General features: G+C 36.0%; 2 protein-coding genes across 5 annotated transcripts; both read left to right on the plus strand.

Moving 5' to 3' along the window:
* The first annotated feature begins 20,109 nt into the window (after positions 1-20,109).
* Positions 20,110-21,772, plus strand: LOC140894524 (heat stress transcription factor A-6b-like). Its single transcript, XM_073303048.1, has 2 exons — positions 20,110-20,391; positions 21,102-21,772. The coding sequence occupies exons 1-2, from the start codon at positions 20,110-20,112 to the stop codon at positions 21,765-21,767; spliced, it is 948 nt and encodes a 315-aa protein (XP_073159149.1). The 3' UTR covers positions 21,768-21,772.
* Positions 21,773-25,211: 3,439 nt separating this feature from the next.
* Positions 25,212-44,683, plus strand: LOC140888940 (heat stress transcription factor A-7a-like). Of its 4 annotated transcripts, XR_012152103.1 has the most exons (9): positions 25,212-25,794; positions 26,522-27,358; positions 39,412-39,503; positions 39,743-39,814; positions 39,899-40,199; positions 43,760-43,869; positions 43,969-44,243; positions 44,347-44,469; positions 44,560-44,683. XR_012152103.1 is itself a non-coding variant. In XM_073296636.1 (5 exons), the coding sequence occupies exons 1-4, from the start codon at positions 25,510-25,512 to the stop codon at positions 39,807-39,809; spliced, it is 1,281 nt and encodes a 426-aa protein (XP_073152737.1). In that variant the 5' UTR covers positions 25,212-25,509; the 3' UTR covers positions 39,810-39,814; positions 39,899-40,490. The 4 variants fall into 4 exon arrangements, 3 of the variants coding, with proteins under 3 accessions (XP_073152737.1, XP_073152749.1, XP_073152744.1); XM_073296636.1 differs by lacking the exons at positions 43,760-43,869; positions 43,969-44,243; positions 44,347-44,469; positions 44,560-44,683 and having other exon boundaries at positions 39,899-40,490; XM_073296648.1 differs by lacking the exons at positions 39,412-39,503; positions 39,899-40,199; positions 43,760-43,869; ... (1 more) ...; positions 44,347-44,469; positions 44,560-44,683 and having other exon boundaries at positions 39,711-39,815.
* The last annotated feature ends 27,406 nt before the right edge of the window (positions 44,684-72,089 follow it).

Here is a 72,089-nt window from a genome sequence, read left to right on the forward strand (position 1 = left end):
TTCAATGTGGAGAGGTTGGTCATCTCCGGAGGGATTTTCCACAGTCTGGGGAGGCGGTTCTGGTTCAAGATCTGGTTCTCAGGCTACCGTTCAGCAGAGCTCGCAGGGACAGCGTGCTGGGAGTTCTCATTTGAGACCGCGGGCTTCTGGCCAGGTGTTCGCCTTGAGGCATGATCAGGCTATGGAGGAGAATGAGAAGGTCATCGCAGGTACATTTCTACTTTATGGTATACCTGCTATAGTACTAATTGACACTGGTGCATCTCATTCCTTCATTTCTGCACGTTTTGTTAAGAGGCATAAGTTACCATGCATTGCACTAGACGTAGTAGTTTCTGTTTCTACTCCGACGGGTCAATCTGTTTTGGCTAAGAGTCTAGTGATGGGTTGCCCTTTAGAGTTCGAAGGGAACATTCTGGTAGCAAATCTCATGGTTTTTGCGATGGATGACTTCGATTGTATTCTAGGGATAGACATGCTGACTACCTATCGAGCTTCAGTGGACTGCTATCAGAGATTAGTACGCTTTCACCCGGAAGGGAGTGATAGCTGGTTTTTCTATGGTGAGGGAACGCGACCCCCGATGCCTTTAGTATCAGCTTTGAGAGTCTGTCGAGCTCTAGAGTCTGGCGGGGAAGGCTACCTTATCTATGCAGTTGATTTGTCCGCTGAAAGTGTTGGGATAGAGAGCATTCCTGTTGTGGATAAATTCCCAGATGTATTTTCAGATGAGATTCCGGGTTTTCGTCCTGCTAGGGAAGTCGAGTTTGGCATAGAGTTGATGCCGGGTACTTTGCCTATTTCTCAAGAACCGTATCGTCTGGCTCTGTCAGAGATGCGAGAGTTGAAGAATCAGTTACAGGATCTTTTGGACAAGGGGTACATTCGTCCTAGTGTATCTCCTTGGGGAGCTCCTGTTCTCTTTGTGAAGAAGAAGGATGGGTCTATGCGGTTGTGCATTGATTATCGGCAGCTGAACCGAGTTACTGTGAAGAACAAGTATCCTTTGCCTCGTATTGATGACTTGTTTGATCAGCTGCAGGGCACTTCAGTTTACTCCAAGATTGAATTGAGATCTGGGTATCATCAGTTGAGAGTCCGAGATCAGGATATAGCCAAGACTGCATTCCGTACTCGCTATGGGCATTACGAGTTTCTAGTGATGCCATTTGGATTGACTAATGCGCCGGCTATATTTATGGATCTGATGAACCGTGTATTCAGGGAGTATTTAGAAAATTTTGTCGTGGTTTTCATTGACGACATCTTGGTGTATTCACGTAATGCGGAAGAGCATGTTTCTCACTTGCGAGTGGTACTGCAGACTCTTTGGGATGAGCAGTTGTACGCCAAACTGAGCAAGTGTGAGTTCTGGATGGATCGAGTGGTGTTTCTTGGCCATATCATATCCAGGGATGGGATTTCTGTTGATCCGAGCAAGATTGAAGTTGTGCTTAATTGTTCGCGTCCAACGACCATCGCTGAGATCCGTAGTTTTCTTGGTCTAGCAGGTTATTATCGTCGTTTCATTCTAAACTTCTCTCTGCTAGCTCGACTATTGACGCAGCTTACCCGCAAGGGTGTTGATTTCGAGTGGTCCTCCGAGTGCGAGGAGAATTTTTGTGAGCTTCGACGGCGGTTGACTTCTGCGCCGGTGTTGGCATTACCGTCAGGATCTGGAGGGTATGTGGTTTACACAGAAGCTTCTCTAGGGGTTAGGTTGTGTCCTGACTCAGAATTGGCATGTGATCGCATACGCTTCTAGACAGTTGAAGTTTCATGAGGACAACTATCCAGTTCACGATTTGGAGTTGGCAGCTATTGTGTTCGCTTTGAAAATATGGCGTCATTATCTGTATGGCAAGAAATTTGAGATCTTCACCGACCACAAGAGTCTCAAGTATTTGTTCACTCAGGCGGAGTTGAACATGAGACAGAGACGTTGGATGGACTTGCTTGAGGACTATGATTGTGAGATTAAGTACTATCCGGGAGCTGCTAATCTCACTGCTGATGCCTTGAGTCACAGGGTGCGACTGTCCGCACTTCAGACTTGTTCGATGTCTAGTGCGATCAGTGATTGTTGTTCTTCAGGGTTTACCTTCAAGCACAAGAAAGGTATGCAGAGTATCCAGATGTTTGCGATATTATTCGAGCCAGCTTTGTATTCGCGAATTCGAGATTCTCAGATGTCGGATTCAAAGACCCAACATTTGGCTCATCTAGCCAACGAGGGTAGTACGTCTGGATTTTACTATCAGTCAGATGGTTTTCTGTGTTTGTCTGGTAGACTTGTGATTCTGCAGGATGAAGAGTTGCGAGAGAAGATCTTTTCTCAGGCACATCGCACCAAGTTGAGTATTCATCCGGGGAGCAACAAGATGTACAAGGATCTACGTACTCGGTTTTGGTGGAAGGGGATGAAACGCAGCGTGTATCAGTATGTTTCTAGATGTTTGGCGTGTCAGCAGGTCAAGGCAGAGCACCGATGACCTGGAGGTTTGTTTCACAGTCTGCCTATTTCGGAGTGGAAATGGGAGTTTATCACGATAGATTTTGTGACCCATTTGCCGATGTCCTCGAGGAATTGTGATGCTATCTGGGTTGTGGTGGACCGACTCACCAAGTCAGCGCATTTCATTGCCTATATCCGAGAGTACACCGTGGATCGTATGGCCCGTTTGTATGTTCAGGAGATCGTTCGACTTCATGGAGTGCCTGTGAGCATTGTCAGCGATCGAGATCCCAGGTTCACTTCTAGGTTCTGGGGGAGTGTTCAGCGTGCGATGGGCACTACTCTCAGTTTGAGTACTGTCTATCATCCAGAAACAGATGGTCAGTCAGAACGCACTATCCGTACTTTGGAGGATATGCTTCGAGCTTGCACTATGGACTTTGGTACAGCCTGGCAGGATCATTTGCCATTGATTGAGTTCGCGTACAACAACAGCTATCATACTAGCATTGGAATGACACCTTTTGAGGCGTTGTACGGGCGACGTTGTCGTACTCCACTCTTCTGGTAAGAAGTGGGGGAGAGGCAGGCTGAGGGACCAAAGTTTATCCAGCAGGCAGTAGATGTTATTGATCAGATCAAGAAACGGATTAAGACTGCACAGGATCGTCAGGCCAGCTATGCTAACACTAAGCGTAGGCCTCTGCAGTTTGACGTTGGGGAGAAAGTGTTTCTGAGGGTGTCACCTTTCCGCACGATTCTCAGATTTGGCCTTAAGGGAAAGTTGTACGTCTCCCAGATTTATCGGTCCGTTTGAGATCTTGGAGAGCATTGGCGATTTGGCTTATCGTCTGGCTTTGCTACCGTATCTGTCCAGTATTCACAACGTGTTCCACGTATCTCTATTGCGACGGTATGTGACAGATCCGTCTCATATTCTGCAGCAGTCTGAGGTTCAGGTGGATAAGAATTTGACTTATATTGAGAGACCTATTTGTATCCTGGATCATAAGGATAAGGTCTTGTGGAATAAAGTCATTCCCCTGGTATTAGTTCAGTGGCAGCGCCGAGGCACTGAAGAAGCCACTTGGAAGCTCGAAAGCAGGATGCGCACAGAACATCCTGAGTTATTTTGATTTCATTTTCGAATTGTATTCAGTTGTAAACTCTGTAAATTTTTCAATTTGAATATAAGTATGGTTCTGCACCTTTTTTTACATTCAGTACTTAAGATCTGATTTCGAGGACGAAATATCTCAAGTGGGGGAGAATGTAGTAGCCTGTATCCAGTTTTAGTAAGTAATTGCTAATTAAACCGATAAACTGGATTAAGAAGACTTCTAATGGATTAACGGAGCCCGGGATTAGACCCAGAATGATCAGAAATGGTCCGGAGGGTCAGGCAGAACGGAAGAAAAGTTCTAGGAACGGATGCAACGTTCGTGCCATCAGAAATGCGTCACTGCTTATGTACTTGATGTGACATTGGCACCATTGGAAGCAACGATGGTGAACGGACGCAACGTTCTTCAGGCAGAATGGACGCAACGTTGAGGAACGGACGTTCCATTCGTGGTCTATAAATAGGGGTGCCGAGGCTCACATTTGAGCACACCTTTCACCTCTTCTCTCTCGATTCCTTAGCCTTCTAACTCAGAACTAGGGAATTCTAGGCGTCCCATTGGGAATCCGGAAGTGTCATAGTGATCCAGGAGTCGTAGTGGAGCTGTGGCCTAGTTTTGAGGCAATCGACAGCAAAGGGCTAACGACGGACGAAGTGTAGTGCGGATTATAGGCGTAGACCTAGAGCTGGTAGAGCGCGCCTAGTATTTGAGGTACGAAAGTACTGTTCGAGATATCCTGACTGAGTATGCATGTATTATGTGACTGCATGATTTATATGCCATGATTTTATGCTGCATACATTTACATCTTGAGCTATCTCCTTTGAGATGTCTGTTAGTAGGGTTTTACCCTATCTTGTTAGTGGATGGACTTCCATCGATTTGGGTCCCGCGTATCCACTGGTATTTTGGTATGTGAGCCACCTCCTGAAGCGACGGCACAGCGTGCTACATACCAGGGCCCGATCTGTCTTTGTTATCTGATCTTTGACCTCGAGTCTGTAGGGAGTTCACTTGCATGCATGTATACTCATATTCTCGTGCTGAGCGTTTTATGCTCACGTCTCGTACTCTGTATTTCTGGACACCTATTCCATGGGGCAGGTTTGCGATTGGACGAGACAGATGGATCCAAGAGGGGCTAGGCAGTGTTTGGCCAGCTGGAGCTTCGTCTAGGTTTTTATTCTGTTGTATTGGGTTTATACACTGTTCGATCTGGTTGTATAATATTTGGGTATTTACAGATTTCTTTCCTTGGGATTGTATAATATTTATAGTTTCCGCAGTTTAATTCTGATTACTATTTTGATTAAGTTAATTGCATGCTTAAGTTCTGTTTAGTAGGTGATCTCGGTAAGGGTTACAGTAAATGAGTTGTATATAGAATTTATGGTGAAGACAAGTGGAATGGACAAAATGTCAACTTTAAGAGCAGATATTCAAATCTCAATAGCCACTGTTCCACTTAAAGAAGAAAAGTGTCTCGATAAGATCACTTATCAGATAAAGCCTATAATACAATGTTAATCAGATAGGATGGACACATCATTCGAGAAATTAAAGACGTTGAAGACATTCTCTAAATATAAAGAGAGAAAATCTTGAAGACAATATCAACGAACATAATCAAAGCATTTTCTTCAAGTTACCTTCCTGAGCACTCGAAATACTATGATATTCAAATTGCTGATCCTATCCCTCGTAAAAATAGAAGCATATCCGATCTTCAAGAGATCTTACAAGGGTTAATCAAGTTCAGTTTCTGATCAAAGAGCACTAGACAAGTTCTACGAATTTGAGAAATCTGAGTCTACGAACTCAACAACAAACACTACTGTTGAAAAAGTTTGATAAGAACTTAGAATCTTATATGTGGAAATCTAGGAGTTCCTTATTAGGCATTAAAAATGTAACACCCCGATTTTATCTTAATTGAGCTTATTTGAGATAATCGGAGATTACAGAGTGCAAGAGCCGACTTGATTTTGATCAGGGTCTATTTTGCGAATTTTGTAAATTTCAGGGACTAAAGTGCAAATTTGGAGTTTATTATATTATCTACACTTGGATTGATTTTGGCTTAGTCTCATTATCTTCTTCTCCTTCCCTTCCATCGGTTTCTTCCATTAAATCTTGGGGAAACGCTTTTTCAAGCTTTCAATTTCAGTCCGAGCTCGATCCGGCCGTAAGAATTTATTTCTGAAGGCAGATTAGCGATCACTGCAGCGAGAGCTTCGTTCTATCATAAGTTTTTCTACGATCAGATACATTATATTTTTCGGATTTTGTTAGATTCGATTGAGTTTCGAGTATGTTGTTCTTGGCAGAGTTCTGATCGTTTATTCTCTGTCGGTTTTGAAATAGAGCGACGTTTGGAATTGTTATAATTTTTAGAAGCCTATTTTCGAAAATCTAGTTTTGAGATTGGTTGGGTTTGAGCCTTTATTGTTGTTTTAGCATTGATATGAGTTGATATCGATATTGTACTGCTGTCCGCATTTTCCGGTTTGTTCAGTTTATAGCCGTTATGCCGCCGGTTTGATTTTTAGAGATTTTGAACTGTTTTGTGTTGTTGAACCTTGGATTGTGAGTTGATCGTCGTTGTTGATCTTCTTTGCCTCCGTACAGATTTGTTTGGAGTTTGTCGAGCCCTGTGTTAGCAGCATTCGATCGTCAAAGAGTTGGACGAAGAACGGTAAAAAGATTACCTTGAGCCGTTGTTGTTGTTAGGTTGTTTAGTTTCTGATATAACCTTTTATTGTAGCTTATCCAGAGTTGGAGCTATTGTATTGAAAGGTAAAAGCAGTCATCGTTAGCGGGATAGCATACTCGGGACAGTTGGTTCTCGAGTTTCCCTTAAAAATCACATACTTGCATCAATACTTGTTCTAGCATATGGAACTTGTATTTTATTGTTGATTGAGTTTTGTTATATGGCTTAATGTGTTATTTTTTCTTAAGCATTCATATTGAGCCAAACCTTTGATTTCAACGGGCAGAACAACCCTTTTTGTGTAGACGTTTGGGGCCTATATTGTGAGTGTCCTAGGTGTAGAAGTTCACCTAGTGTCAGCATACTCCTTATAGTTGCACCTAAGTCTAGAGGATTGGGATACGTGACACTACCTCGATTGGGAGAGTCGGTGAGTTGTTACGTGATCTCATCCTCGGGATCCCAAAATCAAAGCAGCATTCCCTTGTTTATCAGAGTTGATATCCCTATTTTAAAGACATGCATATCATTCGTTTTGATTTGATTATGTTGTCTTGAAAGCATGTTGTTGTTATATTACATGTTTTCTTGTTATGTTGCTTTTACTGGGAATATCATTCTCACCGTAGTTATTCGGCTGTTGCTTTGTTTTGTATGTGTACTTGGCAACAGGTGGGGCATGATCAAGTCAGTGAAGACCTGGTTAGAATCAAGAGGGAGAGTTAGTAGTGGGACTCGGTTTAGAAGTCGAATCAGCATGTTTATCTAGTTTAAGATTGAAGCATGTTAGAACTCGAACTTGCTATGTTTTGTATTCGGATTGTAATAGCTAGAACTGAAACAACCCTACTTCTACTTTAAATTAAACTAAATAAAATACGGATTTTCAAAAAAAATCAAAATATTAAAAATTTTATTAAAAAAATTCGGCATGACCTCTCTGTTTATAATACAACAAACTTGTCTCAGACAGCAACCAAAATAAAATAAAAGAAATAGACGACTGATGACACAAATAACTAGACCGAGACAAGAACGAGACCCAAGAAAGAGGTTCGTCATATCAAATATCCACAAGATTAGAAATCTAATGTTTACATGCCCAAAAACAATTCTATCAAAACATTACATATGCATTTGTCAAATAAGCAAAATAAATGCTTCTTAACATAAAAATTCGAGTAACTATGCGGAAGACGAGCATAGGTCAGAGGGGTGTGTCGTGCCCGTATCGCATTCCACACGATAGTCTCGCCCCTCGATCTCAATGAAATACACCTCACCTGAAAACAATAAGTGTAGTGAGCCAAAAAGACTCAGAAAGAATATTGGGGGGGGGGGATAACGAGTACTAAATAAATACAAGCACAGACAGATTGAAAATAACTTGTAATAAAATACTTTTGTGCCCTTAAACTTAAATAGATGATTTCTGAATAAATGATGTGAATAAGAATGTAACATATGCATGGCAAAGTCAAACATGAACAACGAAACTGAATATATTGTACTGAACATGAATATAAAAGACTTGAACTAAAACTGTGAACTTAGATCCTTGGATTGTGACTCTGTGAGTTTCGATCATTATTATGGTTGGAGTGCACTATGCCGCAAGGAAGTCAGGATAACACCCAACCCGTCTTGCCCTATGGTTGGTATGGGAAGCCAAGATTTTTCCAAGCCCGTCCATTCACATAAATTTTGGTAAGGGAAGCTAAGACGTTTTCCAGCCCGTCCAAACACATGAATGTTACTGTAGTCACAATCATCTCACTTCGTTCGAAAAATACTTTCTTTCATTCATAAATATGAGACTTAGCATGCATATATAAATATCATGTACATGTAAATGTTAAACGATAATCATGCATATGACTCACATAAGAATGACCGAAATGGTGATTTAGGAGCAAAACCAAAAGATGGAGATTTAACCCATAATTTGCACTTAAGACAACTTCGAGCGGTTTTCCCGTAAAATCTGTAACTTGCTCGATTCTTAATCAAAAGGGATTTCGCTTGAAACCACGACTCCATGACACTTAGAACTAAGTAGAGAAATCATCCACTTCATTTTATTCCTAAGAAATCAGTTTACAAAAATCGGAATTCTGGGCAGCAGCCCTTTGGCTTCAAAATATTCTGCACCTTATTAAATCAAAAATCTAAAACTCGACCAAAACATAACCGAATTAATTTCCGCTTAAACTGGCATCTTCCTAACATATTAGAATAATTCCAGACCCGAGCCTTTGACCAAAACCCGAGTTTAACCCCTGTTTTAAAATCAGTTTCCAGACAGCCCCAATGTAACCAAAATTCTGCTCATGCCTCACTTTTATACTCAATCAAAACCTTAACCACAAGACCCCTAAGCTCCAAGACACTAGTCTAGGTTCAAGACCAACATTCCACCTCATTTTCCAGCTCCTACAACTCGCCTTGAATCACCTTAAACTAACTCGAAGGTAGCCCACAACCCCTCCTCAAAACCGAGCCCCTTACCCAAAATTTCGATCTCACCTCCAAACAAACCTACAAGCCGAATACAAGCCCACCAAAAAGCTACCATGTGAACTACATTTCACCCATGGTAGCTCCTCAATCACCATCCCATTCAACACCAAACAAGCACAAGATTTTTGAACCAACATGATAGGTAAACAATCTGAAAAGTTTGAACCACAGGCCAAGAATAGAAATCTGGAAAATTTTCGAGCACATGCTATGAACTATCTGGAGGTTTCGAACACCTAAGATATGAATAAAGCTGGAAATGCTCGAACCAACACCGTGAGAGTGAAATAAATGTTGAACACATAGCATGAAAGCAAAACATCTGGAAATTTCGAACTCATGCTCGTGGTATCAACTCTGAAATTTCTAACATCACACCATGACGCGAAATCTGGAAATTTCTTGAGCCAACATGCTAAGGGAGAACCAATCTGAATTTTCGAACAAAAAAGGCATGGAGGAAAACAAGACATTCGAACTCATGACATAAATCTGCAAGACATAGTAGCAACCCGACCCAAGAAAAATGCAAGAAATTTCTCAAAATTTTCGAAGAGCAGGGCATAGCATATAAACCAAAATTTGACAAGAAATGCATCACACAAATTATATTATTCCACATATTGAAGTAAGAAAACCATCATCCTTGCCTAGCTACAAACTCGAAGGAACAGAGGGGAGCTCAATGAGCTAGGGCGTGAGCTGCTAGAAGCTAATATGAGCTGAAACCGAGCTCCAAAGGGATGAACCAGCTCGTCCAGCTAGCTAGGAGTGATCCACCAGAGAGGAAAAAAAAAAGTTATTGGAGCTTAATGGGAGTGGAGAGTGAAGCCGATGGACTCCATGAAGAAACAGGGGAAGAAATCGGTTGATACTCTTAGTGTGTGAGAGTGTGTTCGTGAGTTTAGGGTGTGAATGAGAGTGTAATGTGTTGGAGGCTAAGGTAATGTATTTGTGAGTGTGTGAGTGATTGGTGAAAAAGTGCTACACACTTTTTTTAAAAAGAAGTGCTACTCCAATTGGCAACTAGGACTATAAATTAAATTGCACTAAATAAAACACAAGCTTGAAAATCCAAGAATTTTAACAATTTAAATATTTCGACGTCACGGCAATGAGTAAAATATTTAACTATCAAGCAGAGCTATTTAAAATAATTTAAACAAACTAGACTAACATTTAAAAGTAATTTAAATAAATAAAACATCGAAAATAAAAATCTTTAAAATGATTTGGACAATTAAAATGATTTAAATAAATAAGCTAGACATTTAAAATAATTTAAAATAACTAACCGCTAAACTAATACTATTTAAAATAAATAAGTTGGACACTCGAAAATATTTAAACAAATAAGCTAAACCGTTAAAATCATTTAAAATAATAAACTAAACAATTAATTGAACAATAAAAGCATTTAGACAAATAAACTTAAATAATTAAAAACATTAATTAAATAGTTAGTACAATCAAAATCATTTGAATAAATAATAAAATATTTTATTAGCACATAATTTACATAAAGAATTTAAATCAATTAAACTTAAAAATAATAATCCTAATATTTATTTAATTTAATGCATGTGATTTAGTAGATTGGGTTTTAGGTACTACAATTCCTCCCCCACTTAAATGGAATTTCGCACTTAAATGGAATTTCGTCCTCGAAATTCAGGACTCACTAACTAGGTTCGGATACCTTAAACCAGATCAACACTAAGTTTTCCAACTTAGCACCTACCTGAGTTGGTCCAAATCAGCTTTTGATGCGCACTCTGATGCTTACTGATATCTATATCATCAAGGACCTGACTAACTTTTATTCCAATATACAAGTTACAATTCTTACATCTTCCCAAGTGGTCCTTTGCTCAAGGAAATTCTATCACTCCTCAAATTTACTTCCAATCTAAATTTACAAACTCAGAAACGTCATCTTACTGCAACTGATAAGTTCTCCATCCTACAAATTCTTAGGTCTTTAAGTTATTGCACAACTTACATTTTGCTAACCTTATATCCTACGTCGGAATTCCAATCAATAGAGCCCATATAACCAACAAATAATTTATGTCGACCTCGACCACAACTAAAAAAAAACTTTCTAACATCGAAGCTAGGCTTAATGTCTATTTACCAATTAAACTTAACTCATATAATAAACAACTCGAGCTCTTAAGAAATTCACGAATTCAAAAAATACTTAGCAACTACCACTAAACTTTCCAAAATAGGATAGCTAAGGGACTATACAATTCTACCTCGTTAGACATCTAGATACAAGATGGATCTGACACATACTCCCACAACAATTCTCTATGGTATGCCCACACGATAAAACAAATTACCAATCTCCTCAACATTCACATAAGGATCGACAACACGAGTTAATTTCTCTGTATTCCCCAAATCAATAGTACTACAGAACAATGATGAATTCTAAAGATTCACGCCACTTATTAGTAGCGCTACACTTAATGGTCCTGGACTTATGTTCAATCTCTTACGCAACGACTAAGAAATCCATAATTACACTTCAAGTCAAAATATACCATGAGCTATTATCCACTTATTGGATTACACGGTCTCTAAGTACCAAATAATTCTAACATATCACCTGAAGACCTATCTCAAATCCCTATTTTCACTTGACAGCAAGTCTGAAAATCCAAAAATTTCCAAATTATTATATGTACAACCTGAATTTATATTTCAAGAACTTAATATACAATTAGACACCTCGAAGAGTTTGTAACCCGATCGTAGAAGCTTCCTCAGTTTTCCTCTAGTACCTTAGTATTCCGCTAATGGTTAAATATACAACTTATCCAAAAAAACTACCTGAATATTCTATTCATCATTATGTACTCATAATTGGTGCAATAGCCTTACTGGTTGACACTCACAAAATCTTAGAATGCAAATGTAAAGTACCCAAAATTCTCTAGGGACAACTCTATTTCCTTATCTCGTGACTAATCACCCATTCATCTTATCAAAGTCGTCTGTTTACTCTTAACGATCCTATTTAAAATAAGACAACTCATTCAGCTAATTCACTAACTAGCAATCTTCTTGCTAGAACTAGTTATAACTAGTAGTCGCCACTCCTCGGATCACAACAATAACTTAGGATTTTATCTAGCATTAATACCAAATTCCAACGGTCTAAACACTTACTATGCGGTTACGAGTCGATTCCCTTCACAAGAAATAGAAATGCTAAGTTGAAACTATGATCCACCCAAATAATTCACCATGATGGATCATGAAAGGAAAACAAACATACAAGTGATGTTGTTTAATACAAAACGAAATAATGCAAGTATAATAATCAAACGAGCTCAAAATAAAAATTCTAGGTAAGTGAAAACAACTCACTCATAATTCAGTTTTAGGGGTGAATGAATAATAATTGAGGCTCCATGAATAATGAATATGAGCCAACATGATACAAATCTCGTGATCATTCATCAATGGGTAATGAATCATGCTCAAACAATCAAAACACAATTAAGACAGTCAGCGTGACTTCAGTCGAGAGAAATTCACACAAGTTAGTTATCAGGAAAAACAACGGTCTCAAAATAAAATCAGATGTCAGCCACACAACATGAGTAGATTACCAAAAAAAATAAAAAGTGAATCTTACTCACATCAACATGTGGCTCTAGGACCGAAGAAAATTTCAAGAAGTGTGAAACATTAACAAGATTTTACTAAGAAGTTCAACCAATGCCAAAGTGGCAGAATTCAATGCTGATTAATGTCATACGAATCCATAAATGAACAAAGTATAATCAAAGAAATTTTGGATACTCAAAAGTATATGTTGCAATAGATACAAGCACGATTGAAGAATAAGAAAATAATGATAGGAATAATAGTTCACAAAATTGAAAGGCTCATTGTAACCGACTCACTAATTCTCGAAATCATATTTGCCTAAATAACAAAAGGAAAACTCAAACTATCCATAATAATATAAAATCCAGTTCGTAACCCAAGTCTTCACACGAGTTCGATTCACTAACTTAACTGACAAACATACTCTATCAATTTATAAGAAAAACTATTTACTTAGTTTTATCCGACTAAATTCCATCCATAAGAGAATAAATTACTACAAGGACAGATCAAATAATACCTCCTAATATGAAAGTTTAATATTTCCGACAAATTCCTACAATCTCACCAAATATTGTTATCACCACCTAATAACTCAAACAACATCCACGTACTGTCCAAAACTGGAAAGAATATTAGTGCACCAACTCCGTTTAACTTGAAAACTCATGCTATAAAAAAATAAGCATTTGAATGGTATATTTTAAACTACTAAAACAAATTTTTAAACGAAAATAAATACTAAACTACGCACTTAAACAAATTAAATATGTAGTTTTGAAAATATTCTAAAAAGGATGACATCAAAACATTTAATGTATAAATTCAAGTATGACTATTTTAAAAAATTCTTTAAAAAACTTACATACTTTGAGGCGAGACTTCTCGAGTTTCTTGCAACCCGCAGTAAAAACAACCCAAACCAGAACCATGTTCTGATACCAACTGAAACGACCCTACTTCTACTTTAAATTAAACTAAACAAAATACGGATTTTCAAAAAAAAATCAAAATATTAAAAATTTTATTAAAAAATTTCGGCATGACCTCTCTGTTTATAATACAACCAACCTGTCTCAGACAGTAACCAAAATAAAATAAAAAAAATAGATGACTGACGACACAAACAACTAGACTGAGACAAGAATGAGACCCAAGAAAGAGGTTCGTCATATCAAATATCCACAAGATTAGAAATCTAATGTTTACATGCCCAAAAACAATTCTATCAAAACATTACATATGAATTTGTCAAATAAGCAAAATAAATGCTTCTTAACATAAAAATTCGAGTAACTATACGGAAGACGAGCATAGGTCGGAGGGATGTGTCGTGCCCGCATCGTAGTTCACGCGATAGTCTCGCCCCTCGATCTCAATGAAATACACCTCACCTGAAAACAATAAGTGTAGTGAGCCAAAAAGACTCAGCAAGAATATGGGGGGGGGGGGGGGGGGGGGATAACGAGTACTACATAAATACAAGAACAGACAGATTGAAAATGACTTGTAATAAAATACTTTTGTGCCCTTAAACTTAAATAGATGATTTCTGAATAAATGATGTGAATAAGAATGTAACATATGCATGGCTAAGTCAAACATGAACAATTAAACTGAATATACTGTACTGAACATGTATATAAAAGACTTGAACTGAAACTGTGAACTTAGATCCTTGGATTGCGATTCTGTGGGTTTCGATCATGATCATGGCTGCAGTGCACTATACCGCAAGGAAGTTAGGATAACACCCAACCCGTCTTGCCCTATGGTTGGTATGGGAAGCCAAGATTTCTCCTAGCCCGTCCATACACATGAATTTCGGTAAGGGAAGCTAAGACGTTTCCCAGCCCGTCCAAACACATGAATGTTACTGTAGTCACAATCATCTCACTTCGTTCGAAAAATACTTTCTTTCATTCATAAATATGAGACTTAGCATGCATATGTAAATATGATGTACATGTAAATGTTGATTGATAATCATGCATATGACTCACACAAGAATGACCGGGATAGTGATTTAGGATCAAAACCAAAAGATGGAGATTTAACCCATAATTTGCACTTAAGACAACTTCGAGCGGTTTTCCCGTAAAATCTGTAACTTGCTCGATTCTTAATCAAAAGGGATTTCTCTTGAAACCACGACTCCATGACACTTAGAAATAAGCAGGAAAATCATCCACTTAATTTTATTCCTAAGCAGTCATTTTACAAAAATCGGAATTCTGGGCAGCAGCCCTTTGGCTTCAAAATATTCTGCACCTTATTAAATCTAAAATCTAAAATTCGACCAAAACTTAACCGAATTAATTTCCGCTTGAACCGACATCTTCCTAACATCTTAGAATAATTCCAGATCCGAGCCCTTGACCAAAACCCGAGTTTAACCCCTATTTTAAAATCAGTTTCCGGACAGCCCCAACGTAGCCAAAACTCTGCTCATGCCTCACTTTTATACTCAATCAAAACCTTAGCCACAAGACCCCTAAGCTCCAAGCCACTAGTCTAGATTCAAGACCAACATTCCACCTAATTTTCCAGCTCCTGCAACTCGCCTTGAATAACCTTAAACTAACTCGAAGGTAGCCCACAGCCCCTCCTCAAAACCGAGCCCCTTACCCCAAATTTTGATCGCACCTCCAAACAAACCTACAAGCCAACTACAAGCCCACCAAAAAGCTACCATGTGAACTACATTTCACCCATGGTAGCTCCTCAATCACCATCCCATTCAACACCAAACAAGCACAAGATTTTTTAACCAACATGATAGGTAAACAATCTGAAAAGTTCAAACCACAAGCCAAGAATAGAAATCTGGAAAATTTTCGAGCACATGCTATGAACTACCTGGAGGTTTCAAACACCTAAGATACGAATAAAGATGGAAATGCTCGAACCAACACCGTGAGAGTGAAATAAATGTTGAACACATAGCATGAAAGCAAAAACATCTGGAAATTTCGAACTCATGCTCGTGGTATCAACTCTGAAATTTCTAACATCACACCATGACGCGAAATCTGGAAATTTCTCGAGCCAACATGCTAAGGGAGAACCAATCTAAATTTTCAAACAAAAAAGGCATGGAGGAAAACAGGACATTCAAACTCGTGACATAAATCTGCAAGACATAGTAGCAACCCGACCAAAGAAAATGCAAGAAATTTCTCAAAATTTTTGAAGAGCAGGGCATAGAATATAAACCAAAATTTGACAAGAAATGCATCACACAAATTATATTATTCCACATATTCAAGGAAGAAAACCATTATCCTTGCCTAGCTACAAACTCGAAGGAACAGAGGGGAGCTCAATGAGCTAGGGCGTGAGCTGCTAGAAGCTAATATGAGCTGAAATCGAGGTCCAAAGGGATGAACCAGCTCCTCCAGCTAGCTAGGATTGATCCACCGGAGAGGAAAAATAAAGTTATTGTAGCTTAATGGGAGTGGAGAGTGAAGCCGATGGACTCCATGAAGAAACAGGGGGAAGAAATCGGGTGATACTCTTAGTGTGTGAGAGTGTGTGCGTGAGTTTGGGTGAGAATGAGAGTGTAATGTGTTGGAGGCTAGGGTTATGTATTTAAGTTTAAGTGTGTAAGTATAGATGTATGTATATAATTGTGAGTGTGTGAGTGATTGGAGAAAAAGTGCTACACATTTTTTTTTAAAAAAAGTGTTACTCTAATTGGCAACTAGGACTATAAATTAAATTGCACTAAATAAAACACAAGCTTGAAAATCCAAGAATTTAAACAATTTAAATATTTCGACGTCACGGCAACGAGTAAAGTATTTAACTATCAAGCAGAGCGATTTAAAATAATTTAAACAAACTAGACTAACATTTAAAAAAAATTTAAATAAATACACAAGCGAAAATAAAAATCTTTAAAATGATTTTGAAAATTAAAAGGATTTAAATAAATAAGCTAGACATTTAAGATAATTTAAAATAACTAACCGCTAAACTAAGGCTATTTAAAATAAATAAGTTGGACACTCGAAAGTATTTAAACAAATAAGATAAACAGTTAAAATTATTTAAAATAATAAACTAAACAATTAATTGAACAATAAAAGCATTTAAACAAATAAACTTAAACAATTAAAAACATTAATTAAATAGTTAGTACAATAAAAATCATTTGAATAAATAATAAAATATTTTATTAGCACATAATTTACATAAATAATTTAAATCAATTAAACTTAAAAATAATAATGCTAATATTTATTTAATTTAATGCATGTGATTTAGTAGATTGGGTTTTAGGTACTACAAGAACCGATGCATGTTCTATCTTTATGAGTGGTTGATTAACTCTAGAATTCCATGTATTATTTGGAGAGATTGTGATTGTAATGTATGATTATGATTTGAAGGTTTTGGATTTGAGTTGTATCAAGTTTTGCTGTATTTTTGCTTCTGTACTGTCACCGATCGATCGGTGGGATTTGACCGATCGATTGAGTGACAAATTGCCATGTTTATGTTTTTGTTTCAGAGTGCCCGCTCGATCGGTGGTTTTTGACCGATCGAGCGGAGCTGTTATTTTGACCCGGGCAGAAAGTTTGCCATTCTTTGCTCGCTCGATCGGTTCAATATTACCGATCGAGCGAGGCCCTTAAAATTTTTTTTTATTGCTTTTAATCTTATATCTTGTATGCTTAATTGTTGTTTAATTCGAGATTAGTTGTTTAGAACTGAGATCTCACAGAAAATAAGTTCTAATTTGGAGTGGGTGTATTGCAAGACATTGTAATAACCAAAGTCTTCTAGTGCATTCTTTCCCAAGTGGGAGAAGGGAAGACGTAAAAGGATTAAACCTTCGAACTTCAATAAAATCTCTTGTCTTTCTTACTCTTGCATGCTTTACATTTTAACCTTTGTCACCTACTTTGTGTGAGCTGTTTCTGCACTAAAATTAGTAGTTCATATTAATTTAGGAAGCAGATAAAATTAGTTGAGTGAAGTAACATTTACTCAACTGTTAAGTCAAAAATAAGAGTGTGTATTCACCACCCTTCTATACACATACCTGATCCCTAACATCCAACATGCTAGGTTATAAGTTGAATGCATATGTAAAAATTGGGAAAATTTTAATTTTGGTTTTTTATGTTTGTCACTTTGCGATTTCGGTCCTCTATGTTTTCTTATTGCAGTTTTAGTCCTGCATGTTTCAATTTTTGTTAATTTCAGTCTTTTTTATTCGAAAATGCTTACGCGACACTATATACGTCAGCTCCACATCAGCATTGCATTGGTGTCACATCAACCCACATCAGAAAAATGACTAAAATTGCCAAAAAAATAAAGATAGCGGACTAAATATGAAAATCTGAAAATTTAGAGAACCAAAATCACAAAGTGACAAACATACATGATAAAAAAATAATTTTCCCGTAAAAATTTATGCGCATGGATGCCAATAATTCTTGAAAATTCGAAATTCTCTTACATGCGTGGATTACGTCCGAAATCTCAAGCATGTAATTTCTTATACTTCACAATATCCATGTTCAATATTATAACTTTCATTTTTAGCTAATTTGCACGTGTAATTAATATATATATATATATATATATATATATATATATATATATATATATATATATATATGTATGTGTGTGTGTAATTGTGTTAATTTGATATAATTTCGCTCTCAAAATTAATTTATTCTTTCGATGTGATGATGTAACATAAGGAGCGTACGTGTCCCTCGCTAGATGTGTTTTAAAGATATTTATCATAAATATAATGTTGTGCTTTTCAAAATATTACCTGTCTATCACTAATTGGTTATAAATCTTTTAAAAAAATGACATGTAAAATCTTTGTATTTGACCTTTTGAGAGAAGTGACACTTTTTTATAAAAAAAATTAAAAAAACTGCAATTTTGATATTGTATATTTTTTATTTTATGATTTTAGTATTTTATATTTTTATATTTCAATTTTAATTTTTTATTTTTTATTTTTGATAATTTTAGTATTTTTTTTTCGAAAATCCTTATATTACTCTATACACTTCAGTTTCATATCAACACTGCATTGGTGCCACATCAGCGTCACATCGAAAAAAATAAATTGCCAAAAAAACAAATATAGCGATTTAAAACTGAAATATGAAAAAAAACATAGACTGAATCGCAAAATGATAAATATACGTAATAAAAAAAATTCCCAAAAAAAAATATGTCTCCAAAAAAAGGAAAATGATAAATGAAATTATCTCACCTTTGGTTCCATCAACAATTTCCCACTTGTGTAAATAATATCAACAATTCCCACTTGTCTGATATTTTTCAAAACAATTCCCACTTGCCTGAATTTTTCAAACAAAAATCTGAATATTTCATTACACTTGTCGTTGCCACCACCATTCATGGGTCATATTAACACCCCAAATATATATATATATATATATATTTAAAATAAAGCAAGAATTTTGGAATATGCTAATTCAAATCTTGAATCTTTACGTTAATCTAATTAATTATGATTCACCTCATTTAATTTCATAATTCTTCATATTCTTTTGTTATTTAAGTATCCATATATAACTGAATTTTCATAAAAACTATTATGAAACCGTCGATTAAGATTTTTTTTTTATACAAAACACTTATGAAATTGAACCAATTACGAAAAAAATAGTGTTTTCATATCTAAAGTATTAAATTTCACTATAATTATGAATCAAATTAATTTCGACCAATTTTGCGAATATTGAATCGTGAAACCGTCTTATAAACATTTCTTATTATATTGATTTTTTTTTGACAAATTAAATTAATTTTTTTTTAAATATAACATAATTTGTTTTCGATTGTATACTTGACCAATGATATACCGCCAGAGCATTTGTTGTAGCAAGGTGCCGCGTGTCTATTTTGGTTGCCATTAAATTATTGTAATTACTGCATAATAAATAAATGACACTTTTGCGAGGAACATAATCAAAACGGGTTGACGAGATTTTAGTATATGGGTAATACCCAAATCATACATTAAATGATTTTTATTTTTATACATAAACTTAATTAATGATATATTGTTAACGTGACAAATCATAAGACATTAGATCTATCATTGAGGTAATACTCATTTGCTAGGTTGAACTCTACCATCAAAACGAAAAATTCCCCAAATTAGAACTTAACATCAAAATGAAAATATAAAAAATTCTCAAATTACCGAATAACGTTATTTGTACTCCGTTAGCATAGACAAAATCGTTTTTTTTTTAAATATTATATATGAACTCGCTTATAGATAAATAATACATGAATAATATAAAGTAGAGAATAAATAATATTAGCGTATTTATTTAAAAGTATTCAACACTTGCCTTAAAATAATGAATAAAATATAAAATAAGGCATGTTGCCAATAAAGAATTCAACACACCTTGTTCTATTTAAATCTCTCTCCATCTTCCATAAAACCTAGCTAGCCCCATTCATTTCCATGGCTCCAAATTGTTCTGTGTCGAATCCCCTCGATTTTCTTGTTACCATCATGTGTTTTTCTTGTTTTCGAACTTAAACTCTTGATTATCTTCTGACAAAACCCTTTTATATATCCTCAAAGATTTGAACTAAGAGAAAAAACAACCAAGAAAATTAGAAAAAAATCCCTAAAAAATTATATCATGAATTTTTCTATAAAGGATGAGTATGTTGGATCAAGTTCATTCATATGCTGGGACAACGAGGATCTGATTCCCCAGCCAATATTGGAGACGGGTCCTCCGCCGTTTCTCAGCAAAACTTATGATTTTGTCGATGATCCGAGTACGAATGAAATCGTTTCGTGGAGTCGAGAAAACAATAGTTTCATCGTTTGGGATCCTCAAACCTTTGCAATGAATCTTCTACCCAAGTACTTCAAGCACAATAATTTCTCCAGTTTTGTGAGGCAGCTCAACACTTATGTGAGCAAATCTTCAATCTTTTTCGCAATTTATTTCGTAATGTTTATTCAAAAAAAAAAAAATAGATCTTAGTACCTTTAATTTAGTATAATTTTGATCCACATCTAGGTATAAGGTTTGTTATATATGTCTATCGGATCCTTTATATATATTTACTCATGATGATATTCTTATTATAGTTGATATATATAAGAGTACTACTTAATTATAACGAGTGTTCTAATTTATAAAAGTTTATCAAATCCCGCGTAATTAAACACTTTTCAGTTTGAAATATAATTCCCTAAACCGCTTCGATTTAGCCAAAAACGGTCAAACATAGCTCAACCATATAAACTAAACGTCATTAAATAAATACGGTGAAGTACAACTTTTTTTTGCTAAAAATAAATTAAAATTGACGAATAGGAAGAAGAGCGAACAAAAATTGCAGTAAGTGATGCTAGTAATTAATATACTTTCATACTCAATAATTCGTAAGTGTGACTTTTTGTGAAGCAAGATTGATATATTAACATGTAGAAGAGCAAATTAAATTAGCTAGATATTTTACTAGCAGAAGAGAAACATGGTTCATGAGCTTCTTATATGATTCAAATTCTGCTGTTTAATTATACTAAAAATTTATGATTTTTGCAATATTTCCCATGATTTCTGAACCTTTTGAATTATGAGATAGAGACTATATATGAATATATGTAATGTTCCAGGGCTTTAGGAAAGTCGATCCAGATAAGTGGGAGTTCGCGAATGAAGGGTTTTTAAGAGGACAAAGGCATCTTCTTAAAAACATTGTAAGAAGAAAGACTCAGTACTTACATTCAAGTACTTCTCAAACGTCGATTAATCAAAGTCTAGGCTCGTGTGTGGAGCTGGGAAGTTTTGGATTAGACGCAGAAATCGATCGTTTGAGGTGCGACAAACAAGTTCTAGTAACGGAATTAGTGAAACTTAGGCAGAAGCAACAAACCACTTTATCGTGCCTTAGAGCAATGGAACAAAGGCTGAAAGTTTCAGAAATGAAGCAAAAACAAACCATGAGTTTCTTGGCAAAAGCTGTACAAAGCCCAACTTTCTTCTTGCAACAAATGTTGCGGCTAAAAGAACATGTCTCAAAAAATGTTGGTCTTGAGGATGTAGTTTTCCCAGAGGGGGAAATTACCAACTTGTCCACAATTGGGATTGGGTTTCCAGAATTAGGACAAGGAAGTATGGAATATGCATACAAAAACGATGTTAGAATTGGGCAGTTTGGGGATAAGCTAGAGCCTCACAGGTATGGTGAAATTCTAATATTTGGTGATTTGGAGCTTGAGAAATTGGCATTGAGTATGCAAAAACCTCAAGTGATTATGGACGAAAAATTGATATTGTGAGCCAATTGATGAATGAGGGGGATTGATGAAATTAGGACACTTGGTGTTGAGGAGGGTGTGCATGATTTGTTCATTTGCCCGAGCAATTGGGGTTTGGGTTCAAACTTATGATTAAAAAAAAAAAGATATAAATTTTTTAGGGTTTATGATTTTTTGGCTCATAGTTAATTGCATGATTGGGTCGAATATTTTGTAATATTCGATATATAGTGAATTTCTTTTTCATTATGGGTAATGAAATTTTTTTTTGAAATTGAGATATATATATACTTATTTGATAGTAAAATTCCCTGATATAACCCTCCTTTATTTTTCATTATGGCTTCGTAATATATATATATATATATATATATAATATTTTAGGACCTCACTTGTCCAAATAATTGCGGTTCTTGTTGATTAACCCTGTAGGCATAGCATTGCTCTCTTCTGTTTAAAGGAGGATTATATCAGGGATTTTTAGTACGAAATAAGGATATCTCAATTCCAAATATTTATTCCATTACCTATTACATTATTTTTAACATCTTATTTATGAGTATACGTATTGTACGGTCGTACAGATCTATATTTTTGAGTTGTGTTGATTCGATCTATATACAATGAAAAATAATACTTTTGACGTATGAAATATGTATCAAAAAATTTACTCTCTTAAGATTTTTTGTGTTTAATTAGTAATAATTGTTTTTCAAATCACCTTTTGTTCCTCATCTATTCAATTGATTTGACGTTTTTACAAATTTAGTTTAAAAGAGATTGATAATTAAGTGTCTGTACAGGCATTGTCTCAATACAGATTCAAGGGTTGAGATCTATCAAAACGTGTGGGTCTTACTATTTTTTCAGTGGACTCACAAATATTGATATATCCCCACGCTTGGATACATTATTGGGGTAGTGCCTGTAAATGTAGGTTGAAATTATCCGATTTTTTTTTGGCTATGAATGCAGCTAGCTAGAGTATTGATTATATATATATTACTGTAATAAAGATTGTGATTGACTTTAGGATTTTGTATTATATAAGTTTATCATATATTGCTATGGGGGGAAAAAAGTACATTAAAATGAGTAATAGGCTTCAATTTTTAAACAGATAATACTTCATTTTTATCATTTATTTGAGAGGAGAGTTTAAAATTTGATTCGTGTGTGTGTGTTTTTTTTTCTCTTTTTCTTTTTTAAATGTAGATCTCTTCCATGTATTGAAAGACATGAGAAACGCCTACATTTAAAAAAAAAATATATTCACACACAAATTTTTTTTTTTTTTAAATCATATTTGCACAAAGGGTGTCACGCACATTGTCGGTCCTTTATGTACTTGAATATCAAGAATTAGTCCATCAACTATATTTACCATTAATCACTTTTAGTACCTTATTTATAATTGAGCATACAAAATAGTATGGAAATTATTTACATATAATCTATCTTAGCCCTCTAATATCAAAGTTATCATGTAAGAATTACTGGTTTTATCCACTTTATCTGTTGATAGAAAAGTTATTAAGGTAGTGTTTGAAAGAGCTTTTAGAAAACATTTTGTTAATGAAAAACTGAGAAGTGTTTCCAAAAAACTTTCATAAACGTTACCTAAATCTCTTTTGTTAATTTGCAATCAGGCCGGGTGGAGCTAGCCGACTTGTCGGGGCGATTTTTTCCCTAAACAGTTAACACTCCGCCACTGGTTTTGGTCCGCTATTAAGGTCACCCCAAACCATATAAAAAACAGTTTTCATAAGGGTTTCAAGTATTATAATATAGTATAGATATCTCAATTTTATTATTATTATTTTTTTTGGAAAAAAAAGAGAAAGGAGAGATACGTGTCCTCTATTAGTTGGTTTAAAATATTTTTTTGTGTTTTAAATTATTATTATATTTTTAAAATACCACCTGTGCCTCAGTAATTGGCTAGACGTCTTTTTACTCAATATTATACTCTTATACATGACATGAGAAATCTTTGTATTGGCATAGATTCATCTTTTTGAAAGAAGGGACACTTTTTTTCTCAAGCATACTCAGAAAAAGGAAAAAGGAAAACAAAATTATCTCACAATTGCTTAAAATTTTTTGACAAATGCCCACTTGCAAAGTATCCAACAATGCAGTGCAGGTCTGCAGGAAGACGCCTGTCCTTACCACCACCATTCAACTTCAAATTAACTAAATGTTGATATGGTAAGTTGTCGAAATTAGTTTTTAGTTTCACAATTTGATATATACGTTTATATTTGGTAATTTTTTAAATTATAATGTTTATGTTACGTACCCCAATATCTAGCATCACATGATCAATTTATGGCACCCCGTCAACTAATTAAGAACAAAATATAATTATGAGTGAAGCAATTATCAACTTCTAACTTCTTGTACAAAGAATGAACAACTTACACGATAACATTTCAAAATATCCAAGTTAATACGTATAAAACTATAATTTTTCCCACGTAAAATTTCAAATATCTAATTAAACTTTTGAAATATTAAGTACATCTGTACATGTAACTGAATTCTCTTTTTTTTTTTTTGTATCATATTATTTGATTTTTGTAGGATATAACAAATGATGTGGTGCAGTGAATTCATCGTAGCAGGGCGCCGCGTGTCATCGCTAGCAAGTTGGCATTAAATTATCGGAATTATTGCATAATTTAATTAATTGAATAAATATTGCAATTTGCATGCCTTTTCGTTTTATCTTTATCAGGAAACAATGGACACTTCTGCTACACATGAACATTATCAAAAGGAGAAAGATTTTACTTAAAACATAGTGTTAAGAATAACCAAGCATCATTCATGAAAAGGGGAAAAAAAAGAGAGAAAAAGATCGAGCATCAAATTTTTTTTTGTCCTAAAAAAATGTCATGTGTATTAATGCAGAGCTTAATTTTGTTATCTCATATACATTTAGTAAAATATAAGAAGGAATTTATAATTTTCTGTCATTTGTAGTTGATCTTTTTTTGAAATTTTGGTACTCGATGTCGATTATCTTGCACAGAATACAACACTACATGTCAACACTAAATCGAAAAATTGACTAAGATTAAAAAAAAAACAAAAAAAAAATGATTAATACTAAAATTTAATAACATAAAATACCAAATTCTTAATGAAACAATACATATATGGCCAAAATTACAAATTTTCAGAATATAATATATGTTGAAGAGTAATATTATGTATACTTCATGATTTTGTATTACATATAGAGTACTACACTTAAGAAATAAATATTTGACTCAAGTATATAACGTAGAGTTCAATTAATATGCAGTCTGAACAAAAGATTTCAAAATATAGATTAAAACAGCATAATAAAATTACTTAATCATGTTTCAATCTATCTATTAATAAAAGTATTCAACACTTGCCTTAAAATAATGCATGTTGCCATTAAATAATTCAACACCTTGTCCTATTTAAATCTTCTCTCCATCTTTCCCCCAAAACCTAGCTGGCTAGCCCCATTCATTATTTCCAGTACTCTTTCACATCGGCTGCTATTTTTCCTTGTCTTTTTTTAGAATTACAAGGCAATGAAATCCCTTCAATTTTCTTGAAGAAAACAAAAAAAGAATTTAACCGTACTTTTCCTCAACATTTGATTCCTCAAAAAAAAAAAAAAAAAAAAAAAAAAAAAACCAAACCAAGAGGGCTAGATTATCCTCAAAACATATTTGATAACTGATCTTGTTATATATATTGAAAAATCGGTCGAAAGATTATGAATTTTTCTACAGATGATTCCATAGGAGAGGAGTACGTTGCATCAAGTTCATCAGTACTGGTCCCTCGGCCACTGGAGGCTTTACTAGAGACTGGTCCTCCACCATTTCTCAGCAAAACATATGATCTTGTTGATGATCCGAGTACGAATGAAATGGTTTCGTGGAGTCGAGGTAGCAATAGTTTCATTGTTTGGGATCCTCAAACATTTGCCACGACTCTTCTTCCCAACTACTTCAAGCACAATAATTTCTCCAGTTTTGTGAGGCAGCTTAATGCTTATGTGAGCAACTTAATTATCTCTTTTTCGCATTTTATTTTATAAATTTTAGTTCCTCTAAGTTATTATAAGTTGGATCCATATATATAACCATATCTAGGTATAAATATACAAGTATATGGGACATTGAAGAAGTAGATCTTGTTAAATAATGAGATCCTTTTTGTGTGATCATTATATTTTTATCAATTGTGCTCAGTGTACGTCTTGATGCAATTTTCTGTGACTCAAGCTCTTAAAAATTATCTGGATCTTCGGTGTATAATTAATGGAATGTTTGCAACCTCTAAAAATTTGTGACGAAAAAATCTATAATCACTTGTTTTTAATTTAGAGGTTGCAAACACTACCTAAAATTTGTTTGAAAATACTTTAAAAAAATGATTATGGTCTTTTTATTTACAAAGTTTTGCAAATTTGTAAATGAAAAGTCTATAATAACTTTTTGTAAAATTAAAGCATTTGCAAATATTAAGTTCCTTAGTTGACATCGATTACTAAACACAGAATTTCCTCCTATGTAACTATTATGAAGGAATTAATTTTTGTCATGATCGTCATAATTAAAAGCAAAGTGCTTTGAGAGTTTTAATCAAATTCTGCATTTTATGCTGAAAATTTATGATTTTTGCAGTGTTTCACTAGATTTTTTGGTCTTCTGCATTTTGAAAGATAGACTTTCAAAAATATTATATATATGTAGAATATATGAATAAATGTAATGTTCCAGGGATTTGTGAAGGTTGATCCAGACAAGTGGGAGTTTGCAAATGAAGGATTTTTAAAGGGACAAAGGCATCTTCTAAAAAACATTGTAAGAAGAAAGGCACAATATTATTCGAGTTCTCAAACGTCGAATCAAGGTCTAGGCTCGTGTGTGGATGTGGAAAGTATTGAATTAGATGGAGAATTAATTGATCTTTTGAGCCGCGACAAGCAAGAAATAGCAATGGAATTACTGAAACTTAGGCAGCAACATCAAATGACTTTGTCATGTCTTAAATCAATGGAACAAAGGCTAGAGCTGATAGAAATGAAGCAAAAACAAACTATAAGTTTCTTAGCAAACTCGATCGCAAACCCGACTTTTTTGGAACAACTACTGCAGAAAAAGGGCAAGAAGAAAGAGCTTGAAGAAGTAATAAGCAACAAAAGGAGAGGAAGAACAGTAGACCATGTCTGGCTTGAAAAATTAGTTCTCCAAGAGGGAAAAAGCACTCATTTGTCCACAACTGGGAATATTGGGTTTCAAGAAATAAGCCAAGGAAATCTGGGAAATGAATACAGAAACGATGTTGGAATTGGGAAATTTGGGGATGGGAACTTTTATGTCAAGCTAGAGCCTCAAGATCATGGCGAAATCCCAAGATTTGGCGATTCGGAGCTTGAGACATTGGCATTGAGCATGCAAAAACCTCAAGTGATTATGGAGGAAAAATCTTTGGAAAAAAGGGATTGTAAGCCAATTGATGAAGGATTTTGGGAATATATGATAAGTAAGGGGATTGATGAAGTTGGGAAAGAACTTGATGTTCAGGAATGTGGACATGATCTGGCTGAGCTTCAGGTAAGATAAGCTCAACTATACTACAATATTTAATATTAATGTTATCTTATGAATTTCTCATTCATTCAAATAATTTTACATTGTTGCAAAGTTAACTTCAAGTAGATGGTTTTTCTTATGTCGTGAGAACCAACAACATGTCCTTCAGTGCGCACTGGGTAGCTCGCCTAAAGGTGTTGGAAGGAAAAATCGAATTCCTGATCATTTATCAAAAGCCTACCTACTTCATTAACTCAAACACCATGAGACGTATATGTTTTTTTTATTATGACTGAATTAGCTAGAGTATTCACCACAACAAATATGATTTTCCACAGCGCGACATAAACGGCGCACATTAAAATCATGTCATTGATATTATTATTATCAGCGCGCACATTTGTGTGTGCTGTTAATATATTGATATTTTATAAAATAACATCGTGAAATAGTTGCACCCTATAAATAGTATTTTCAGCGTTTTTGCACGCTGTTCAAACTTATATCAATAGCGTGCACTTTGCACGCTGTTGATAAGTGAAATAAAATAGCCCCCAAACCCCCAAAACTTTTATCCCCAATTCCATCAATTCCCTTTATTCCATCAGCGCCCTTTCTCTTGTCTTTCAAATTGGCAGATTTGTTCTCCTTCTCTCTCGATCTCAAACTCGAAAAACGATTGGGTTCGCAGCTTCGTGCTCTTTCTTTGTTGGCAGATTCGTTCTCCTTCTCTCTCGATCTCAACCTCGGAAAACGATTAGGTTCGCAGCTTTGTGCTCCTTCTCCGTTGATCCTTCCTTCTTCTTCGCAGAGATGCTACCCATGCCATATTGGAACTTTTGGTTTTAATTTTTTTTTCATGTAATATCTTGCGCATATAAGAAAGGATCGTTGCCCTCTGATTTTTATTTAGATTGTTTCTTCGACCAATGTTGTTTTCTGTTTTGGTTTTGGACATAATTCATCTTGCACATCCTGAGGAAAGCCAAAAAATAATAATTTTTTTTTTGACGAATTAGGCTGCACTAGTACTGAGAATCGAGAAAGAGTTGAATTAGGCTGCACATTCTTCTTTAGTTTTTCCTAAATGAATTAGGCTACACTGGTTTTTCTTATTTTTGTGCTTTTGATTATGGGTTTAAACTATAGCTTCTTGATTGATTTTAATTTTGTTGATTTGTGAAAGAATCGGTGTACACAGTTTGTTATTAAAAACATGCATTGTTGTACTTGGTGTTATCAGAGACAACACAATGCAGCGAAAATTAAAGCGTAAAATAAAACACAAGTAAATAATTTTGCACGAGTATAAAAACTCGTGCGGGTGCCTTAGGGCTAAATATCACTAGAAAAAGTAAGATCAGTCTTACAAAGCAATACTAGTGATTTTACGAAAAATAAATAAATCCTAAATTTTTCAACAGGTTGAGAAATCAAATTTGCATCCTAAATAAATCAGAGTAAAACAAATAAATGCAACTATCGTAGACTAAATTTGAAGAGACAGTAAAGATCTTCGAACAACACTATTCCTACAGTGTTGTCTCAGATGTCTTTAACACCAACGGCTACACGGGGACAAACAATAACGATGATTGCAAAACGTCTTCAGAAACCTTCAACTTCGTGTCTGCAATTCTTCGATTGATGCTCTGGAAGTCGACGTCTGAAGCGCTCTTAACTTGTGCTTGGAAATCCCCTTTTATAGATTAGAGTCCAAGGAATGTTGATTTACATAAATAGAGTCCTACCAGGATAAATAAACAATTATAAGTAGGAATAAAACTCTATCAAATTATATCAAATCATATCTTGATAATATCAAATAATAATATATCTATAAATTCCCTTATCAAGATATATTTGAACATGATAAATATAATTCTCATATATTTCGAATCATACATAATATATTTACCAAATCTTATAACTTGTCTAGAAGGAAAAATCATATATTATTCAAATTAATTAAGGTCGAGAATTTCAAGGAATTAAAATTCCTTTCAATCTTCCCCTTTTTGCTTTCTGGACAAAACATTGCACAAGTAAGAATAAACATAAACTCCCCCTGATTTTAAAAATACTTCTCCCCCTGAATTTGTAAGTCTCCCCGTGAAGGTGTTATCCCTCGTGTTGACAACACCAAGGATAACATGAACGTTGACACTTAGGGATTCTATAATTCATATATCAGAGCATAAGTAGGATAGAAGGGGTTAGTCTAGTTAGAGAATATTAGAACAGTTAAGGCACATTAATAGAGCAAAACAAAAACATATATATTAATCATAAAAAGCGAAGCAAAACAAAGATGAAGGAAGAAAGCAAAACAAAGCTAAAACTGATCACTATCAGATCCCTCTTGATCAGAAGATTCATCCTCATCATCTTTTGTCCCAGATGGACCAGCTTCAGCTTGTGCACTATGTTCTCCCCCCTTTTTGGCCAGAAATGCCAAGTTGACTCCGACAATTAGCGAGCAAAGCGCTGTAAAAAGCGATGTTCTCCTGTGCTTGAGCAATATTTTCTTCAGCACGAGTCATCAGCAGTTGGATCGTAGTCATGGAAAATTCCCGAGGAGATGGAGTAGGCACAGTTTCTTTAGTGTTGTCACCCGTGTTGGCAATACCGGGTGCAACATCAGCAACAACAGCAGGATTAGGAGCAGCCGTCCAGAGCAAATCAAGAACTCAATTCCCCTTTTGAAGTCCATCTGCAATCTTGAGAATCTTAGGTTGATCTGACAAGTCTTCTGTAATATTACGGATAAACCCCTGAGACTCTAAAACATCATAAATCAAAGATGGAAGGGAAACTTTGTAGACTTCAAACATCCATCAGCAAATTGGAGTACTATCCGAAACACCAACTTCCCAAAATTGAAAGGACTCCCAGTCCCTATGGCATACAGAATGAACGCCTGTGGTCTAGTTACCACGGTAGAATTTGATGAAGGCGTCCAATTTCTCACAGCAGTATTATTAAGCACCGAATAAAAGGAAGTGAGCTTGGCTGCATAAAAATGGTCAGTGAATTTCTTGACCATGCCACCAATAAGAACAACTATTACTTCATTAATGTTCGGATGGTGACCTTCTTCCACATCGGGGTTTGAGTAGAGTGAGTTGATCAAGGCTGGAGTAAACTCAAACAGCCTACCCCGTAGGTACACCAATCCATGCTTCACAGACTCTGGATCTTCAATGCTTGAAGTGTTTGCATAAAATTCCAGAACAACCCTTTTGCAATATGGCATGACGACAACAACAGTGGAATATAGCTTCCTAAGCTTTAAGAACTCAGTCAGATTATACCTGCTATAAGAATCCACATCGATGTTCTTTTCATTCAACATCCCTCTGTGTACATAGAGGGTCCATACAACAGCATCATCTCCAGAATAAAATTGAAGGGACTGAGTAGAGTCCACATCATACCCATCATCAACAGTGTTTCCTGTGGTGTTGGCAACATCAACTGCAACACGAGTTTCAATAGCAGAAACATCCTCTTTCTCCAGAGGTTCTTCGTCAACATCAGTGCTGGAAACTTCATCAGAATCTTCTTCATCTTCAATAGCAGCACTTTTATCAGAGGAGTCATTATCGGAAGATGTAGAAGAGGAGGATTTGTCTTCAATGTGTTCTTTTCCAGTAGAAAATTCCTCCATCATTTCAGCATCAGGTTCATCATCAAATTAGTAAACTGTATGAAGAACAGAGACTGAAGACTTCCCTTGCTTGAGGCTCTCCTGGATTTGAGACAGGGTAGCATCTTCATCAGAAAAAACGGTCTCCTTATGTGCGGATTTTGCAGGTATTATTGGTTTTAGCAGGAGGAGGAACATCAGCAGAGGAGCTCGAATCACTGCTATCAGATGCAACAGCTGAGGTAGAGGCGGATGCAGCAGTAGGGTCGGAGGGTTTCTTCCGTGCCACAAACTCGTAATCACCATCGTTTGAATCATCACTAGAGGTGTGATCATCATCGATTAAGGATTCACGAGGCCCTCTGTAAAACCTCTTTAAAGGAGTGAAATCGGGATTGTATCCTTCCTGCCTCTTTGATCTTCGGGCCATCGGTGGAGCAGGATGCACACGGTTCAAGAAAGAAAAATCTGGAGGATTCTATAAATCGATATCGTTCCCAGGTTATCCGGGCATAATGGCAACAAGTGGAATTGGTTCAACAGGAACTGGAACGATCGGCAGAGATGGGGGAGAAATTGGTACTTCCGGTGTTGCAACACCACCGACAACTTCAGATTCATTAAAGCCCATCTTGTTTCTTATATCAAGAGAAACCTACCATTGAACGATTAATAGAGAATGTGAGGATAGGTAGGGATTGTAAAGTTTTTGAAGGACTCAAGGGTTTGAGAGAGATAGATATAGAAAAAGATAAAACAAAATCCTTTTAAATAAGGCAACAATCTGATCTCAAACGGTAACTTTGCTGATGTAACAAACCCAACAAACTCACTTCCCTTAATTACCAATGGTAAAATTTTATAACGGCCGAGAATATGTGGGAAAAAGGAAATAAAATCCCATTAATATAAGGCAATAATCCGAGATTGATTTCGGCCCAAATATTCCAAAATTAAATCAACTTCAGCAAAACTCCACTGAAACAAAAATCAATCACAAAAATACAATTTTCAGTAAATAGGGTAATTCATCTAATTTTGTCTATTTGGAGACTTACCCAAAGACAGAGCCCTATTATACAAAAATGCATATGCATGTCCTATTTTATGCCTAAAACAGAGTGTAACATAAAATAAAAATGCAATCACATGCACATGATATGTTCACAAGTATAGTGTTGCCTCTCGTGTTGCAACATCATCAACAACACCAAAGTTTTTCAAAAAGTATTTGAGACTTACACACTTGATTACCCTTGATTTCAGAAAATTTTCAAAAGTGGTAACCTGCACACTAAAAGAACAGTCTTCATTGGACTCAATTAGGTAGCTTTTTCCATTTTCTTCAAATTATAAAGTTTGGATATATGACATTAGTCATCAAACTTAGTAAAAAGCTGCACAATGAATTTGCGAAACCACCTTTCACCTGGAACAAGAACATGGAATACACGTACATCCCTCAACTACCTAGTGGTTTAGTCGGAGTTCGATTTGCAAGGGGCAGTGTGTACAATAAAATTTTTTGCTGAAAAACATGGCATCAGTCGAATCACTGTAACAGAGATTGAAACACTATACATCACAAAGTGAATGCAAAATGCCTAAAATCCTAAACATGCATGAAAAGAAAAACAACAGTGTTTTCTATGATGTTGTAACACCAGAGACAACAAAAACAAATGATTATAATGCACACATGCTGAGAGACCTCCGAAGAGTTGAGAATCTCTCGAAATCTAATGATTTAGTAAAATGTCTGCCATTTGGTTGTTGGTTCCAACAAACTCCATTCAAATCATACATTTTCTACCAAATCTCGAATAAAGTAATGAAGAATGTCAATGTGTTTTGTGCGAGAGTGTTGAACTGTATTCTTTGATATATCAATCGTACTCGAATTATCACAATAAACAATGGGGGGTTCACTCTTAAAACCGTAATCCTCAATCATTCGGTTCATCAAAAGAAGTTGTGAACAACAGCTTCCGGCTGCCACATATTCAGATTTAGCATTCGAAAGTGATACACAATTTTGCTTACGACTATACCATGAAACTAAATTATTACCAAGATAAAAACACCCACCCGTAGTTCTCTTCCTATCATTCACATCACCAGCCCAATCATCATCACTAAAACCAACAAGATTAGTGTTCGTTTCTTTTGTATACCACAATCCCAAATTCAATGTACCCAAAACATATTTCAAAATACGCATAACAACTTTTAAATGAGTTACTTTTGGATCAGATTGGTATCTAGCACATAAAAAATAACTGAACATGATATCAGGACGACTAGCATTCAAATACAAAAAAATCCCTATCATGTTGCGATACATGGTGTTGTCAACACCAGCCGCAACACTATCTTTTCCCAATTTTTCACTCGAGCCCATTGGAGTTTTCATGTTCTTCACATTCTCTTTACAGAACTTTTTCACCAAATTCTTAGCATACTTACTTTGACATAGAAAAATACCGTAACTCAATTGTTTAACTTGCAATCCAAAAAAAATAGGTTAATTCTCCTACAATGCTCATTTCAAAAGTAAAAGACATGCATTCAACAAAACTATCAACATGTTTTTGAGAAGAAGCACCAAAGATAATGTCATCTACATAAACTTGACAATTAAGAATTTCACCTTTGAACTTTTGAATAAAAAGGGTTTTTTCAACCTCACCTCGTTTGAAGCCAATTTCGAGCAAATATTCAGTCAACCTACCATACTATGCTCGTGGAGGTTGCTTCAAACCATAAAGTGTCTTCTTCAACTTGTAAAAATGATCCAAATGGTGATGATCTTCAAAGCCTTTGGGTTGCATTACATACACTTCTTCACTTAAAACACCATTCAAAAATGCACTTTTCACATCCATTTGATAAAGCTTTACACCCATATGACATGCAATAGCTAGCAATAGTCGGACTGACTCAATGCGGGTAATAGGAGCAAAGGCCTCATCAAAATCAACCCCCTCAACCTGCGTATACCCTTGAAAAACCAACCTTGCTTTGTTCCTAATGATGTTTCCTGATTCATCGGTTTTGTTTTTGAAAATCCATTTTGTACCAATGACATTCCCATGATCAGGAGGTGGAACCAAAAACTACACATCATTTCGGACAAATTGCTCAAGTTCCTCATGCATTACATTTACCCAAAATTCATCATTCAAAGCATCATTGGCATTTTTAGGTTCAACATTTGAGACAAAACAAGAGTGCATTACGTGCGAGTACACGGAACTCATGCATACTAACCAACCCATCTTGCGGTAGTCCACTTTGTCCTTAGCTCGGGTTTGCCTAGTTCCATGAACATCTCCAATGATCTGTGATGAAGGATGATTTTTCTGTATCTTGCTTGGAATGCATTTTTCAATAATTAACTCAGTTTCCTCATCACTTTGATGGTTATCCTCACGATCAGTTTCTAGAGGAACTGGTGTTGTGCTTGATGTTGTAACATCAGGGACAACACTGGGTTCTTCAACAGTAAATTCCAGCAAGCCTTCAACATCATCCTCAACAGTTTTACCTTTGAAATCTGCACAATCATAAAAAACAACATTAATAGATTCCATTATTATTTTGGTTCTAAGGTTATACACCCTGTATGCACGACTATTAGTAGAATAACCAAGGAACAAACACTTATCACTCTTGTAATCAAATTTTGGTAGGTGATTTCTTTCATTTAACACATAACATACACAACCAAAAACATGAAAGTAATTGAGATTTGGCCTCTTTCCCATGAGAATCTCATAGGATGTCATCAAAGAACCACTTCTCAAACAAACATAGTTGGAAATATGACAAGCTGTGTTTAATGCTTCTGCCCAAAATCTCTTGGAGATATTTTTTGAGCTTAGCATCACCCTAGCCATCTCCTGAAATGTCCTATTCTTTCTCTTAGCTATCCCATTCTGTTGAGGAGTTTTTGGAGCAGAGAACTCTTGTGAAATGCCCTTCTTGTCACACATAGAAGAAAAAGATGAGTTCTCAAATTTCTTTCCATGATCAGCTCAGATCCTTGCAACTGTCAAGACATGAAAGTTAGTAATCTTGTTGAACAACTTCTTAAAAACATCAAAAGTTTTTGACTTTTCTCTAAGAAATCTCACCCATGTAAAATGAGAAAAATCATCAACACATACCAAAGAATATTTCTTACCTCCATAACTTTCAACATCCATAGAACCCATTAAATCCATATGTAAAAGTTCAAGAGACCGTGTTGTCCCACAGTGTTGTAACACGGGGTGCGACACACGGGTTTGCTTACCTTTTTGGCATGCACCATAGATGAGTGAAACACCAGAATTTAAATTTGGTAGTCCTCTGACAGCCTCAAACTTACTCAAATTCTTTAAAGTCTTGAAATTCACATGACCAAGCTATTGGTGCCATAGACTAAAGTCATCGACTTTTGAGTGTCTACAAGCCAATTCCTCACCAAATTGGTAACAGTTATCCGCTGATCTTGTACCTGTAAGAATACATCTGTTAGCATTATCAAAACCTTTACAAGTATTCTTATCAAACATCACATGCAAATCATCATTACATAATTGACTAATTGAAATTAAATTCGCATTAAGTCCTCAACATGCAACACATTGTGAAGCTTTGGAAATCCTTCCACATTCAGTGTTCCCTTGCCAACAATTCTTCCTTTTGCACCACCTCCATAGGCCACTCTTCAACCCATTTGTTCAATGTGGTCCGTGAGGTGATCTTTCAAACCTGTCATGTGCCGGAGCTTCCACTATCAAAGTACCAGTGTCTTGCAGTATTAGCTTTCAAGGAAGTATAAATAACAAAACACTTAACATCAGACTTCACAGTGGGTCCTTTTTTGTCAGTGTTGCGCTTGGTGTTGTGAAACACGGGATGCAACACCTGTTTAGACTCCCACAAAAGATAATCATTTTTAAGCTTACAATAAAATGGCCTGATATGACAAGGTTTGAGATAATAATGGAAAACAAAAGGATGCTTACATTGTTTTGGTTTTGGAACCGGATCAGTTTTCTAAGAAATAGGTTTCTTACCTTGGGAAGTAACTGAAGGATGGTTCAAAGATTTACTAACTTCCTTCACAAACACTGGTGATTTAGAAGATTCACCAATTTCAAACACACTGTTTTTAAAACCAAGTCCAAACTTATCATCTTTGCCCATATTCAAAATAGAATCAAGTCTGTTCAAACTCGAATTAAATCTGGCAAGAGTTGTTTTTGCTTTTTCAAGTTCGGTATTCAGTAACCCTAATTTCAGGTCTCTCTTACTCATGAGAACTTCCAGCCTAGCCACAACAGCTTTCAATTTAGCATTCTGTTTAGAGAGAGTTGTGTTTAACTTGTTCCTCTTGATCCAGTAACTGTACAACTCCTCATAGAGTTTCTGGATACCTTCCAGAGTATATGTTTCAGCTACCTGTTCTTCATGATCACTGGAATTATCAAAGTTAGAAGCCACAAAACAAACAGATTTTTGAACTATGTTGCATTCAGGTGTTGCAACGTCAGAGCAAACACCGAGTGGATTTATCTGAAATTTTTTTTTACCTTCCAGCAAAGCAGTAAAAAAATATAAGGTCCACCTGTTCATTTTTTTCCTGTACTTCCTCAGAATCCTCATCACTCAGGGAGGTGATCATACCTTTTCGAAGACGATTGACACATTCATTCTCATAATGCCCATATCCCTTACATTCCCTGCATTGAACATTATCAAAACTCTTATTGGAGGACTGATTCTTACCTTCATACCTTTGACGAGGTCCTCGAGTAGTAGCTTGTTTTTTAGGCTGTTCTGACGGAGGTAGGCTGGAAAATTTAGAAGATTGAACACCTTTTTCACCTTTTTTATTTTCTCTCATCACCTTAAGATAGTCACTAAATTTCTTTGTAATCAAGACGATTGAATCATCTCCCAAATCAGATTCCTTTACTTCCTTCTTCATCTCAGAAAAATCATTGTAAGTATCATTAGACACTTGAAAAGCAATGGACTTACCTTTATAGTCATCTTCTACTTCCATCTTCATCTCATATGTGCGAAGAGAACTTATTAACTCATCCAAACCCATTATAGACGTATCCTTGGATTCATCTATAACACAAACTTTAGTGTGAAACCTTTTTGGGATAGAACGAAGTACTTTGCACACTAATCGTTCGATGGAGATAGGATTACCAAGAACAGATGCTTCATTTTCAAGACTCTTCAATCTAGTATTGTATTGCATGATGGTCTCACTTTCCTCCACTCTCAATTTCTCAATTAACTTTGAAGTTAGGAGACGAATCCTTGTCTTCTTAACACTTGTTGAGCCTTCACAGTGAGTTTGAAATTTCACCCAATCATCCCTTGCACAAACACAAGTACAAATAATATTAAACATATTCATGTCAACAGAGGTAAAAATATCATTAATTGCTTTGGCATTAAAATTAGCGGATGAAATTTCATCGGCTGTCCATTGTGCTCTTGGTTTGGGTTCGGGTATCTCGTCGTCCCTCATTGGTAGTGACCAACCATCAAGAACACGTTGCCAAGCCTTGAAGTCAATAGATTGTATGTATATGCTCATCTTCAGTTTTCATGGGCCGTAATTTGTCCCATCCAAAATTAGTGGACGAATTGCAACATTGGAGTACAGAGTATCCATAACAAACCTGTAACAATAACCAGGAACTCACATAGTAAATTCAAGTGATGGCTCTGATACCACGTGAGAAAATTGGTGTACGCAGTTTGTTATGTAAAAACAGGCAGTGTTGTACTTGGTGTTACAACACCAGAGACAACACAGTGCAGCGGAAATTAAAGCGTAAAATAAAACAAAAGTAAATAATTTTGCACGAGTATAAAAACTCGTGCGGGTGCCTTAGGGCCAAATATCACTAGAAAAAGTAAGATCAGTCTTACAAAGCAATACTAGTGATTTTACGAAAAATCAATAAATCCTAAATTTCTCAACAGGTTGAGAAATCAAATTTGCATCCTAAATAAATCAGAGTAAAACAAATAGATGCAACTCTCGTAGCCTAAATTTGAAGAGGCAGTAAAAATCTTCGAACAACATTATTTTCACAGTGTTGTCTCAGATGTCTTCAACACCAACGACAACATGGGGACAAGCAATAACGATGATTGAAAAACGTCTTCAGAAACCTTCAACTTCGTGTCTGCAATTCTTCGATTGATGCTCTGGAATTCGACGTCTGAAGCGCTCTTAACTTGTGCGTGAAAATCTCCTTTTATATATTAGAGTCCAAGGAATGTTTATTTCCATAAATAGAGTCCTACTAGGATAAAGTAACAATTATAAGTACGAATAAAACTCTATAAAATTATATCAAATCATATTTTGGTAATATAAAATAATAATATATCTATAAATTCCCTTATCAAGATATATTTGAACATGATAAATATAATTCTCATAGAATATTCGAATTATACATAATATATTTACCAAATCTTATAACTTATCTAGAAAGCAAATCAGATATTATTCAAATTAATTAAGGTCGAGAATTTCAAGGAATTAAAATTCCTCTCAGTTTGGTGCTTGATTTTTGGAAGCTGCCAAAAGAGTCGTTTTAAGGGAACTTTACTTGGTATACTGGGCATTATGAAAATGATGTTGATTGTGTGGACAACATGAGCCCTAACTCTCCTTGATTTTGTTTTACATAACTTCTTGGTTATGTATTTAGAAGATGCCCACTTTTGAATCCTTCTTCTCTTTATCATGTATTGTTTGGTTATGTTGCTTATGTACTTCCTTGATGTTATATTTGAAGGACTCTGATGATTATATCTTCGTTGTAGTTAGAATTTATCATTTTTTGGAAAATTCTTGGATTTGCTGGTGTGACTTCGACAAAACCCTACTTGAACAATTCTATTGTTGAACTATATTAAGGTAGACCTGATCTTGAGTTGAATCAGTTTTACCCAATTTTTTTCAAGACATCCATGATTTTTTGTTCAATCACTGAACTTCCGAGCCTCTTTATTTTTTTTGTGAGTTAGTAGTCATTGTTATCATTGCTAAGATGTATATCCACAACCAGACGAGGAGTTGGTTGAAGAATACTAGTGTCTTGTCTTTTTTTCTTTCTTTGGGTGTCTTTTACCTTTTAGGCTTTAGTATCTTATCGGTGGGCAATTTATTCCCGAATCTTTGAGGGTGCATTCTATTTTGATGAATCTGAAGCCAAGAATTTCAAATCCATGATAATAAATATATTGGCTTATATGGATATATTTGTTTTGCAATGAATTTTAAATATCACTTATTGTTTTTTAAATTATTGTGGTGAATGGGTTACTCTTTAGTCATTCATCGAGATAATTGTGTCAGTCTCATTGTGATTCATTTAATTTATGTGTCAAGACCGTCGAAATGGATACCCCGCATTTGGTAAGAAAGTTTCACTTATGTTCTTTGGTGTCCAGGGCCATGCATCTGTGGCTGGAAAATATTAGGTAAGCACGATGTTAGGCCTGATTTTACAGCCCAGAAAGTTTCATCATGGTTATATGATTGTTAACTTTGTCCCGATACTTTCAAAAATATCTCTTTTACCATAGGTTCATCAATTGATAAATGTTTTTTTATCAAGTTACACTTAACTCTTTATTTACTGTTGCAATATATTTCTCTACTTGTTTATTTTTCTTGTTTATTTTCAGTGATGCATCATGTCAATTACATGTTTGATCAGGTCATTACATAGCATTCAAAAGACGAGCAAATGGAGAAAAAATGCAGCAAAGCATATGTGGATGTGATTCAGGTGATATTGTATTCTATTTGAATCTTGGTTTATTTTAATAAAGTACACTTGGACATATAAATTTCTCTTTTTGTAATTTTGCAGGAAAAATATAGACTCTAGCAATTCACCTAATTCATGACAAGATTTTCATGGTAAAGAACCAGTTGACGATGGAACAATGGATAAGAAAAAGAGACGGGGTGCATCAAAGTTGAAAATGATTTGTGTCCAACAAAAGTGCAAAGAGATATAGCGTAATGCGTTCGAGCAAGAAGTTGGAGATAATTCAATAACGTACGCATCTTTTCTAGGTTTCTTGGTGAAGAAATATGTGTCATATATGTTAGATGGATGGAATGACATAGACGAATAAGTGAAAGATAAGATGTGAAGTTGTCTCCAGGTAATATTTTAGTCATTTAATTTTTCTTTTCCAATGCTATAAAAAAATGTGTCTATATTTTCATATCTTTTAATATATAGCTGAATTATAAAGTTGAGGATTGGAAAAAGAAATCAATATTTCAAAGGTTATCCAAATTGTGGCAAGATAGAAAATCCAAACTTCAAATTCTTGTACGCGTAGTTAATCTCAAGATTTTGAAGCTCGAATTTATGGACCGAAATCAGTGGGAATTATTTGTAAATAAGACACTGTTTCATACCTTTCAAGTAAGTATTTTTCTGGTTTTTATTGTTGTTTTTTGGTTTGAATTCTTTATTGATTGGAACTGTAAATGATTTTTTTGGTTTTAATTTTCTGGTTAGATGGTGAATATTGAGTCTTGGATCATAGTTGTTGATTTCTAGTTTAAACCCCTTATTTTTGAACTGTTAATGATATTTTTGGTTTAGGAACCGTAATTTTTTTTTTTGGTTTTATTTTCTACTTCGAACTTGGATTAGAACGTGGATATTGGATTTTTGTTGCATATTTTTGGTTTGCACTCTTTATTTTTTGAATTCTAAATGTTCTTTTCTGGTTTTATTTTTCTGTTAGATGATGAATATTTGATCTTTTTGCGTCCTTTTGGTTTGAAGTCTTTATGATTGGACCTTTAAATGATATTTTTTGGCTTAAGAACCGTAAATTATCTTCTTTATTTTTATTTTTCTTGTTGAAACTTGGATCTTGGATTAATTAGAGATGCTGATTTCTTGTTTGAATTGTAGATTATCTACTTTTTGGTTTTGTTTTTCTGGTTAGAACATGACTATTGGATCTTTATTGTTATTTTTTGGTTAATTTGAATTCTTTATTATTAGAACTGCAAATGATTTTTTGGTTTTTCAGATTATGGTTAGATGGTCAATAATATTGGGTCTTGGATCATAGATGTTGATTTATAGTTTGAACTACCAATTATTGGAAATGTTAATGATCTTTTTTTTTGTTTTAGGAGCTGTAAATTATCTTCTTTGGTTTTATTTTTCTGGTTTGAACTTGGATTAGAGATGATAATTTATTGTTAGAATTGTATTGATATTATTTTTCTGGTTATAACATGACTATTGTATCTTTATTGCTGTTTTTTGGTTTGAATTCTTTATTATTAGAACTGTAAATGTTTTTTTTTTGTTTTTCATCTTATGGTTGATGTTAAATATTGGGTCTTGGATCATAGATGTTGATTTATAGTTAGAACTACCAGTTATTGGAAATGTTAATGATCTTTTTTTGTTTTGTTTTAGGAGCTGTAAATTATCTTCTTTGGTTTAATTTTTCTGGTTTGAACTTGGATATTGGATTAGAGATGCTGATTTCTTGTTAGAGTTGTAGATTATCTTTCTTTGGTTTTATTTTTCTGGTTAGAACGTGACTATTGGATCTTTATTGCTGTTTTTTGGTTTGAATTCTTTATTATTAGAACCGTAAATGATTATTTGGTTTTTCAGCTTATGGTTAGATGATGAATATTGGGTATTGCATCATAGATGCTGATTTATAGTTTGAACTACCAATTATTAGAAATTTTAATGATCTTTTTTTTGATTTAGGAGCTGTAAATTATCTTCTTTGGTTTTATTTTTCTGTTTTGAACTTGGATCTTGGATTAGAGATGTTGATTTCTTGTTAGAATTGTAGATTACCTTGTTTTTGGTTTTATTTTTGTGGTTAGAACATGACTATTGGATCTTTATTGTTTTTTATTAGTTAATTTGAATTCTTTATTATTAAAACTGTAAATGATAATTTGGTTTTTCAGCTTATGGTTACATGATGAATATTGGGTTCTGGATCATAGATGTTGATTTATAGTTTGAACTACCAATTATTGAAAATGTTAATGATCTTTTTTTTGTTTGTTTTAGGAGCTGTAAATTATCTTATTTGGTTTTATTGTTCTGGGTTGAACTTGGATTAGAGATGCTAATTTCTTGTTAGAATTGTAGATTATCTTTCTTTGGTTTTATTTTTCTGATTATAACATGACTATTGTATCTTTATTCTTGTTTTTGGGTTTGAATTCTTTATTATTTGAACTGTAAATGATTTTTTTTGGTTTTTTAGCTTATGGTTGATGGTGAATATTGGGTATTGGATCATAGATGTTGATTTATAGTTTGAACTATCAATTATTGGAAATGTTAACGATCTTTTTTTTTTGTTTTAGAAGCTATAAATTATCTTATTTGGTTTAATTTTTCTTGTTTGAAATTGGATATTGGATTAGAGATGCTGATTTTTTCTTGTTAGAGTTGTAGATTATCTTTCTTTGGTTTTATTTTTCTGGTTGGAACATGACTATTGGATCTTTATTGCTTTTTTTTGGTTGAATTCTTTATTATTAGAACTTTAAATGTTTATTTGTTTTTTCAGCTTATTGTTAGATGGTGAATATTGGGTCTTGGATCATAGATGCTGATTTATAGTTTATACTACCAATTATTGGAAATGTTAATGATCTTTTTTTTTTGTTTATGAGATGTAAATAATCTTCTTTAGTTTTATTTTTCTGGTTTGAATTTGGATCTTGGATTAGAGATGTTAATTTCTTGTTAGAATTGTAGATTACCTTGTTTTTGGTTTTATTTTTCTAGTTAGAACATTACTATTGGATATTTATTGATATTTTTTTGGTTCAAATTCTTTATTAATGGAACTGTAAATGGTTTTTTGGTTTTTCAGCTTATGGTTAGATGGTGAATATTGGGTCTTGGATCATAGATGTTAATTTATAGTTTGAAATACCCATGTTTGAAAATTTTAATGATATTTTTTGGTTTAGGAGCTGTAAATTATCTTCTTTGTTTTTATTTTTTTGATTGAGCTTTAATCTTGGATCAGAGATGTTGATTTCTTGTTAGAATTGTAGATTATCCTTTTTTGGTTTACTTTTCGTGTCAGAATGTGAATATTGGATCTTTGTTGCAGATTTTTGGTTTGAACCCTTTATTTTATGAATTGTAAATGTTCTTTTCTTGTTTTATTTTTCTGTTTCCAAGATGAATATTATATTTTTTTCTTTATTTTTGTTTGAATTCATTGGAAACAAGCTGTCTTTTCAATCCATTATACTATTTCTTTTTTTTTTTTTGGCAGTGATTGAATTCCAACACTTCTTTGGGAAATTTTATTTTGAAAGTTGTAGGTAGCTAGGTTTGATTCTTGTCAAATCGTGGAAGTAGTCATTATGCGTTTAATTGTTGATTTCATTTTATTAAACATGCAATGGCTTGGTTTTGTATTTCAACTTGAAGTTTATTTTTAGTTTGGTAATCTCTTTATGAACGTCTTCGTTTGTTTGTTAAATCTCAAAAAATGTGTTCCAAATTTAAAATAATGAGGCTAAAGCAAGATCACACTCACACAATGAGCTAGAGAGGTTATGCTTGTTTGAGTCACATTATGGTAATATTGTTATTATTTTTTGTTATATTCTCTAATTTAACTAATATATAATGATATATGCGTCTTTTGAATTTTGTTTCCAATGATTTTTTTATATCTCTATATTTAAGAAAATAAACAAGTCCGACATATACAAATATCACAAGATCGCAAGTTTGGATTGAAGGTCACAAGAAAAAAAAATATGGAACCTATTACTCAAGCTGTTGGAGATAAAATGGTAATATATTTATCTGTTTTTTTTATTTTAGAAAGTCATAATAAATATGACCAACCTAATTTTGTGATTTTTTCATTGATTTATCTTTTTTATTTGCAGAAAAAAATAGAAAAATACCCACCCGAATCTCGAAACACAATAACATGGCTTAAAATACAATCAACCTTGTGTTTGGCAAGGAAGCTCGGGGTAGAGTTCGCGGAATGGTCTTTCGAGTTAAACCATAAAAAGTCCGAGTTTCTGTGCAACAAAGTGGAACTGTTAAACAACTTCAACAAGAAATGAAAGAAATGAAGTACATGTTTTTAAAAGAAATGCAAGATATGAGGTCTATGTTTTTACAAAATATGAGTCAACAAAATCAGCAAGAACATGTTAGTAATTATACAACATATCTGAAATCATTTTTTTTATGTACGCTTAAATTCTTGAAATATCTTGACGACATTTCTTGACACTATTTGTTTTTAAAATTAGGTTTCTAGTGGTGGAATTGGTAGCGATGTTGCGAATGGAGTTGGTAGCTATAGTGATATCAACATTTGTACCAAAAAAGGTGGTGATTGTGGTAATGCTAACAAACATCTAGCTACCGTTCAGGTAATTATCTTCAACATGTGTTTCTAAATCACAAAATTGTTATAAAAATATAAGTGGTAAAATTATTAACTTTGTATTATTTATTTATAGTCAAATTTGAAGAATGTCATTCATGGAGAAATCCGTGCTAATACTATATGTAAGTTGCTTCATTGGTGTGTTGATGGATTAGCTGTCGTAGAAGGTTGTATTGCATCCACAAATCTGAATGCAAAAGTGCATCACGTTGTTCTTGTTGGATCTTGTTGGAAAGTTTGGGTTGATAAGATTTTGATGTAGAAGGTAGACCTAATTCCAAATAATGAAATGCGAGTCCTTGATGACGCATTAGGAAGCACAGTCTCGTGGTTATCTAAATTTATAGTTTTGTATGATTGATATTGTAAGGGATATCATGGTTCATAAAAATTATCAGAATCAGATGTTGTCACTAGGTGTTGACAACATCCTACACAACATGCAGCGAAAATATTAAAACGTAAATAGTAACAGCAAATCAACAATATAAATACTCAAGAGTAAATATGCACAAGTACTAAAGTAATAAAAGGTTGCACATAAAATAGATTCTGGTGTTGTCACAAGGTGTTGACAACATCTTCAATAACACCTTAATTAACATGCATCAGAATTTTGCTTTGCATGAATAAAATAGATAAGCAACCAAATAAATTAGACTCAAGTATTTAAGCAAGAGTATAAAATACTCTTGCAGCGCCTCAGGCAAAACTTTCACTAGAAAATAATCAAAGAGTTTTACAAACCCTAAAACTAGTGAATATTGTAAAAATCAATTTTCTCAAAACATATGAGAAAATAAAGAATAAAACAAATAAACCAACTCCTAAAAGTCCACTGAAGGTAGAAAAGAAAATCAAAAGAATAGAGTTGGCCCTAGATGCCAAAACATGAGAGCAAAAAGCTTTCAATCTTCGATCTTCAATCCTCAATCAACATGCTCTCAAACTTTTCACGACATCTACGGAAAATAACTTCAACAAATAGACAAGGACTCTTCAACGTGAAAGCACTCCAGAAAGTCGAGTTCCTTGTCTTCTACACTTAAGCTCTATCTTCTCTTTTTTATTTTGTACGCTTAACTCTCTCTTCTACGGCTCAAAATCTCTCTTTTCTGCTCTCTCTAGTTTTTCTCCAAGCCGTCTGAATCTCTACGCTCTTCTTCTATTTAAGCGTGAACAATCCTTATCTCCAAAAAGAGTCTTGATCTTGTTTTCTTAATTCAAACTTGAATCTGCAATGATAAGGAAACAAATATAAGTTAGGAGATAGAGATATATTATGATAAGTGCGCAATATCTCCTACAAAATAATCAAGTAAATATAGAAATATTTAAGCTCTTTAAAATATAGGAATATATCATTCTAAAATCCAATATAAAACAATTCCTATTTAAAATATCTCAACCAATAAGATATTTAAAATGATCTAAACTTCAAGTTCAAAAAACCATATTTTAAATCTAGGAATATTATATTATCTCAATTCAAATCAAAACTATTTCTAGTTTAAAATTTATCAAGCATATAGATAAGAAACACAATATTAACTATCAATCCTAGAAAGGCAAAACACATTAATACAATCTTTCAAAACATGGAAAGATATCAAGGAATAATTATCCTTTCAATCTCCCCCTTTTTTCCTTTCTGGACAAAACATCTAAAAGAAAATCAGCAACTCCCCTTGAATATTAATTCTCAGAACTCCCCTTGAGTTCAAACTTCTAAAATCAGTTCTCCCCCTGAATTTGATCTTTCAATTCTGAGTGTTGTCAAGAATGTTGGCAACACCTGCACACAACACTTGACGAGATCAGAAAATACTTAATACATGTTCAGAAGTGAATCACAAAACATATTTAATCAATTCAGCACACATCACAACTCTTCTGAATATCAATCTCTCCCTGAAGATGAAAATACATTCTCCCCCTTAGTCAAAGCTTGGATGTTCCCAACATCTCCTCACAACACTTAAGTCAGAGCAGAAAAAACTTATAAAAAATCAGAGAGTCATAATCAAACATGCTAACATTAATTAGAACCAGATCAGAGCAAAAAACATAAGACAAATCAGAGCAGATCAAAATAAACTTAAACCACAAAAAACTAAAATTTATTGCTCTGTGACAATCCGTCATTTTCTCGCCAGAACTAGATTCTTTTCCATCAAAGCTAGAGCCATCAGATTCAACATTTTCTCCCCCTTTTTGTCCAAAAGAGGTACCTACACCAGGAAAAATTCGATATAAAGACATAAGAGCTTCATAGTAAGCAATGTCTTCTTTGGCTTGTAAAATCTTCTGTTCAACATGCAGCATCTGGGATTGAATAAAGATAGAATCCCGCTGTTGAAGTAGGAGGAACAAATATGGCAGTGGCAGGGGAGGTGTTGGCAACATCTGCCAAAACATCTGCAGCAGCACTTTTTTAGTTTGCATATTGCATAACTGTAGTAAAACACAAGCTTTCCAAAGTTCAAAGCTGCTCCAGTTCCTACAGCAAATATTACACCAGCTTGATGTTTGGTGACAAATATGGAATTTGTGGACGGAGTCCAAATCTTGATTGCAGTCTTGTAAAGAACATAAGCTGTCTTATCAGATCAGGCTGCACATCTTCTTCCACCTCGAGTGAGTTAAAAAATCCATTAAACACAGTAGGACTAAACTCAAAAATCTGAACCCTCACACGAATTTTCCCAAATTTTGCGAAAGAGGGTTCGGCACAGCTTCAATCAAATTGCAGTATAATTCCAAGACCATAGATCTACAGTAAGGAGTAGTATATGTCGCAGTAGAGAGCATATTCCTGAGTTGGAAAATTCTTACCAAATTTTGAGCGCCATATACTTCCAAATCAATGATGGGGTCCTCAAAGAAGTCACAATTGGCATAGTGTTGCCAATCGTTTGCAGCATTCTCAGTAAAAAAAAAATAGAGGAATAGGATTGGCTTACTCGATAGTTTTCATCCAAGGTGTTGTCCAGCGTGTCAGCAACACCTTCAGAAAACATCTTCTGCAGAAACAGCAACCTTGGATTCCTACATAAAGGTGTAATAACAGTGAGAGTAGCCAGCAAATTCCGAATTCTGAAAAATTCTACAATATTCAAATACACCTCATCTAAGATGTCAGCAGGAATGTCAACAGCATTTGATGCAACATTTTCTTTTGAGGCAGATTCCTCAGAGTCTTCATCAGAGAATGCAAGGGATGGATCAACAGCAGTAAAAATGACCATCAAAGATGGATCAGCAGTAGTAACAATGACCATCAAATATCTCAATTTTAAAAAAATCAACCTCTAAGGTGTTGTCAGAGGTGTTGTCAACATCTGGCTCAACATCTTCTTTGTAGCCCATCTCTGTTTGAATATCAGTGAATCAAAATTCTTCTCTGCCATAAAATTTTGAACAGTTAGAATAAGAAAAGAAGAATTTGACAATAATACAAAGACCGACAAAATTCTGTAGAAGTGATAATGTGGTGAGGGAGAGCAAATAGTAACAAGACCATAAATATTATGATGATAATATCAAATCTAACAACAAACCCTTCACCGCTTAATCACTCGATCACAGTTAATGTTCCCTAATAGTAACAATTGTCAATGTTAAAATGGAGTTTGAAATCATTATGGCAACAAATTTCCAAATTTAGGCAATAAATCAAGCCAATTTATTTTCACAAAATTTCCATAGATAAACTCCACATCGAATTTAACTCCACTAAAACACTTTCGATCACAAAACAATTCGAAATATTAGTGGATTGGGCAAATCACTAAATTTTGCTTATTTCGAACTTCAAACTTCTCAGCAAGATATATTCACCATAAAATAAATATGCATGTCCTAATTATGTCTAAAAAAAGAGTGTAACAATGCAATAAAATGCAATCACATGCAAAAACAAATATGTTGACAAATGAGGTGTTATCCACGATATTGGCAACATCTTCCAGCAACACTTTAGGATTCTCAAAAAATTTTATTTCCAGATAGCCATTAAATTCATTATTACAGAAGTGGTAGCCTGCACACTAAAGGCACGATCTTCAACGGACCCCTTTAGGTAGCTTTTTCCATTTTCTTCTGATTTTCAATCAAATTTGATGATTGAGATGATCTATTTTAACCATTTTGTTATTTTGAGTTTCTGAATTTGCGAAATCACTTTTCACTTGGGACGGGATCATGGAATACACGAACATCCCTCCACTACTTCATGATTTAGTCAGAACTCTTCTTCAATTAAATCTCATTAAACTGTAAAATAATTTGCAAAGAATCCTGAGTGAAAACTGGTCAATGATTACAAAGTATCAAACACTTCACAAAACAGAGTGTATGCATGAATGCAACATGCCTAATGATCCTAAAGATGCACATTCATGAAAAGGTGTTGTCATAGGGTGTTGGCAACACTCCAGACAACATCTCAGTTCTGTCTATAATGCACACAAACTGAGAGACTTCCTTAGACTGGAAAATCTATCGAAATCCAATGCTTTGGTGAAAATATCAGCTAATTGGTTATCCGTTCTAATAAACTCAATACAGATCATGCCTTTCTCGACCAAATCTCTAATGAAGTGATGTCAAATGTCTATGTGTTTGTATCGAGAGTGTTGTACTGGATTTTTGCATATATCAATAACGCTTGAATTATCACAGTACACATTCAACTAAGCATGATATCTAGCCCAGTAGCAAAAAAAAACTAGATACTTCCAATTATGCTTCTGTACAGGGTGTTGTCAACAGCTTCGACAACATCTTCCCTCGACAGTTTTTCACTTGACCTCATTGGTGTACGCATGTGTTTACAATTTTCATTCAAATACTTTTTCACAAGATTTCTAGCATACTGTATTTGACACACAAAAATTCCACCATGCATTTGTTTCACTTGCAACCCCAAGAAATAATTCAATTCACCAACCATACTCATCTCAAAAGTAGACGACATGCACTTCACAAATTCATCAACAAGTTTTTCACAAGAAGCACAAAAGATTATGTCATCCATATAAACTTGGCAAATAAGAATATTACCTTGAGACTTTTGCACAAACAATGTCTTACCATTCTCACCTCTTTTGAATCCAAGATTGAACAAGTATTTGGTTAATATTCCATACCATGCACGTGGTGCTTGCTACAATCCATACTGTAGTATCCCGTACCCGAAATCAGTGATTAAGTGTTAATCAATTCATTAATCCTACTAGTTAAGAGTAAACGTAATTAAAGGAAATCTTAATGGGTTAACGGAGTCCGGAATTGGATTCAGAACACTTGAAAATGGTTTGAGGGTAATCGAGTTCGGAGGCTCCGAAGTCGAGATCGGACGGTCCGAAGTTAGGGTTCGGACGATCCGAAGAGTGGTTCGGACGCTCCGAATGTGCTGCCGACAGTCGTCATGGATGATGTCATCATGCTGACGTAAGCAATGACGTAATATTGGGTTCGGACGACCCGAAGCCCAGTTCGGAGGACCCGAACGTGTTCGAACGACCCAAAGTCCAGTTCGGACGATCCGAACTCCGTCTATAAATAGGAGGGCCGAGATTCAGATTTAGACGCACCAATCACCTCTTCTCTCTCGATTCCTTAGCCTTCTAACTCAGATCTAGGGAATTATAGGCGTCCCGTGGGGAATCCGGAAGTGGCATAGCGATCCCCAGGCGTCGTAGCGGAGCTGTGACCTAGTTTTGAGGCACTCGACATCAAAGGGCTAACGACGGACGAAGTGTAGCGCGGATTATTGGCGTGGACCTAGGGCTGATAGCACTTGCCTAGTATTTGAGGTACGAAAGTACTGTTCGAGATATCCTGACTGAGTATGCATGTATTATATGACTGCATGATTTATATGCCATTGATTTATGCTGTATTCATTTGCATACTGAGCTATCTCCTTCGAGATATCTGTTAGTAGGGTTTTTCCCTATCCTGTTACTGGTTGGACTTCCATCGATTTGGGTCCGGCATATCCACTGGTATTATGGTATGGGAGCCACCTCCTGAAGCAACGGCACATCGTGCTACATACCAGGGCCCGGTCTGTCTCTGTTATCTGATCCTTGACCTCGAGTTTATAGGGAGTTCACTTTGCATGCATGTATACTCATACTCTCGTACTGAGCGTTTTATGCTCACGTCTCGTACTCTGTGTTTCTGGATACCCTATTCCATGGGGCAGGTTTGCGATTGGACGAGGCGGGTGGATCCAAGAGGGGCTAGGCAGTGGTTGTCCAGCTGGAGCTTCGTCTAGGTTTTATTTCTGTTGTTTTGGGTTGATACAGCTATTCGATTTGGTTGTATAATATTTGGATAAATTACAGATTCCTTTCCTTGGGATTGTATTAATGTTATGGTTTTCGCAGTTAAATTCTGATTTCTATTTAATTAAGTTAATTGCATGCCTAAGTTCTGCTTAGTAGGTGATCCGGGTAAGGGTCACTACATTTATGGTATCAGAGCATGCAAATGTATTCTTGGGATTTAGTCTCATCATGAGGTATTTTTGTAGATGGCAAACTATGATGATGAGAGTAGCCACGGAAGTGGAGGAGGACGTTGGGGCGATGCCGACTGAGAGCGTCGTCGAGAACGGCGTTTTCATCATCATGACGACGAGCGTTTCACTATGCGTCGATTCTTAGCTATGGGTCCTAAGCCCTTGGTTGGAGGTGAGTCTCTGGAGGATGCGAAGAACTGGTTAGACCGCATGGAGATGACTTTTCAGACTTTGCAATGCACCGAGGAGCAGAAGATAGAGACACTGGGTTATCTTCTGGATGGACGTGCGCGCAGGTGGTGGAGGTTTACTTCTGCACGTTTTGTTAAGAGGCATAAGTTACCATGCATTGCACTAGACGTAGTGATGTCTGTTTCTACTCCGACGGGCCAATCTGCTTTGGCTAAGCGTCTAGTGATGGGTTTCCCTTTAGAGTTCGAAGGGAACATTCTGTTAGCAAATCTCATGGTCCTGGCGATGGACGACTTTGATTGCATTCTGGGAATAGATATGTTGACTACCTATCGAGCTTCAGTGGACTGCTATCAGAGATTAGTTCGCTTTCATCCGGAGGGAGTGAGAGCTGGTTTTTCTATGGAGAAGGAGCGCGACCCCCGATGCCTTTGGTATCAGCTTTGAGAGCCTGTCGAGCTCTAGAGTCTGGCGGGGAAGGCTACCTTATCTATGCAGTTGATTTGTCCGCTGAGAGCATTGGGATAGAGAGTATTCCTGTTGTAAATGAATTCCCAAATGTTTTTCCTGATGAGATTCCGCGTTTTCCTCTTGCTAGGGAAGTCGAGTTTGGCATAGAGTTGATGCCAGGTACTTCGCCTATTTCTCAAGCACCGTATCGTCTGGCTCCGTCAGAGATGCTTGAGTTGAAGAATCAGCTACAGGATCTTTTGGACAAGGGGTACATTCATCCTAGTGTATCTCCTTGGGAAGCTCCTGTTCTTTTTGTAAAGAAGAAGGATGGGTCGATGCGGCTGTGCATTGACTATAGGCAGCTGAATCGTGTTACAGTGAAGAACAAGTATCCGTTGCCTCGCATTGATGACTTGTTTGATCAGTTGCAGGATACTTCAGTTTACTCCAAGATTGACTTGAGATCTGGGTATCATCAGTTGAGAGTCCGTGATCAGGACGTAGCCAAGACTGCATTTCGTACTCACTATGGGCATTACGAGTTCCTAGTGATGCCATTTGGTTTGACTAATGCGCCGGCTATATTCATGGATCTGATGAACCGTGTCTTCAGGGAGTATTTGGACAAGTTTTTCGTGGTCTTCATTGACGACATCTTGGTGTATTCGCGTAATACAGAAGAGCATGTTTCTCACTTGCGGTTGGTACTGCAGATTCTTCGAGATGAGCAGTTATACGCCAAGCTGAGCAAGTGTGAGTTCTGGATGGATCGAGTGGTCTTTCTTGGCCATATCATATCCAGGGAAGGGATTTCTATTGATCCAAGCAAGATTGAGGCGGTGCTTAATTGGTCGCGTCCGACGACGGTTGCTGAGATTCGTAGTTTTCTGGGTCTAGCAGGTTATTATCGTCGCTTCATTCTGAACTTCTCTCAGCTAGCTCGACCTTTGATGCAGCTTACCCGCAAGGGTGTGGATTTCGAGTGGTCCTCCGAGTGTGAGGAGAATTTCTGTGAGCTTCGACGGCGGTTGACTTCTGCGCCAGTGTTGGCATTACCGTTAGGATCTGGAGGGTATGTGGTGTACACTGATGCTTCTCTTCAGGGGTTAGGTTGTGTCCTGACTCAGAATGGGCATGTGATCGCATACGCTTCTAGACAGCTGAAGCTCCACGAGGACAACTATCCAGTCCATGATTTGGAGTTAGCAGCCTTTGTGTTCGCTTTGAAGATCTGGCGTCATTATCTGTATGGCGAGAAATTTGAGATCTTCACCGACCATAAGAGTCTCAAGTATTTGTTCACTCAGGCGGAGTTGAACATGAGGCAGAGAAGTTGGATGGACTTGCTTAAGGACTATGATTGCAAAATTAAGTACCATCCGGGAGCTGCTAATCTCACCGCTGATGCATTGAGTCGCAAGGTGCGGCTATCCGCACTTCAGACTTGTTCGATGTCTAGTGCAATCAGCGACTGTTGTACTTCAGGATATACCTTCAAGCATAAGAAAGGTATGCAGAGTATCTAGATGTTTGCGATATTATCTGAGCCAGCTTTGTATTCGCGGATTCGAGATGCTCAGATGTCTGATTCGAAGACCCAACATTTAGCTCGTCTAGCTAACGAGGGTAGCTCGTCTAGATTTCATTATCAGTCAGATGGCTTTCTGTGTTTGTCTGGTAGGCTTGTGATTCCGCAGGATGAAGAGTTGCTAGAGGAGATTTTGTCTCAGGCACATCGCACTAAGTTGAGTATTATCCTGGGAGCAACAAGATGTACAAGGATCTACGTACTCGTTTCTGGTGGAAGGGAATGAAACGCAGTGTTTATCAGTTTGTTTCGAGATGTTTGGTGTGTCAACAGGTCAAGGCAGAGCACCGACGACCTGGAGGATTTCTTCACAGTCTGCCTATTCCTGAATGGAAATGAGAGTTTATCACAATGGACTTTGTGACCCATTTGCCGGTATCGCCGAGGAACTGTGATGCTATCTGGGTTGTGGTGGACCGACTCACCAAGTCAGTGCATTTCATTGCCTATAGCCGGGAGAACAATGTGGATCGTATGGCACGGATGTACATTCAGGAGATCGTTCGACTTCTTGGAGTGCCTGTGAGCATTGTCAGCGATCGGGACCCCAGGTTCACTTCTAGATTCTGGGGGAGTGTTCAGTGTGAGATGGGTACTACTCTCAGTTTGAGTATTGCCTATCATTCGGAGACTGATGGTCAGTCAGAGCGCACTATCCGTACTTTGGAGGATATGCTTAGAGCGTGCGTCATGGATTTTGGTTCAGCCTGGCAGGATCATTTGCCGTTGATCGAGTTCGCGTACAACAACAGCTATCATACTAGTATTGGGATGACACCTTTTGAGACATTTTACAGGCGACGTTGTCGTACTCCACTCTTCTGGGAAGAAGTGGGGGAGAGACAGGCTGAGGACCAGAGTTTATCCAGCAGGCAATAGACATTGTTGATCAGATCAAGAAACGGATTAAGACTGCACAGGATCGTCAGGACAGCTATGCTAATACCAAGCGTAGGCCTTTGCAGTTCGATGTTGGAGAGAAAGTGTTTCTGAGAGTGTCACCTTTCCACAAGATTCTCAGATTTGGCCTTAAGGGCAAGTTGTCTCCCAGGTTTATCGGTCCGTTTAAGATCTTGGAGAGCATTGGCGATTTGGCTTATCGACTAGCTTTGCCATCACATATTTCCAGTATTCACGACGTGTTCCATGTATCTCTATTGAGACGGTATGTGGCGGATGAATCTCATATTATGCAGCGGTCTGAGGTTCAGGTGAGCAAGGATTTGACCTATGTTGAGAAACCTATTCGTATCCTGGATTATAAGGATAAGGTTTTGCGGAACAAAGTCATTCCTCTGGTTTTAGTTCAGTGGCAACGCCGAAGCACTGAGGAAGCTAATTGGGAGCTTGAGGACAGGATGCATGAAGACCATCCTGAGTTGTTTTGATTTCATTTTCGATTTGTATTCAGTTGTAAACTCTGTAAGCGTTTGACTGGAATAAAGATTGTCTCTGATTTCTGTTTTACATTCAGTACTTAAGATCTGTTTTCGAGAACAAAACATCTTAAGTGGGGGAGAATGTAGTAGCCCGTACCCGAAATCAGTGATTAAGTGTTAATCAATTCATTAATCCTACTAGTTAAGAGTAAACGTAATTAAGGGAACTCTTAATGGGTTAACGGAGTCCGGAATTGGATTCAGAACACTTAAAAATAGTTTGAGGGTAACCGAGTTTGGAGGCTCCGAAGTCGAGATCGGACGGTCCGAAGTCAGGGTTCGGACGATCCGAAGAGTGGTTCGGATGCTCCGAACGTGCTGCCGACAGTTGTCATGGATGACGTCATCATGCTGACGTAAGCAATGACGTAATATTGGGTTCGGACGACGCGAAGCCCAATTCGGACGACCCGAATGTGTTCGAACGACCCGAAGTCCAGTTCGGACGATCTGAACTCTGTCTATAAATAGGAGGGCCGAGATTCAGATTTAGACGCACCAATCACCTCTTCTCTCTCGATTCCTTAGCCTTCTAACTCAGATCTAGGGAATTCTAGGCGTCCCGTGGGGAATCCGGAAGTGGAATAGCGATCCAGGCGTCGTAGCGGAGCTGTGACCTAGTTTTGAGGCACTCGACATCAAAGGGCTAACGACGGATGAAGTGTAGCGCGGATTATAGGCGTGGACCTAGGGCTGATAGCACTTGCCTAGTATTTGAGGTACGAAAGTACTGTTCGAGATATCCTGACTGAGTATGCATGTATTATGTGACTGCATGATTTATATGTCATTGATTTATGCTGCATTCATTTGCATACTGAGCTATCTCCTTCGAGATGTCTGTTAGTAGTGTTTTTCCCTATCCTGTTAGTGGTTGGACTTCCATCGATTTGGGTCCGGCATATCCACTGGTATTATGGTATGGGAGCCATCTCCTAAAGCGACGGCACAGCGTGCTACATACCAGGGCCCGGTCTATCTTTGTTATCTGATCCTTGACCTCGAGTTTATAGGGAGTTCACTTTGAATGCATGTATACTCATACTCTCGTACTGAGCGTTTTATGCTCACGTCTCGTACTCTGTGTTTCTGGACACCCTATTCCATGGGGCAGGTTTGCGATTGGACGAGGCGGGTGGATCCAAGAGGGGCTAGGCAGTGGTTGTCCAGCTGGAGCTTCGTCTAGGTTTTATTTCTGTTGTTTTGGGTTGATACAGCTATTCGATTTGGTTGTATAATATTTGGATAAATTACAGATTCCTTTCCTTGGGATTGTATTAATGTTATGGTTTTCGCAGTTAAATTCTGATTTCTGTTTAATTAAGTTAATTGCATGCCTAAGTTCTGCTTAGTAGGTGATCCGGGTAAGGGTCACTACACATACAGTCCCAACCTTTTTGGTTCACTATTTGACACAAGCATGAAAATTTTACTTGTTAAAACGTGGAGCTCATGAAAATTAGTCCATACATCATTCGATAATCCACATTTTCTTTCCTTCGGGTTTGCATATCTCCATTGACCTCAATGTCTTCATCCTCATTTTCAGCAGTGGATAGTTCAAATTTTTGTTTCTGGAGATTCTGTAGGAGGTGTTGTCACAGGTGTTGTAACACCTTGGACAACATCTAAATTTCCAGAATTTTCAAATAGATCATAAACTTCATCTTCGACAGTTTTCTTCTTCAGATCTGCAAAGTCATCAAAAACAACAAAAATAGACTTAAAAATTGTTCGAGTTCTTAAGTTAAACATCATGTAATCTTGAATATCTAAGAATAACCTAAGAACAAACACTTGTCACTTTTAGCATCAAACTTTGCAAAATGATCAAATATCATTCAAAACGTAACATACACAGCCAGAAACATGGAAGTACTTAAGGTTCGGCCTCTTTCCCATGAGAGTTTCATAAGAAGTCATAGTAGAACCATTCCGCAAGTATACTCAATTTTACGTGTGACATGTTGTGTTTAAGGCTTCTGCCCAAAAATTTTTTGAGATATTTTCAGAACTTAACTTCACTCTAGTCATCTATTGCAAAGTTATATTCTTCTTTTCAACAAATTCATTCTGTTGTAGGGTTTTGGAAGCAAAAAATTCATGATAAATACCTTTCTTATCACATAAATTCTCAAAAAAAGAGTTTCGAACTCCTTACCATAATCAGTGAGAATTCTGGTCACCTTCAATTTGTGAAAATTCACAATCCTTGTGAGCAAATTCTTAAAAACATCAAATAGTGATTTTTCTCTCACAAATCTTACCCAAGTATATAGTGAAAAATCATCTACACAAACAACAGAATATTTCTTACCTCCACATCTTTCCACATCCATTGGACTCATCGAGTCCAAATGTACAAGCTGAAGACAGAGTGTTGTCTCAGATGTTGGCAACATCTGGTGTGACACCCTGGTCTGCTTCTTTTTGACATGCTTCACAACCAAATGGAATTCCAGATTTTAGATTAGGCATACCTCTAACAGCATCAAACTTACTTAAGTTCTTCAAATTCTTGAAGTTTGCATGTCTCAAATTTTGATGCCATAGGTTAAATTCATCCACCTTTGAATGTCTACATGTCATCTCCTATCCAAGTTGATAGAAATTATCAAACGATCTCGTACCTGTCATCAAACACATGTCAGAGCTATCAAAAACTTTGCATAATTTCTTATCAAATTTCACATGCAAATTATCATCACAAAGCTGGCTAATGCTTATTAAATTTGCAGTTAGTTCTTCAACATGTAGCACATTGCAAAGTTTAGGCAAACCAGCAACATCCAGTGTGCCTTTTCCTACGATATTTCCTTGTGAACCTCCTTCATAAGTCGCTTTCCCACTTTTCAGTTCAACATAATCTGTGAGAAATTGTTTTGAACCTGTCATATGACGTAAACTTCCACTATCAAAGTACCAAGCACCTGAAACATTAGTTCTCAAAGCAATATTAATCATATAATAGTTAATATCAGCTTTTGGTACCCAAACCTTTCTTTCAGTGGATCTCTTCTTAGGGATGTTGTGGGAGGGTGTTGGCAACACTTTAGGAAACACCTTAGATGCAGACCTCTCCCAATAATCTTCCTGCAGCTTAAAACAGTATGGTTTGATATGACTAGGTCTATGACAGTAATGACAAACATACTTATGTTTCCTTCCAGACTTTACAAGAGCAGTAGGTTGTGGCTTAGGTTTTGGAGGATCGGTTGTTGTGACCTTTTCTGTTAAGCTTCCTGGACAGCTATTTTATTTGACAAACACAGGAGCTTTTGAACATTCACCAACCTCAAATTTACTGTTCTCAAAACCTAGTCTAGCCTTACCATCTCTTCCCATCATGAGTAAAGAATCAAGCTTGGTTGTGCTTGAGTTGAATTTAGTCAGTGTAGCCTTAGCTTTCATGAGTTCATCCTTAACCTGACTTAATTCCAGATCCTTCTTACTCAGCATAACTTCAAGTTTTGATATATCAGCCTTCAAATCAGAATTTTCTCTTGAAAGAAAAGTGTTCTTCTTATTTCGTTCAACCCAGTCAGCATATAACTCTTCATATTGCATTCGCACATCTTCCAGAGACATTCTTTCATCACCTGCATCAGAATTATTCACATTATCAGCAGTAAAAGAATTTAAACATACTGACCTTTGGGAGATGTTGCGGCCAGGTGTGGCAACACCTGCGGCAACACCTAAAGCATTGACTTGCATCAGCTTCTTTCTTTCCATCAATGCTGTCAGGGATGTGTGGCTTTCTTCTTCATTCTGTTCTTTACCTTCTTCAGAATATTCACCACTCAAAGATGTGTTCATTCCTTTCCGAAACCTGTTTGCACATTCATTGGCAAAATGACCATAGCCTTGACATTCATGACATTGCACCGTTCCAATCTTCTTTGCAGTAGGCTTTTTCTTTCCTTCCAGCATAAGTAGAGGCTTTTGAGGATCAGTTAAATTACTTGATGATTGATCAGGCCTGCCTATTTTCAGAGTTTTGTTAGCAGCCGAAAAAAGTGGAGCTTTGAGTTTCTGATCGATCTTCTTTGTCTCCCTCATCTTCTTCAGATAATCATCAAACTTCTTTGTGATGAGTGAAATCGAGTCATCTCCCAAATCCGATTCAAATACTTCTTGAGGTTTGAAGAATGAGTTTGCTGTTGTTGACTCCATAATATTCCTGAAAAAATAATCCAGAATCAGCTCTTAGTGTATCAATAGTAGGCTCTGATACCACTTGTAAGGGATATCATGGTTCATAAAAATTATCAGAATCAGATGTTGTCACTTGGTGTTGAAAACATCCTACACAACATGCAGCGGAAATATTAAAACGTAAATAGTAACAGCAAATCAACAATATAAATACTCAAGAGTAAATATGCACAAGTACTAAAGTAATAAAAGGTTGCACATAAAACAGATTCAGGTGTTGTCACAAGGTGTTGACAACATCTTCAATAACACCTTAATTAACATGCATCAGAATTTTGCTTTGCATGAATAAAATAGATAAGCAACCAAATAAATTAGACTCAAGTATTTAAGCAAGAGTATAAAATACTCTTGTAGCGCCTCAGGGAAAAACTTTCACTAGAAAATTATCAAAGAGTTTTACAAACCCTAAAACTAGTGAATTATTGTAAAAATCAATTTTCTCAAAACATATGAGAAAATTATGAATAAAACAAATAAACCAACTCCTAAAAGTCTACTGAAGGTAGACAAGAAAATCAAGAGAATAGAGTTGGCCCTAGATGCCAAAACATGATAGCAAAAAGTTTCAATCTTCGATCTTCAATCTTCAATCAACATGCTCTCAAACTTTTCACGACATCTACGGAAAATAACTTCAACAAATAGACAAGGACTCTTCAACGTGAAAGCACTCCAGAAAGTCGAGTTCCTTGTCTTCTACAATTAAGCTCTATCTTCTCTCTTTTATTTTTTACGCTTAACTCTCTCTTCTACGACTTGAAATCTCTCTTTTATGCTCTCTCTAGTTTTTCTGCAAGCCGTCTGAATCTCTACGATCTTCTTCTATTTATGCGTGAACAATCATTATCTCTAAAAAGAGTCTTGATCTTGTTTCCTTAATTCAAACTTGAATTTGCAATGATAAGGAAACAAAGATAAGTTAGGAGATAGAGATATATTATGATAAGTGCGTAATATCTCCTACAAAATAATCAAGTAAATATAGAAATATTTAAGCTCTTTAAAATATAGAAATATATCATTCTAAAATCCAATATAAAACAATTCCTATTTAAAATATCTCAACCAATAAGATATTTAAAAAGATCTAACTTCAAGTCCAAGAAACAATATTTTAAATCTAGGAATATTATATTATCTCAATTCAAATCAAAACTATTCCTAGTTTAAAATATATCAAGCATATAGATAATAAACACAGTATTAACTATCAATTCTAGAAATGCAAAACACATTAATACAATCTTTCAAAACATGGAAAGATATCAAAGAATAATTATCCTTTCAGATATAGATTCTACTGATTTGCGTTGTGATGTGTAGCTAGTTTGTTGAGATATTTTGTATCATGTTTTGGGTGTTGACACCTTATTCCAAATTAGTATGATGAAGAAACTCTTGTATTAATTCCGCGAGAATTAGAATTTGATTTGTTCTTAGTTTATTGTAAATATTTGGTTCTTTCATTTTTATGAATGAAATTGAAATTTTTTGTTTAGTTATTCGTTCTCATGTCATTTATTTTATTGAAGTTTCTGTTACGTTCGCATCATATGAGGTTATCAAATAGTTTGTTGTCGACATATTTTTTTGCGGCGTGCGAACAGGTTTTGTCAATAAACTTTTCACGGTGTGCATTCGTGTGATGCCAATAATTCATTTCGCAGCGTGCGAGCGTATGCGCACTGTCAATAGTTTTTCGCGGCGTATACAAATATGCGATGTTGTTTTACTTTTCACGGCAAGCATTGTTAGTTGTTGATACCACTTTCCGCGACAGAAATTACGTGATGTTGATTTTATTTTCCACGAAGTGTGTTGCATGCAGTTGATATTACTTTCCACTAATGTTATTTTCCGCAGTGTGCATCACACACGGTTGATGATATTTTCCGCAGCGTGCATTGTGCGCTTTCAATAATTTTGAATTTTAACAGGTTTGAGTTGTGCAGCATGCACTGCGCGCTGCAGAAAGAAGTTTTTGTTGTTGTGATTAAAGATTTTTTACTATATCATCATTTTAATTCAAGAGTACTGAAGTTTATTTTAAATGTAGAGTAGACAATTATAGGATGAGAAAGTGATGATATATCAAATAGGTCAAATTTCATTTTTTAGTCTTGTAGGATTGACATTTGAGCTCTCTATCTATTTGAATGCCAAAATTAGTTAGTCTTCCAACTGTTTCAATCCTTGCTGATACTATACCTAGGGATGTAATCGAGTCGAGACGAGTCGAACTCTTGAATATTTTGGGTTGACTCGTCTATAATCGAGCCGAGGTCGAGCTTTATTTAACGAATGTATTCATAGTTCACGAGCTTATTCGAACTTGTATCGAGCCTAAAAAAACTTAATAAATACTAGCAACTATACACACGCATTACGTGTGTAATACAAAACATAAATATTATATCGAATATACTTGCAACACAATTTTATCTCTAAAAAATTTGATTTTGTTATGACATTGTATAAAATCAAATAAGTTGTGACATATTTTAGCATTTTTGTCCGACATGTCTAGGAAAAAAAAAGTTAAAGTGTTATACATGCTAAAAAAATCCAGCACATTTCTATAATTATAATTATAATATTGACTCAAGTAGGAAAGTATAGATTAAATTTTTTATTAAAGATAAAATATATGAAATTATACTTAATAAATAATTAATATATGTTTAATTAAAATAATTATGTAAGTGGATAAAAACTAAATATGAATAGACTTAAGAGTAGTAAAACTTGCTACAATCAGAAAACTTGTGATTTGCATCAAGCTGTGCATTGGATATTAGCATTTTCTTCACCAAACAGACGGTAAATCTATTCATATAATGACATTGTCATAACATGCATATTATCAAAAAACCTCGTTGGATATCCAATTTTTTTTTCCTGCATCTTCACCTTAAAGAGAACACAAAGCCGCAGTTATTGAGGTAATCTTGGGCCACATCTAGCTACAATATACTCAAATCTACTAGGCTTGGAAAGAAAATAGAACAATTCCATTAGAGATATGTATCTACCATATACAATAAATAATTTAATGGAAAATAAAATAGGAAAAATGTTAAATATCAAAGTACATCAACTGTATAACAGCCTTATCACCATCTGGTACGAATTTCAGAATCTACTTAGCAACCAAAGAGTTCACACTGTTGCTCGTTTTGGATCTGCAATTAAGTTAAAAAAAACTAATGAGGTAAACATTGTCTTAAACACCACAAAAGAAAGATTTTTTGAGAAACCAATAACATCATGAGCAAATCTTTCTCTTTCATTTGTTGTCTTTCAGAATTGACTTTAATTAAATATATTATATTTGGTTGATAGATAGAATTCACCATTATCGTGTCATATATTGTAATATTATAGTTACAAAATTAAAGTTTAACTCCATGCATTATCAGAAAGAGATAATGAAAATCGGCAAAAATTGAAGCATCTACAGATTTTAGACAGATGTTATAGTCTAATTTAGATGCACTATTATCATAATAGAGATGCAGAAAAATCGATCATTTTCAACATATGATATATTAATTCATTGATTATCATGTCAGTCCATTGTTCCTAACACATGTTGATAGCTCGGTTTCAGGATATATGAATATATTTTTAAATTCAAATGTATGTATGAATTTGACGTTTTAAAGATTTGTTTTAAATTTGTGAAAATTCAATTTTGAATTATCACACATATATTGTCTAGTGGCTTAGTTACCACATCATGTGAATATTAAGTACTGCAGGGCTTGAAAACATCGATCATAGTAGGCGGAACATGTGTTAATAGGAGAGATATGTCGACCATTCTAAAGAACGGTAATGTCGATGCTGGCATGTGGGTACTATCCACATACCAGATCCAACGGTCTGTTTTTTTTATGCAAGCAAGATGTTCATGTGAACTTCTCGCTTGCATTAAATCAGGGCCGTTGGATACCCCATTGGGCACTACCCCAATGGGGTTGCATCGACAAAATCCTAAAGCACTTCTTGCTATAAAGTGGTCGCATGCGAGAGCTTCAAAACAAACATGTATGAAGAAAAATCTTTTCTCTTACAGGTACTTGTTCTTCCTGCACAATTAGTAGTTTTTTTTAAAGGGAAACCGCCTGTTATGGCGGGGGGTTTGGCGGACCCCTACCTTTTTATTAGAATAAAATAGAAAAATAAGAGAGGAAGACTAGACCAATACCTCTCCCGAAATTACAAGAATTGATAAACAAACAACTTAGAACCCAACTTAATAAAAAACAGAAGCTTTAAAATAAATACAAGATTAATTTGAAATCCTAATATAAGGCAAACCAGAACAATCTAATCTGCAAATCACCTTTAGCTTCCCAATAATGTCATTTCGATGAAGGATAGCCGAACCCTTAGCCAATCCCAGATTGGATAATTCATCTGCCACTGCATTAGCTTCTCTGTAGACATGAGATTTTCTCACCAGCTCAGAATTTAAGATACCCTAAATTTGTGTAAGGAACTAAGTTCTCAACTAGAGTTATCCGCATCAATAATGGCTAAAGCTGCCATTGAATCAACTTCTAGCCATAACGGAAACAAATTAAAAAGCTTGCAAAGCTACAGCCTCTTAAGAATAGCACAAAGTTCAGCTCTTGTATTTGTACCAAATCCAATAGAATCATGATAAGCTTGGATTGTCTTGCCAGAATGATCTCTGGTAATACCACCAATCCCAGATTCACTTGCACCTTTCGTACAGCCATCCGAATTAAGTTTGGAATGACCCACTCTCGGAGGCACCCATCGAACCACTCGAATATAGAAAGTTCAAGAAATTCGATGAGCCAACCCCTACGACTTGGCCATGTCAATATACCCACGCCAATGTCCATCCTTCAAAATCCCTGCACTGCCAATAGAAATAATAAACTCATTAATATGCATGATAATTCTGGCCGGTTGGATGCAAACACCTCGATGTTTATGGTCATTCCTGGCTTTCCAAAGGAATCAAATAATCAAAAAAGGAAGCAATTCCTTAGCATGACCATCCTTATGCCAATCATCCGCCATCTTCCAGTTAGAAAAAATACGATAATTATGGATGCCAAAAATTGTTACAAAATGTTGCCAGACTGATTGAGCCATAGCACTCGAAAAGAATAAATGTTCAAAGGATTCCTGAGTTTGACAACACTGACACAAAGAAGCTAGAGCAATTCCTCGAGACATTAAAATATCATCGACGGGAAGCCTTTTGTAAAACCACCGCCAAAAAAAGATAGAAATCGATGGTCTCAATATATTGGACCAACATCCTTTGAACCATCCAAAAACAGTCGATCTATTCCTCACCAAATCCAAGGCAGATTTAACCGAGAATATTCCATTGGTAGACCTCTTCCATATTGCAATATCTTTAGACGCATGATAAATAGGTACTTCCAAAACAGAAAATGCAACATCTTGAGGAAGAACTTGAAGTAGCCGTTCCAGCTTCCAACGTCTGCCTTCCAAAAACCAATTAACAAGCATGTTCGACTGACCCTAGATTGGAACCAAAGAGGATAAAGGACCATCCGGGTGCCAGGAATCGAACCAAAAACTAATATCGCCATCTCAAATTCTCCATCCAATTTCTGATTCAGCTCGATCCCTAACCTTCATCATTCTACGCCAAGTAGTAGAAATGTTTTGCATGGTGCGCACCGCTACCGGAGGATCTGTTCTACAGTATCTCACATGGAGAAAGCGACTCCAAAGAGAGTCCACCGTCCTGAATCTGACCCAAAGTTTTATAGAAAATGCAGTAACCGCATCCTTGAGTCTCCGAATACCCAAACCGCCTTCAGAAACCGGAAGACATACCTTCTCCCAAGATATCCAATGTATAGTCAGCCCTCCAAGTTTTGAACCCCATAAGAAATTAGCACAAAACATTTCAAATCTATGCAAAATAGTTCCCGGAGGTTGCAAAACCTGAAACAAATAAATCGGCATAGAACAAAGCATACTCTTAATCAGTACGAGCCGACTCCCAAAAGATAAATGTTGCATCTCCCACCCTTTTAGTTTGTTCCGAGCATTTTCTATAATGTTATTAAAATAAGAACTATTACGATGCCCCAAAAAAAGTGGCTCACCCAGATATTTGAGTGGCAGCATACCCTCCCCCAAACCAGTAATAGAGAAGTATTGTTTTTTATTTTCCTGCAGCACTTAGAAGATGTCAAGATAATACTCTTCGCATTATTAATCTGTTGACCCGAACACTGCTCATAGTGATACTAGAAATCTCTGATGTTTCTGATGCCAGAGATCGATCCATTCGATAAATAATAAGATCATCAGATTTTGTGATGTATCGAGTGGATATTATGCATATTTTTTGTTGTTCTTATGAGATTCAAGGATTGAGAGAAAAGTAGCAAGAAGAAGCGAAAAAATGAATTATGGACAACAAATTTCAAAATTTATTGGGAATGTTGGAGACATCCAAATCCAATCTCTACCATTCATAATAAAGTCTAAGATGTTTTTAAGCTGCTGTAAAAATTTCAGTTCGATCCGACGGTTAGATTGTAAGGTATGATTTTTTAAAACATGTCGCACGCTGGACCATGAGCTGTAGTGCTACAGCGTAAAGAAGAAGAGCAGCAATGCTTGGTCTGGACGGGAATGAAGAATTGAAGCGCAATAGCGCTACGATTGAGAGAGATCAATAGCGCTAGGTTGGAAAATTCTGAAGACATGTAGGTTCAAAGTGCATGCACTCTCGTGCCTTTTCTTAAGAGCGCCCGCGTTGTTGTGGGAAATTTGGAGAAGTGAATTACGATGCACATGCGCGCCCGCTCCAAGCCTATTGAGCTCCCGAGCCATCACGACTAGAATTTTAATTATTTTGGGAAGGAAACTTTCAGACTTTCAAGGGCTTGATCTTGGGCTTTTCAAGCAACATATAAAAGGGAATTGTTATGCAAAATAGAGAAAAGCAGCCGCCCCAACACAACAGAGAAATCAAAGAGCTTTTATCGTGAGATCGAGAGAGAATTTGAAGAAAAATCTGCGCAAGTTTGAAGAAAAAATCGGGAATAGAATTTGAAGAACGCGTAACCGGACACGGCACCGTTACTTCAAATTTGTTTCCTTAATATTTTCTTCTTTAATTCTAAACTTGATGTCTAGTTTCATGAACATGAGTTTTGTTTATTTATTTTTTATCATGAATTAAATTCTTAGTCTAGAGGGAAGATGGTACCTGGTGTAGAATCTTCTACGAATTTTTTGATTTTATTGGATTGAATTCTACTAGATTAATTGTTTTTATAGTTTTGATTGTCTATTCAATTACTTGATCACTAATTGAATTGTTACATTTATTTTGAGACGGGATTTTGAATAGGACCAATAGAAATTACACTGTTGATTGTTTATATAGGTCGGGAGAGTATATAACTTTAATGGAGCCTTAGAAAGAACATTGTTTTACACATATTACTAAGACTAAATTTTTAATAGGGATATTGAAATTGAATCTTAGTTGATACATATTATTTGTTTCTCGGGAGATGGAAATAATACACTTAAGTGTTCTTGGCTAATAATTGAATGAAATTCATGAAAATAAGTCAATTAGGAGGAGTAGTTGTCCTCGAAACCAGGTGAAATATGAACCTCTAGACCATTTTCTCTCATTGATATTTTTGAAGTTGTATGCGCGTTTTGCTAAAATTTTCATAATTTATTTAAGTTGAAAACCAAAAATATTTATTTAAAATTTCTAGATAAAGTTTAGACTATTTTAATTACAAGTACTAAATAATTTTCAATACTACTCCTCGTGGGATCGACACTCTATTCATCACATTATTAAAACTTAATACCGTGCACTTGCGGGCACAAAAATTCGCAACAAGTGTTTGGCACCGTTTCCGGGGAGTAAATTGTTGATTTTATTTTAGTCTTGTTACCAATTAGTCTATATTTTAATTTAGAGTTTTTTTTATTTTAATTTTTGTTAATGATTTATCTTATTCTTAATTGCAGTTTATGCGAAGATCTCAAAGCGTAAATTCTCTACTTTTTGATTCGGAGATCGAACGCACTGCAAGATCTTTGAGAAGACTAAGGAGAGAAGAAATAAATAAGATGGAAGAATAAAATCAAGCTCCCTTGGTGCCAATTAGAGTTCACTTCCGGCCAACAGTCTAGGCTCACTACTCTGAAATCGCTCGAGGAACTATCAATGCGAACAACTTTGAGCTGAATCCGGCATTGATCAATATGGTTCAACAGAACCAATTTAATGGGAGCGCTTATGTTGATCCTCATCTGCACCTGCGGACTTTCTTGGAAATCACTGATACGGTAAAGATGAATGGAGTTCTTGAGGATATTATACTCTTACGTTTGTTTCCATTTTCTCTCAGGGACCAGGCGAGGAGTTGGTTACAATCACCACCGTTGGGCAGTATAACTACGTGGGAAGAAATGTGTAAGACCCGAGATTATTTAATTTTAATCCGAAAATATTTAATTTGAGAATTTTGGAGTTTAGATTTAAATTCTAATATTCTTAAATTATTTAGGATTGAAATTAAATTAAAAAGATTGGCCGAGAACTGAATTAAAAATAGTGAAGATTTCAGGGGCTAAAGTGCAAAAATAGATTTTTAGTGAGACACATGGCTTCTATTTGTATATGAACGTGTATCTACATATTTTTATCAGAATTTTAGTAGCAAAAGTCGAGACTCTCTCCAAAATTCAGATTCCAAGCCTTCTTCCTCATTTTGCATGCTTGATTTCTCATGATCCGGCCATCCGATTTCAAAACCGGGCATAGTTCCGCGACCCTTGTTTCAAGAGCTTCGAAGTTACGTAAGTTTTATTATGTTTCAGCTGATTTCGAAATTTTGATGTCGGGAAAATCAGAATTTGAGCATGAATATATGTTCTAGAGTTGATACGTATTGTATATTCAAAAATGGATCGAAGAACGAACAACGTTTGCAATTGTTATGAATTTTCAGCATATATTCTAATTCTTGCTCCTCTGAGTTTGCTGATTTATGATGATATTCAGCTGATATGAGATGTTTATGAGTTAGATTTGTTGGAAATAAGTTTCGGTTACAGACTTTGTACCGTTACGCCGCCGGTTCAAGATTTGATAGAATTTGAATCTATCTGATTGGGCTGAGCTTGATTGGAGTTGATTGCTGATGTAAATAGTTTGTGTACAATTTATTTAAGATATGTAGTGAAGGCCATCGAGCTCGGGATTCTAGACTTCGAACCAGGAAGGAAAAGAACAAGGTTTGTGACTTCTAGCTTTGTAGATTGAGAAGAGTTTTGAGCAGAATTTTTATGGCTCTTTTGTTGTGTTGCTTGTCCAGATTTGGAGCGCACTTAAACCAAGAAAAGTAAGGTATAAGACAACATCTAAATGAGGGGAGTTAGAACTGAAGATAGATTCACTTGAGTGTCCCTAAAACAACATACTTTATTGTTTCTCTATGTGACTACTTGAGATTGCTTGGTATATTGATTTGTTTGCTAGATTAGCTTGTTTATTTTATATTTTGGCTAGACTAATGCTTCTAGATTATGTTGCATTCATATTGAGCCAACTATTCCTTGAGATTTGATTGGCAGATCCGTCGAAAGAATACGGATGTTTGCACTTATATCGAGGAACATAGGAGATAGATCGACTCCTATTGCCAGAATCTCGATATAGAGGGTCAAAGTCCGAGAAAAAAAACTCAACGCCACCTCGAATGGGAGAGTAGGTGGGAGAGTGGTTGTGTTCTTCTTTCTCGGGATCCCAAGCACCGATATAGAGATCTATAGCAGATTTCAAATCATGCATTGCAATAGATTTTGCTTATGATAGAAGTTGTATGATTTATATGGCTATTTCCTTTAAATGCTATGCATGTTCATGTTGTTTATACTGGGAATGCAATTCTCACAGGAGTTATTCGACTATTGCTTTGTTTGTATGTGTGCATGACAATAGGTGGGGCAGGGACAAGTCAGAAACGACCGTGAAATAACGAGATCGAGTTAGATGTTGTGACTTCGGGTTAGAGTTGTAGAAGTTGTTGTCAAGAACTTTATGTGTAAACTCTAGTTAAGAGTTTGTATAAACTTTAGCAAGACTAGATGTATGGGTTGAATAACAAGAAGTATGTTGAATTATCTAGCATGAGATGTGATAATAAATTGTGTTGTTTTGAACCTTTAACATCTTGTGATATTACATGTTTCTCTTTAAATTTTGATGTTGGAATCATGATATAATTGTTAGAGGATGTTTAAAGATCAAAACAGGGGCAAAAACTTCATTTTTCAGCTGGGCATGGAGTCAACTCGAAGGCGCGGCCTGCCCTCGCAGCACCAAAGGCGCGCCCATGCCTATGCATGGAACCTTGGTGCCAATGGCCGAGCCAATCTCGCCCGCGTGCCCTTCCTTCAAATTTTTTTTTTGTTGTTTCTTATTTCATTGCCCCGATTTAGATAAACATCGATTGTATGTTAAGAATTGATATTAGCACCCGAGGTCCCCACAACAAGTGGTATCAGAGCGTAAGTTCTGGACTAATTAGAGATGAGTGAGCGGGTTAGATCGAGTCCTATTGATTGATTCATTTTGCATGAGATTAAATTCATTGTTGATTACATGAATTATATGTGAGCATTCTTTGATATTTTCAATATTATATGATTACATGATTATGTGATTTATACCGTCAAAGCATGCTTTGTTTGAGCACAAATATCAGAACTTGTCCTCTGTAGCGACCCTACCCGGATCCACTACCTAATCAGAGTTATGAGCATAATTAAACATGCATTAAATAAATCTCTGCGGAAGACTTAAATAAAAATAGGCCGGCAGAATACAACCGAATAAATAAATTTGATTTATACAACCAAATCGAATAAATAGCCTAAAGACAAAACCTACAGCTAATCCTGCTGTCCTCACTGGTCGCTGGCCAATCCAAGCTCCTGGTGCTCCACCCTGCACCTACACCTGCCCCGTCGAATGGGGTGTCCAAATACACAGAAAAGACTGGACGTGAGCTCTAAGCTCAATACGAAAGCACTGGGTAAAACATACAAATATGATGAATGCAAATGATAAGGTATCCATATCTGGGATAACTGTATATAACTGCTCAGTAAAGGCGCCTAGGACATGAGTGGTACAACCCGGGGAGCAAACCCTGTTGACACTGCTCATTCCTATAGGACGTGGACTGTGTCCCCAGATGCTAATCACCCATGACCCGTCAGTCACTAGGCCCTAGACATCAACCGTCCAGATAGGGCTAAGCGACCCTACGTGGCTCATCTCACAAGATGGACAGGCACAATATGATATGCACATGCTGCATAATAAATGACATACAAAATGCAACATATAAGCATACAAAACCCGCTGGCAATCTCAGTCTGTACTTGCGTACCTTACTACAGGCAGTCCTAGCAGTCCCACTCTAGGTTCCAAGCCTATCATCAACTCTACAATGCAAATACCCATGCATCATTATTTAAGCTCTAAAAGCCTTAATTAAGCTATTGCATACTCCTAAATAATTTAAGGAGACCATAGCTATACCTGCGTCCGTCGTCAGCCCGCTGATGACAATTGCCTCAAAACTAGGCCACAGCTCCGCCTCGACGCCTGGATCGCTATGTCACTTCCGGATTCCCAATAGGATGCCTAGAACTCCCTAGATCTAAGTTATAAGGCTTAGGAATCAGAGAGAAGAGAGGGAAAGGTGCACTTTGAAATGAAATCTCGGCCCCCTATTTATAGACAAAGTTCGGAGCCTCCGAACCCGGTTCGAAACGTCCGAACATGATCGGATCCTCCGATCCCATCTTCGGAGCATCCGATCGCCCAATATTACGTCAGCCATGACATCACCTTGCTGACGTAAGTGATGACGTGTGCCCTGGTCCCGATTGGAATGTCCGATCTTACCGACGGAGCTTCCGATCCACTTCGGAGCGTCCGATCCTGAGTTCGGATCCTCCGATCCAGTTCGGAGCCTCCTGACTTGGTTCGGAGCTTCCGAACCCTCCTGACCTTCGGGACCTTCCCGGCTATTTTGAGTGTCTTGAATCCATTTCTGGACTCCGTTAACTCTTTTGGAGTTTCCCTAATCATGTTTTACTTAATTTAAACATGAATACACGATTAATATACTAATTAATCGCTAATTCTGGATACGGGTCACTACATTCTCCCCCCCTTAAAAGATTTCATCCTCGAAATCTAGGGTTAAACCTCAAGAACGTACAAGAAACCTTTGCTCGAGTGTCTGGTCGAAATAGCTTCCGACGCACTCAGAATCTCGTCGAATTCCCTGCAAGCTTCATTAATGCTGAACCGCATTAACATTTTCCCAGCTGAAAATTACTGCGCTACTGGTCGACAATCGAACTTCCCTTGCTCTAGCGTATCGTATCACTGATACTTCTTTCACTCAGAACACGATCTTCCTGACCACGAAGGATACAATACCCGCTTGATTAAGATTATCGTCTCAAAGGAAATCTTATACTGACAAGGACCAAGTCATAACTTGAATAGCTTACGACAATCTTCGAATCACTAATCAAATTAACCATCTAATGGTTCCAAAAGTTCTCGGTGCTCAACACCTCTAGTCAGGAAACACTATTTCCAACATTGTGTCGACACAACAAAGCCCAAATTCCCCTCAAGAGAATCTAGTTGCTCAAGTCTATACTCCAACGTAACTGCTCACAATGTTCCCTAGACTGGTTACCCTCCCCACTCTCCCCGAAGCACAATCGGCTTCCCAAGGAATACTGGGAACTTAAACCATCATGTCTAGTACATTCTGTTGTCCACGTTTCTTAGTATAACTTCAAAACTGTGCCCTGATGATAACTATCATCACTTGCAATTCATGACGCTACGTCATCTCCTAGCCATTGGCCTGCGAAGTCACGCATACATTGCAATGGAAGTCTTCACGCCCCTGATGATCTGCATCATCTCGATCATAGGTTATTCACCCATGAATCTCAATCGTTGGACATCCTCCTGATAGTTATACATACTCGCAATCACTGTACGCTCATCAAGACTAAGGCAAGCTCTCACCAATATGCTCGACTGGGACTTTCCACAGTGCACAGACATA

This window comes from Henckelia pumila, chromosome 1, assembly GCF_033568475.1.
Source record: "Henckelia pumila isolate YLH828 chromosome 1, ASM3356847v2, whole genome shotgun sequence".
Taxonomy (NCBI): domain Eukaryota; kingdom Viridiplantae; phylum Streptophyta; class Magnoliopsida; order Lamiales; family Gesneriaceae; genus Henckelia; species Henckelia pumila.

Coding starts and splice junctions, on each gene's coding strand:
- LOC140894524 (XM_073303048.1), top strand. CDS start 20,110: ATGAATTTTTCTATAAAGGATGAGTATGTTGGATCAAGTTCATTCATA. Junction 20,392..21,101: donor TGAGGCAGCTCAACACTTAT/GTGAGCAAATCT, acceptor GTAATGTTCCAG/GGCTTTAGGAAAGTCGATCC.
- LOC140888940 (XM_073296636.1), top strand. CDS start 25,510: ATGAATTTTTCTACAGATGATTCCATAGGAGAGGAGTACGTTGCATCA. Junction 25,795..26,521: donor TGAGGCAGCTTAATGCTTAT/GTGAGCAACTTA, acceptor GTAATGTTCCAG/GGATTTGTGAAGGTTGATCC. Junction 39,504..39,742: donor CTGTGGCTGGAAAATATTAG/GTAAGCACGATG, acceptor ATGTTTGATCAG/GTCATTACATAGCATTCAAA.